The 72089-nt window shown below is 44.2% G+C and overlaps 1 protein-coding gene across 1 annotated transcript; it reads left to right on the plus strand.

The window, feature by feature from the left end:
* The first annotated feature begins 352 nt into the window (after nucleotides 1-352).
* Nucleotides 353-34759, plus strand: kctd16b (potassium channel tetramerization domain containing 16b). The gene is made up of 2 exons (XM_076979925.1): nucleotides 353-2104; nucleotides 34031-34759. Exons 1-2 carry the CDS (start codon nucleotides 1261-1263, stop codon nucleotides 34501-34503), a joined length of 1317 nt encoding a protein of 438 aa, XP_076836040.1. The 5' UTR covers nucleotides 353-1260; the 3' UTR covers nucleotides 34504-34759.
* Nucleotides 34760-72089: the final 37330 nt, after the last annotated feature.

Genomic DNA, 72089 nt, shown 5'->3' on the forward strand with positions numbered 1-72089 from the left:
GGCAACGCGGCTTTTCAAAATTCAGCATCATATCGACCCAAAAATTAACTGAAGTCATAAAATGTTTGGAACTGTTTAAGACACAAGTCGCCATTTAAGCGGATAATTAACGAATTAAATGAAAACCCCACCGTGGTACGGGGGGTGCAGAACTCTAAAGCAGAATTACAGAAACAAAGTCAAATGTCTTTACGTGCTGCAAAGAGGAGCAGCACTCCAGCCTCGTGCGTGGAAAAATTACAGCACCCATTCACCAGCATACTCCTTTAAGATGATGTAATTCTTTATAAGCCATTATGTTTTTTTTTCACCCTGAACCGCCGAGGCAACATCAGCTGAGGCATTTTTCCTTTTTTTCGCGGCACCACCCTGATGGGGAAGGGACTCGACACGCAGCTCGAGCTCCTTCCTTGCTGCTCAACTCTGCGCGCGCGCATCGGACCCAAACTGCGCCTCTTCGAGAAAGGCAAAATCGTAACGGAAAACTGGGAATTATGCACATTTTTGTACATATACGTTCAACGCACCATTTCGCGCAGAGTAACGCGACGTTGAACGTCCCTGATTAATAAGACGGTGCGAATATTCTGTCTTTGAAGTTCCACGGACTATTTTCCACCTTGAAACATCAGAAAATTTGGTTTTCAGTTGCCATTTCATTTTTTCGACCAAAGTCGGATACGCGTCGACGGTTTCAACTTCAGAAGTTGTTAGTGGACTTTTTACCGTGGACCTACAACGCAAATATTGTTTAGTTTTTCTGTCTTCAGGACAGTGTGTTTTTGACTGTGCATTGGAAAGTGAGGGGCAGCTGTTTTCTTCATGCAGGCGTAATTTCTGTTTCGTACTAGGGTGGCAACTGGACAGGCTATGAAATCTCACCTTCCGCTGGTGCTTTTTTTTATCGGAGGCGAGATACGCGATGATGTTGGACGTCAAGGTGTAACTCCCGTGCCCACGTAGTTTCTTTCTCCGTCCTCGGATATATCGGGATCATTTTCGCTTTTCTTGGCCCTCCGTTTTTTTTCATCTCGGAGTGAGAACTGGTATTTTCCTCCAAACTCATCACTTCAGGGTGGTAGGTCGGCTAATGGTTTGTTTTTATTTCCATGGGAACTGTTTTATATTAACCATTACACTAAGGACTGGTTTAATAAAGCACTATTATCGAAATATAGTGCGCTGGAAGAGGGAAGATAAAACTTTTTTCTTACCCCCTGCGTTTCTGTAATAGATAAGTGGCTCGCCTTGTGGGCACCCATGACTGAAACGATGGCTTTGAGTGGGAACTGTAGGACTCAGCCTACAATCAAAGATCAGGGATCTTCTCAGAACAGTTTTCCAGACGTTATTGAGCTAAATGTCGGGGGACAGGTATATTATACTCGCCATGCCACGCTAATTAGCAACCCTGGTTCCCTTCTCGGAAAAATATTCTCACCTAAAAACAATGCATCCAACGATCTTGCCAGAGACCCAAAGGGACGTTATTTTATCGATCGTGATGGCTTTTTGTTCAGATATGTTTTGGACTACCTCAGAGACAAACAAGTTGTCCTCCCGGACCATTTCCCAGAGAAGGGAAGACTTAAGAAAGAGGCAGAATACTTCCTGTTGCCCGATTTAGTCAAAGTATTAACACCCGAAGATTTAAAGCACAGTCCGGAAGAATACATTCACAGCGATTATGAGGATGGGTCACAAGGAAGTGACCAGCGAACGTGCCCTCCATCCTCGCTGGTCCCCGCTGACCGGAAAAGCGGGTTTATCACCGTCGGATACCGGGGCTCCTGCACTATGGGCAGAGAGAGTCAAACCGATGCCAAGTTCAGAAGAGTGCCGAGGATTATGATTTGTGGAAGGATTGCACTAGCGAAAGAAGTTTTTGGTGAGACCTTAAACGAGAGTAGAGACCCGGATAGGACTCCCGATAGGTACACGTCTCGCTTTTACCTGAAGTTCAAACACCTGGAGAGGTCTTTTGACATGCTCTCCGAGTGCGGCTTCCAGATGGTCGCCTGTAACTCGTCGGTGACGGCCGCCTTTGTTAACCAGCACACTGAAGACAAGATATGGTCAAGTTACACAGAATACGTCTTTTACCGTAAGTTATAAAGCTAGTGTCCCTTTCGAGTTTGTTATTCTAGCACTTGGAGTACGCTTTGATGGATAATTAACAATCCTAACGGAAAACTTCCGTGTCCTCAATCCTGAGGTACCCGGAGTCACCGCTAGACGGCGCGCTTGGTTTGTAACGCGTCTTCTGGCCCAGGCGCAGATTGCAACCCACATTATACACCGCCTTCTCCATTTGTGACACGAACATGTCTTATGTGGACAATAGCGAAATAGACAGTAGGCCTATTTAATTGTTTACAGAGTGAGTTTTCCATGTACTTTGAAGCAAGGCATATGGCGACACATATATTGACACGTCTGTGTTATGTACAGAGATAAGTAATCCTATCTGTCGGTATTGTTCAAGCGTTGTTTTAGTATGCACACCGAAAACCCTCGAAACTCCAGCTGAAAGAAGCCCTCCTCCCCCTCTTTATCTCAGTCAGCCATCTCGGTGAAGTGGCAAAGAATGATGGTTTTTGTAATGGCTCTCATAATATTTTATAGTGCAGCAAAACACCGCCCCCACTCCGCGCCTTCAGTAGCTAATGCGTTGTTGGGTGCGCGTGGCCCTGCCATGAGGTAAAATGGAGGAAGCTCATAATGCGACCTGGACCGGAACCATTAAAGAAATTACATCTGTTGTTCTCCAGAGGTTTGTGTTTTATACGATGATTCCCATCCCACAGACGTTTTTAAATGTATTGTCTCAGGCTGGGAAAACCTATACAGAATAATTCACAACTCTGGATGTTGTAGCTTATCCCCTGACCGAATGTGGTGTATATTTTTTCACATATCTATTTATATTTGATTGTGTTCTAAATTAATGTTTGTTGGACACCGCAGCAATAAATACCTCACTGTGCTATTGATCAAAAACCTTCACATACCGGAATGTTCTGCAGATTATACAAATGCACGGCACAGCTCACCTCTGTTTGCCCCAGGGAGTTACCCCATACTCACACAAACATAACAACTGTCCAGAATGTGATTTGCAATCTACTATAGTAATACAAACAAATCCCGTCATCACAGGGACCCTGCTATTTTTGACAATATATAAAACATTTTAATGACATTTTGTTAATATGGTGCATTATAGCTTGAGAGGTCCATCTATAGTCTGGGCCGCTGTCTATAAAGTTTGCTGCAGTGGTGGAGAAGTTGCTGGAGTCAGCACGCTGCCTCGCCAGACTCCTCCATCAGTCCTTCCGCAGGGCACTCCCCCCTTCACCCCCGGCAGGGCGCACCCGACCCGGCCTGGCGCCTGCTTGGGTCCGCTTCCTCACTGGGGCAAATTTATTCAGCAATTTACAGCATGGTTGAAGTGATTGACGATCAATCGTAGGCCACGGCAGGTCGAGGACCGGCCGCCTCGTTGTCTGCAACCGCCTTCGAGCGCGTCATTGGCTGTTTTCAAACTAGAGTGACCTTTTCCCGCCCACCGCGGATACGGTCCCGTCCTTACCTCCGCCTCCCCGGCCATGGTGTCAAGATGGCTTCAGCGTGTGAGGAAGCTGAAGCTCTTGACCCTATAACTCTCACGTTCTCCACGCGTTATAATGAACACTTCCAGCTAGCATGACTGTTCAATGGCATCGCACAAACCTGTGAAACCTGAACTGTGTAGCATGTAAGAAACGCACATTTCAGATATTCTTATGCGTTTTCCCACTGGCCTTAACTCAGTGTGCCCGACTATAGGAACAGCACTAAGAAAACGAAATGTGTCAGGGGTTGGGGCTGGGGTGTGTGGGGGGGGCATTAAATAATATAAGAAAGGCCTGGATGGACAGCACGGTGGGGTCCTGTTTAAACTAATTTGCCCAGCAGGGGATAAGTCATGACAACTCCAACGCTTCTCTTGTTAGGGGGCAGCTGCTGCCCAGTTCAGCTCATCAGGGACCTGCCACTGAATCCAGCGTCTGCATTATTCACATGCACTAGAGGCAGGAGAAAGAGAGAGAGAGAGAGAGAGAGAGAGAGAGAGAGAGAGAGAGAGAGAGAGAGAGAGAGAGAGAGAGAAAGGATTTTTAGTTGAGCTACAGTGCTAACGGCATGCTGCACCACATTTAGGTATGGGGAGGTGTTTGGAGGTGTGGTGGAGGTGTGATGGAGGTATAGGGAGGTGTGGTGCAGGTGTGGGGAGGTATGGGGAGGTGTGGTGGGGGTGTGGAGGTTTGGTGGAGGTGTGGAGAGTGTGGTGGAGGTTTGGTGGAGGTGTGGTGGAGATTTCGTGGAGGTGCACTCGTTGCTCTTGTATCACTGTCTTCATTTCGTCTGGCTGTCCTGTTCACCGAAGGCTCTTTTACACTTGTTTATAGCTAGTTGCTCGTTTATATCTCCCGACACATGGTGTGTGCGGAGAGGGAGACGTCAGGCCCAGGCAGGCCAGTGTGAGCAGAACGTCCGGCGCCTGAAATCGATAACGTACCATTAAACGTACCATTAAAGACAGCGTGTGAATAAGATCACCAGGATCTGCCGTATGCCAGAAAACAGACGAAGGTGGACAATCTGTCACCAAAGTGTAACGGGAGAACACAGTTGTTTCCATCACAGCACAGACACATTTATCTGGACAGTGTCATGCTGTATAAAGTTGGTGTGTGTCTGAATTTGGCATTAGAATGTAGGTGACAAGATATCTTTAAAGAAAATAAATTGACAAGAGTTATTGCCCACAGAAGTGTGCTCCAAAGATCAGGGCTGGATCTCAGGGCACCTGGAGTCTAGAGTTCTGACCCAGAGTTCTCACAACTGTGTTCCTGTTATAGGAATGGCACACTAGAAACCTCACCATGAATTATTTGGGGGGTTTCCAACTTGGACTACATTTCAAGATATAAAATAAATAACAATATATCTTAGAACTTTTTTATATATATTGACTAGAAGTAGGCTAAATAATAATTTTTGAACCTGAACAGCCTTATGGTTTTGTCTACCTTTATTTTCCACTGGAAAGTGAGAAGGACCATTCAGAGTTTTTCACTTCCAAATGTTTCTTTCCTATAGATGTTACATTTAAGTAAAGCAGAAAGAAAACCTTTAGTTTGCCACTAGTTAGTTCCAAATTACGATGGTGGACATGTGACTAATGTAAGGTGAATATAAGGTAATGTAAGGTAATGTAAGGTGATGTAAGGTGAATGTAAGGTAATGTAAGGAGAAGCAATTGCTCAGATTTATATTCCACTGTAATGAGTATAAAACTGATTTCAGATCAGTAGCTGACGCCATTACCTGCAAGCATCAGTCAGTGAACGATAGAATCAATACTTGGACTAAACTGTATCACTGACACCAGCAGCAAGCCTAGAAAAAAATCTCTAATTGTAAGAGTTCAGCTCTCCCCCCTCTCGGGTTTGTTCCTATATAACCATATTGAGTCATACATACCTGATCACAGATTATACCAGCAGGATTCTGAATCTAAGCACTTTAGATTTGTGTGAATGAAAAACCCCTAACTCTAGAAAAAGATTTGCAATGTGCACCTAAGTGTTATTGCTATTGATTTATGAGAGCGATGATGCGTAATACGCTGCTTCTAAAATGAGCTCGCTTCCAAGAAGAGAGAGTATGAGCCACAGATCACACAAACCCAGCTACTGTGTGCTGGGTAAAATCATTCGGGATCACGGAAGATTCTTCTCCTGCACCGCTGCCGTTGTCCCTGGAAACACCCGGTGAATGCTGAAGTCATGCTGAATGTGCTCAGTAGACGTGTGGCTACAGGCGGAGGTGATATTCACCAAAAGAACCAGAACACATCAAAGCAAAGGATAAAAAAAAGCAGAGATTGACATGAGAAGAAGATATTATATCTTTAAAGAGGGTACGCGGCTTTAAATGTTTATACTTTATGCGTATAAAATGGAAGGGCCCGAAAATGAAGTTTAAAGACATATTTTACAAACCCGCCCCGCTTTTCCGACCTCATTCGTTCCGGCTTTGTAAACAGAGCCGACATACGCGCTGTGCTCGCCGTGCACATTTCCTTCCCAGGTCCAATTTCACCCAGACATTTTTGACAACCAGCCATTACTAAGCGATGGTCAAGTTCAAAAGGCCTGTTGAGGTAGCTGAGCAGAGGTCCCACCACCATGCCATAACCAGACCTATAAAACCATGAAATTTGCACACATTAAGAAAACAGACTGTCACTTCTCCCCATTAAGCCACCAGGGCCAGTTAACTGTGTAAGTGCTCAGGCTGATCGGCTTGCCTGGGAGGCAGAGGGGTAATTGTGTGGTCTGCCTGTTCCCACACTCTTAGTAGAGGTCTGCAGAGTTAATATGCATAGAGGCTTGCGGGGGGGGGCTGCGTTCCGTTGCAAACAGGGCCGACGATGATCAAAATCCATCACTCCCAAATCTCATTTTAGCCAATTAAGTAAAAGTTCCGGCTTGACATCGTGGCACCCGGCTCCTCTTTAATCATCCGGCTCTCTGTGTTGATGTGGTGGGAATGTTAGCATTTAGAGCAGCCCGCCTGACTCACAGACATGGGGCGGCATTCAAAATAATGGCATGGCTGTTTTAGATTAGACATGCTGGTTGACTCGATACCAGACCTCTCTACTTCGCATAAATATCAGAGGTGAATGAGTTGAAAGAGATGAAATCCCCCCCACCCCCCCCACCCCCCGTGAACGACTACACGTCCCTTCTCAACCCCCCACCACCTTGTGAAAGACTACATTTCCCATAGTTCACAGCGGTCACAAGCGTTTAAGAAAAACATTTTAGAATTTGTAAGAGATTTCATATCTCTTAATTGATCTGCCCTATACTATTCTCATGGTTTGCTCCCATCAACACTGAGCCTCCTTTCGAACACAAACCTGCTTTCCACCTCCACGGCGCTTCTGTGACTCTTTGAACTTCTCCACAGAGCCAAATTGCCAGCCACGCCCCCTCTGCGTTCGCTTGTGCCGCGCACGTACAAACAAGGCCTAAACGAGGGGTTCCGGTCCATAGAAAGGCTTTGCCTCACGTGTCTAAATGTGCCAAAAATTCAAAGTGACCACACTAACCCCTGCAACCCTTGTCAGCAGGTGAGCTGGTTTCCACCCGAGCCATGTTGCACTGGGTGGATGTGGCTGAGCTTCAGGCTTTATTATTAATGCGCTGCACTGGTGTAACTGGTGGACGACTGGACTCGAGCCGCTCAGAGTCATCACGCTGTTACGGTAGAGTTCACACGCAATCTTGTATCTCCACAGCCCGTACTTTCGCTCCTGTTCTCAGTGTTTCCCCAAGTCTTCGTCTATTACAGACCACCAAAAAAAAACAACCCCAAAAAAACTTGCCGCTGTAATATCACGCGGCGAAGAAAAAGCGTCTCGGAGTCACTTTGAAAACGTATGCTGGATCAGTAAGGAACCCAAGCGCACAGCCATAAAGCAAGTGGTTGTTATGAAAGAGCGCCCTCGCGGATCGTTAGGTGGCCGTTAAAGGGATCAGGCTCTGGCACGTACCTCCGCTCTCTTCATAACTGTTTGACTGTATTATTCTCTTCAGCCACATTCCCCCAAAGCATTTTCCCCTCACAGAACTTCTCCAACTCTTCTGACTACTGCCAAAATGTAATTACATGGTAATTAATTTGCATGAAACAGAGTTTGTCGACCTCTGTATTGCAGCACTCTGGAGGGGAGTGTGAGTGTGAGTCAGACGTCTTCGCGGCGCTAACGTCCCCATGATCAAACGCCTGCGCTGGCTCCACCTCGCTCCTTGTTTTCGCTCTTTGCCAATCTTGTGGGCCACGTCTTAAGATCTTCTTCTAAAGCCGTCCCCGTGAGCTGCAGCCTAGAGGGCATCTGGGGCCCAGTCTGCCTAACAGTCTGAAAGGTTGCAGGCGCTGTAGGAACACAACCCGGTCACCTCCCTCGGTCGATTTACTACATGGCGGGACGATGCTTGAGACCCCCGTGAGAAACAGTCCCTGGGGCGCCCCTTCTCACCTCGCCAGAAATCTCACTTCATGTTGCCGTTGCCGTGAAAAAGCAGGGTATATATCGGTATATATTTTTATCCCCGCTACACTTTCCCTGCTTAATCCGACCCGGTAGACTGTCCTCACCGAGCAAACGCTCGACGCTTTCGACTCCCATGACACCCAGGACTTCCAGTCGACCTTCTGGAGGGCGAGGGGAACCAGTTCACAGCGTCCAGAGGCAGCCGGCCGCAGGCTGACAGAGGGCGACTCGGTTTGTCGCCTTCCCGCTGTTGCCCTCCGACCCCCCCGCGGGTCGGGCTGGAACAGGCCGCGCGGCAGCGTGCGAGGCGGAGCCGTTAACGGCGGTGCGGTGTCAGGTCCCCGGGTAGGAGCTCTCACAAACAGCGGGCTGCTAATTGAAATCCGTGTGCAGGGCTTGCGCTGGGCTGCAGTGTGCTGTAGGGTCGTTGGGCTCTCTGAGAATCTCTCAGGCTGTCACTCTGTCTGTCGGCCGCGCTCTCTCACACACCCACGCAGATGCGCATATTTCCATTGAATTTAGCGGCTCATGTTTTAGTCACCCAACTACTCATTGCTCGATGGCAAACATTCGAAGCATAGCTCTTCGGATGAGACTGATGGACGCTTTGCATCACCAGCTGTTGGGGAAGAAGAAATGAACTTATTTGGAACAGTTCCTCTAACAGTTCCTCTGGCTGGCATTATCTAACAGTGCGGCTCAAAACAGCTGGAGAACTTACTGAACTCCAAAACACACTTTTCAACAGAGAGTGGAGGGAGTGACTCATAACTCAAGAGGGAAAAACACAACAAAACTATAAAAAGACTAAAGGGCATACTCAAAATCTGACTTCTGCCCTTGTATAAATGGTGCCAATACAATTCAGTGATGGTTAGTGGTTCATCATAGATGAATTACGTTGAATTGAATAAAAGAATTTTTGCCTTGGAAAGATATTATGTGCTTTGGAGCGTTGGCACGTTGTCTGTGTTTTACGCTAGAGTGGAGCTGTTCAAACGTCATCAGCTGTTGTGTGAATGAGCAGTTAACTCTGAATAAAAAAATCCTTTATCTGGAGAGAACAGGCAAGACTTAATTTTACTTGAATATTATAAATCTCTCATTTATTCTTTTATTTTTTAATAGATATGCCGGATAAGGTTGTTTATAATCAAGCTGTCGTCCGGCAATATCAGCTTGTTCTTCTCCTCGGCTCAACACTTGTCTTCATAGTCAAAACAATCATGCGAAACCTTCTTGGGCAGTTTAAGGGACTCCTTGGCAATTTGCCTCAACCTGCCCAGTGGGACCTCGGATACACGGAAACCAATTTAAAATATTCAGTGAGCAAGGCACCACAAGGGAGAGATAAATCCCTTCCCCAGAGTTCTCCTCACGCTTATATTTACCCCCTAGTTTCCGGCAAGGGATCATATTTTATTGATCTGTTACTGGGATTTCTAATCCCGAGGAATCCCTGCTGAAATCCTGATGTCTGAGCTTATAATTCCCTCTAAGGGTTTTGTAGGTCTGTAGATGTTAACTTTGGTACTTTCATGGGCTTGGGTTTTCATTAAGTCGTGTCTAAAAAATGAATGAATGAATGAATAAATGTCTAATAAAAATTTGGAAGAACACATCACATGCTCATCTTGCAGTATTCACGTGTGTAATGGTTTACTTCTCAAAACGCTTCTGAGAGAACGCTACCTTGGGAAAGATCGAGGCATAAAAAAAATCAAGACTACATAGTTGATGCATTTGAAGGGAAAACCAGGTGACATGAAAGATGTCATTGTGAGAAATGTCACTACCAGCACAAGCGTCTAAGTCAACCGCCTGACACCACTTAAACAGACAGACTTGAAATGAGCATGGCTTTGAACCGAAGAGGCAAAAAGCATTCTTAACATGACCTTGTGCGACCAGACTGAACAAAATTGATATTTCCTTTTTTCTTTCTTGATTCTTTTGCTCTGTATATGCAAGTTGTTGCTCTCATATTTGTTGCTTAAGTTTGTCACTGGTCATAAGCCATGACCAAAACAGTGTAACAGACATTAAACGAACCCGGTGTTAAGTGGCGGCAATTAAACAAACCGCAATTAAGCGCAGAGCCGTTAAATATGTCTTGAGTTTAATTCACTTTGACATCTTAATTAATTCCCAGGATCGCGACTGTGTTTGCTTGGAATTTGCAACCCCATGCTCAGGAGGGCATTCACAAACCAGGCACGCTGCTTTAAAAGGTTTAAAGGAAGCTCGTGTCCCATTGGATGGTCCATGGTCTTCTGCATGTCCTCCGCTGAGGCGTTGTGTAAGCTTCTCTTTGTACTGTTCGAGTTCTCCGTTTCGTTCGACCTGCCACTTCAGCTTATGTTCCTCAAATAACAAACATTAAACCATCACGTACACTTGATGTGCTGTATGATCAGGAAGAAAATTTCACGTATTATCGTAGGCATCAAGGCTAAGAAAGCTATTTCAGAATCTCCACAGTACAATCACTTAATCTTCATTATTATATCTGCCACAACATAGGCTATCACTCAGAAAGGCATTTAGCTCTGATAGCTTTATATAACTTGTTATGAAATATGAAAATGTGAAACTATATTTTTTTTAATTAATTAAAAAAAAATTTTAAATATAATTTTAAAATGCCTCAGTGTTACTGTAGGGGGGAAATGCCTCAGTGTTACTCTGGGGGGAGAAATGCCTCAGTGTTACTCTAGAGGGGAAATGCCTCAGTGTTACTCTAGGGGGGGAAAATGCCTCAGTGTTACTCTGGGGGAGAAATGCCTCAGTGTTACTCTGGGGGGGGATGCCTCAGTGCTACTCTAGAGGGGAAATGCCTCAGTGATAATCTGGGGGGGGAGGATGCCTCAGTGTTACTCTAGAGGGGAAAGAGTGCAGAGAAATAACGTTAGTCTGTTACTCTGTAGAAAAATCACTAATGCAGCCCTGGTGCTCCCTGCTTTCTGTAATTAGCACATTGATTGCTCTTCAGATTTTATTAGCATGATGAAAAGCTGTTCTTAAAGTTTAAGGGCCGTTATTCTTTCTCATTTAGGCCTTTCTTTCACAGGTTTATGTAATGCTCTCAGTTCCAATGACAAAAGGTGAAGAACCAACATCATCTCTAGCTATGATAAACATCAGGCCTTTTGGAATGACAAAGCTACCAGTACATTAGACTGTTCTCCTAGTAGAGTGGACTTCCTCAATTTAAAAGTTAAGATGATATTCCTCTCCTTAGCCCCATGATACAAGCTCCTAAAACACTCTGTCGAGGATGATACACACTTGACTCATTCTCTATTTAAAGCTTGCATTTACTGCACTGGTCTACTCCCACCGGGGGTCCTAAACCTGTATAATCTTGGCCTATGGACATTGACAGAATCTAATTGCGTGTCTGCAGAACACACTTCATTAAGATTTCTTTCCAAGATTCCATGAGTCTACAGTCTTAAGTGCAGTGCAGGAGACCGTTCGTCTGCACACGGCCCTCGTCTGCACACGGCCCTCGTGTACGCACGGCCCTCGTCTGCACACAGCCCTTGGCGTTGAGTACAGTGAGTGAAAGATGCTGTGGAGGGTTATGAGCGTTGCCTTTTAGTATCTGTTGTTTTTTGTCTGGATTGTCAGCGCTTAGGAGAAGGAGGCAGATGAAAGGCAGATGGAGAGCGGGACCAACACCTCCTCTGAAATCAAAGACAAGCTTCTCTACAGAGTTCCTTCAGGAACTTCACTACAGAGTTCCTTCAGGAACTTATGCTGCAACATCATGTTTGCTTACATGTTTCTTTCTCTCAGATGTCTAGACTCATTGAAAAGCTTTAGTGGGTTTCACCATTCTGAAGATCTTGCTAGAAGAAATAATAAACATTTTGGATTTAATAGGGAACACATCTAATATGTATAACTGTATGAAATTAATTCATGCAAGTGATGCATTGACAAGTCTAACCACAATGTTTAAAAACACGAACATGTCAGAATCTTTGAGAATCTGCTCACCAGTAATTTGGAGTGTGCCAGTTTACACAGCCAACTATGTGCCTCTTAATGCTTTTAGACCTATCAACACTGCAAAACACATTACATTCCTAAACAAAGCTTTATCATATCTACAACCAAAACCCCTACTTGAAAATACCAACAACAAGGCAAACAATGTGCCCTCAGATATAGAATCTTTGGAGAGATTCTAGTGGAAAAGAGATTCTTCATATTTTCTGTTCTCCTGATCCACCCACATGCCATTAGGGAAGTTTGCCTCTCTGCATCAAACATTTTGCTTGGCCTAATCACGTCCAAAAATGTCTGAGACAGCTCGAGTTATTTATTTTTTTCCAGCGAACACCACTACTTCAAAGCTCGGCCAGGTTTCAGAGCCGCAGAGGCAGAAAGAGTCACGTGGCACCGACCCATGGCCCCGCTGCCGGTTGATTGGCCACGTAGGAGAACTCATGGCCTCTGGTGCACCAATCACGAGGCGGAGGCGCTAACTGAATTAGCTTCGCTGTGATCTCCTGCACCAGCAGAAAGGTGAGGTGTCCCTGCAGCTTACCAGTCCGTGGCTCTTTGAAGAACCGCCTCTCTGGACCGGAGGATGTATGAAGCCTCTTCTGACACGGCCGAGGCGAATCACCACGCTCACTCACTCTGTGGACACTTCTTGTTTCATTTTCTTCTTCCTCTTTCTTCGTCTTGGCCGAACGTGACCTTTACATGGGATAAGGTCCGTTATCATGCCCGTGCCAACTGAGTAAACCGACACTCTGTTATAATGAAAACTGGGGGACTGATGGTGTACACAACATCATCTGCACATCACACAAGTGCTACGTTACCGGGGGGACTGCAGAGTCTATTAAACCAATCACAGTGGCATTGCCCCAGGAAACTGAACTGCCATAACATGACTTCTTGGGTTCACACAATTAAAATGCAAAAAATAGACTTCTGCTTCTTGCCTGCCCCTCCATCATTGGCACAAACCTGGACCTTTTAACAATAAGCCTGTTCAGCAAGCTCCCTAAAGCCATCATAAAAAATATAAATTTTTTTTGCTAATAAGAGGGTATCTGATACCTGCTCTGGCAAAAGAAAACGCGGTTACATTTTGAGCAGCGGATACCCCGTACCAGCTTTGAATTAGCTCCAATACAGTGCTCAACTGATCCCAGAATGCATCATGCCTGTTTAATCTGCACACAGTACTGGTTATGTTGATGCTATAGTTACATTCAGGGCGCTTCAAGTTTTGCCGCAGATGTTAGCATTGTTTCTCGCGGTGCTTGGGAGCAAATCCCAAATTTGAGGCCAAATTTGCTCCTAAAAGTTCCCAAAATCTGAGCAGTGAATAATTAAACGATCTCGTCAGCGGCTGACGAATCAATACCTCTAAAACATGATCCAGCCAAGGTCCTGGCATCTCCTCTCCAATGCTATTAGGCCCGGGGATCACACGCATTCAATAGCAATATGATTAGATGTCCCGGAATAGCTTGCCAGTTGGAGGTGTCCCTTCATTAGCGAGGTGTTCAGGGGAGGAGAGTGGACAGGTCTATCAGCCTTGGAGGCAGAGAGGGGTGCCTACAGGGCTTTCTTCTGCACAGTGCTAGTGCATTAGCTGAGCAGCAGAAAAAGACAGCAGGATTCCCATTAATTCTGCTGCCTATAGACTTCCTTTACCATAATCAGTAGGGTGAGATCTTTGGTGCTGCCGAGACGTTTATTTCTCGGTACATGAGCAGTCACACGGCCTTCAGAGTTCAGCTACCCTCAAGTTGAAAACGAACCAGCTCTTGGTGAATTAGTAATTTGCATAGTGTCCTTATTGTGCCAGAAGATTAAGGTATAGTTTGAGTTGTCGTTGACATTAATAGCAGTACTGTAGGCCTATATGCAAATGGACATATAATGATATGCTTCTAAAATGTATGTAATATCAATGATCCACATCACATGGTAGAATTATATTTAGTCTCGAGTTTAAAACAAACAAGTAAACAAAAACAATTCCGCCATTTTTTGTAAGTCATGCCTGCAAACTGCATACATTTTAACCTCAAATCTCATTTTTCACTTTTGTATATACAAAGCGATACAACAAAATCTACTCAGTGTAAATGTCAGTCCTATGAATCTTTTCTACAAAGTGCACCAATCATGCCACTATTCTTGTAAAGGGCTTCTTACTGTAGTTTAAGTGTGGTCTATAACACGTCATCACCCTCAGTGTTGTTTTAGTCAGCGTCTGACAGCTGTCTTTCACCCGCGTTGTGGCTGTGTCATCTGCCCGTGCGTCTTCTCCACTGCGGGGGAGCGGAGCGGTAGCCTCGTGTTGGGCCAAACGCTGCACCTGTGGGGAGGTGATTACAGCGTAGCCGATCGCGTCTGCCGCGTGCACACGGTCCACTGGAGTGGGATGGAGGACTAATCTCTAAGCTGTAAAGGATTAATGAAAAACATGTAAATAAAACAAAATGTTAATAAAAAGGGGAAAAGCACATTTCATGTTATTGCTAGCCGGAGCGTGTGTGTGCGTGTGTGTGTGCGCATGCGTTTGGGATTTGGTAGGCAGGCAGTGCCACCCACAGCAGATTATGCAAGTAGACGTGCAGTCCACAAATCAAATAAGCCAGTGCAACACTCAGTTGGGCCCTCAATCCATCATGGAGAGCCTCTTATTGGCTCAAGTGGGTCTCCAAATGAAGTTACCGAGATAAGGTGGTTGGGTCTGTCGTTTAGATTTACTGAGCCCACAAAACAATAGTGCCTGAAAGCAAACGGGCTCGGGCCAATGTCCGAAAACAATAAAATCGGTGGCGCTCCACATACTCCAGCGGAGCTTCGCCAAATCACATTTCACTGCGAAGGAGTAACTTTGCCTTTGTAGAATGTCACTGTTGATTTTATCGCATGTAAGCATCAGTTTACTCTTTATTTTTTAACTTGCGTAAAACACCAGTTTACTGTTTACCACACAGGCCTCATTTATTTGTGTTGCTCAACTATTATTCCCATAAATTCATCTATTTTAGCTGTAATCATGGTTCATTAAGGCGCTTATTTATCAAGGAACCAACGTCTGGTTTTCATCAATCTTTTTTATTCTGTAATCATGTAGTTAAATTTACATTAAAGCTTTAAAAAGTGAATTTAACGAAGCAGAAATTCTACACTACGTGGCTGTCATGTTCAGCCGCTCAGATTCAGATTCAGGGTCCTGACATCTTGAGAACTCAGGAAGAGCAATGAAGCGGAGTCTGAGGCGAACTCAGCCTTCTGTAAGAGCGCTTCTACACTATTGAGGAGTTCTGGGCTCTTGACTGATCAGTCACTCCCGAGACAAACCGTAACAGAAGGAACCACACCCTATCGTAACCTGGGCATTTCAAATGGTTTATAGTGCCACGGGGACTCTTAGTAAAAGAGGCCCATTAGTGAGGGTTACAGAGACAAGAAGTTCAGGGAGGGTTGAAGAAGACTGTGTTGCTCTGCTGTGTGAAGGATACAGCCCCTGAGCTGTGTGTGGTAATATGATTCTGATAGGTTATCTGATTTTTGTAACTGTTACAAGATTGCTTGCAAGCCTGCAAGATATTGTCGCCTTACCTAAATAAACTGTTTTTGTGTTTGTTTGTTCAGAGTGGTAGAGGACTATGGAAGTGTGAAATCAGCAGAATTCATTTAGAAGGAATTAACCTTTATGTGCCTGGCTTCAACATTCATTCTCCCATTTAAATTATCAAAATAAATGTGCGCTGTGTTGAGAAATGTTTCATCATGAAAATTTGTGCTGTATTTTAGCTTAATGGGAGAGTGGGAACCATGCTGCTCAGTTCTGCCCTGCTGTTGGGCTGTAATTGCATTTGCAGACCAGTCCTGGGAGGTCAAGGCTTTCTACCCTAATTCCCCTGCCCATTAACTGTGCTCTATGCGACCAACATGGAGTCTGCGCCCTCTCTCCCACTTCCACATCCCCGCACTGAGCCCAAAAACCTCACGCCCGGCGCTACGGCGACTCATTAAGGCGGCTCTGCGGGGTGCGGGGTTCAGGGTTCGGGCCTGACGCGCAGCACACAGGCGTGGTGTTTAGTCAGGCGTTAGTGACAGCACCGTTCAGCAGCTCCCGCCTCCACCCTCAGACCCCTCCCCCAGACCCCTCCCCCCAGACCCCTCCCCCAGACCCCTCCCCCCAGCCCTGGGCCAAACATCCGCATCAGCCAGAAAAGTAATTTCAGCCAGACCGATGTTAGCGTTCTGGAGGCAGCCACGCTCATTGCGTTTCCCTAAATGTGGCTCCCATCGATCGCGAGGTGCTCTGCTCTGTGATGGATGTTTTTTGTCTGTTGGAGGCCAGGTGGAAGGGAAACAAGAGGGGGTGAATGTTGTTTGTGGGTTTATCTTCTTCTTTTGTTTGGAGGGGGGGCTGTTGGTTGTCACTCCCAACCCCCGTCCTGCTTCCTTCTCTCAGACGGGTGGCATCACTCATGGTGGTTTCCCCATTACTAGCACATAGGGGCTCTCGTGTGTATCTTTGAGGAAAGTACCTAGGCTCGACCGGCTCTGTGCTGAAAGCATTTCTATCTAACTTAATGACTTCATCAACACCAACTCCAAGGTCTGCAGAAGACGACGTTGTCTCTGCCTTTGTCCCCACTAGCAATTTCTTTCAAGTTCTCATCTGAACGTCCTCCTGATAGACGCTTGATAGCCAAGAGTATTTCTGAATGCTGGTGCTGAGTTGGTGTCCTCTCTCCGCTTGTGTTCCTGAAACCTCCTAAAAGTAGATTCGAGCGTAGGAGTAGAGCCGCCTTGAACACCACAAATATTCACGCTGGTGGGTGAATTCAGGCTATTTATAGTGATTCAGTGGAAATGTGTAGGGGCTGTGGCCTGTATTCTAACACTACACTCATTACTGCCTCATCAGCTTGAAGCTTTGATGTAGCTCCTAGCTTTTTCTGGGCCTGGATCTCCAAAAGCATCACAGTGATAAGCTTGTGTTAGCTATTACAGAGATTTGGAAATGCTTTCTTGTTTATAATGATCCTGTATGTAACCATGGTTTCCACGCTGTTTATAAACTATACGTAAAAGATGGCAGCTTTTAAAACACCCTCCATATCATCATGATGAAAAATAGGAAGATTTGTATTGGCTTTAAAATCTATTTATTACATAATTGAATTACTTTTGCAAGATTGCATGGAAGACTGGCCTTTTTCCTGACTGATTCACTGACTTGCATTGTTGTAATGTGCACGTGTGGTGTCTGTGTGTGCACGTGTGGGGTGTGCATGTGTGGGGTGTGCGTGTGCACGTGTGGGGTGTGCATGTGCACATGGGGTGTGCGTGTGCGTGAAAACTGACTCATTAGTCATTTAATTAGACAGTAGGATTGTATCCATTTCCAATTATTCTTAGCTTGTGCTTTTGATGGCTGATATTCTCATTTGCTACCTATGTGCAATGCTTCTGATTATATTTTTATGATGATAATGATGATAAGGATTAACATAGTTGTTGGATTCTTGTAATTTATTAATAACCTAGCTAGCTAACATGTGAAAAACTTATTTTTGCTGCTCACAACTTGTAAACATAAGCTGCGATCAGCAGGCCAATTGCAATATTTACAGTTATTTAGTTTGCACTGTAACCAGTGATCAGTCATATGGTAACGCTGAAATGTCTGACACTGCAGTCAAAGGCTTTCGAGAAAAACACAATTAGTGTGCTTTCCCAAGAGTGTCGTGTTTTTATACGACAAGCTCCTTTCTTATTTCTCAAATGTGCATCAACAAGAGATCCAAGGGACTTAATATTAACAATGCTTGCTGGCTTTGGCTTTGACTGAAGAAATGCAAAAGTGACAAACAGTTTGGCACTTTGTGCTGCGGTTTTGATCTCCAGGCCTTTAGGAATGGAGATCTTTTTCTGAGCAGCAAGATTCAGAAGGGCTCTCAAATTCTATGCAAATGAGAGTGAGCATGTTCAGTGTAATGCTCGGGCGAGCATTTAAAGATTATCTTTGTTTTATGGGGCTTTTGGGAACCCCAGCCCTGGTATTTGTGAAACAGCTTCCCCAGATATCTTGACACCTTACTGTTCTTTGTCTGAAAGGTAAGAAACATGACGTAAACCCTCCTAGCTGTTCTTCACATTCTCTCCAGCCCCCTGTAACAATATTTCAGTTTTAACCGTACAAATAGATGAGCATTTTCAGGGCGGGGTTAAGGTCTGTTGAAGCCTCATGTGCGGGGCCTCTCGGCGGAGTAGGGTGGGGCGGCACGCGAACAGACTTGCTACGAGGTTCCTTCACGCCGCCGGACGCCCTTCACATTCGGAATGAACGAGTTCTCGCAGAAGCACTCAGCCGTAATTACAGAGGCGGTGGCAGGAAGCGGGTAAACAGAGCCAAACAGCGGGCCCCACAGTGAAGCTAATGCAGCCCGCCGAGACGACCCCCCCCACCCCACCCCCCTGTTCCAAGAAGTCCAAAGCGTTTAGGTGGGGGGTGGGAGTGGTTAGTGGTGTGTGTGTGTGTGTTTGTGTGTGTGTGTGTGTGTGGGGGGAGGGGGGGGGTGTTCTGCAAAAGATCTACGCGAATATGGAACAGAACCCCCATCATCAACACAGCGAGCATTTTGTGCTCGTTTGTGTGCCCCCCCCCCCCCCCCCCCCCCCCCCATGTTTCAAATTTCTCAGCCAAACGTTTCATTTAAAATTCAAAGCTGTTCCGAGGCTGTTTGTGAAGTGGCGAGCCGCGAACGGAGCGGCGCTGGAGCGCTGGAGTAATGGCGCCCGTCGAGGCAATTACGCGCGCGGCCACGGCCTCATTTGGCGCGGGCTGCCTCGCCCCTCCCCCGCCGCCTTGACTTAATTTGTCGCCGCCTGCCCCCCCCCCCCCCACCATGCCCACCCCCCACCGTCTGTCTCTCCCTAATGTCGCGCATGCGGGTGGGGCGAGACCGTCGCTCTCTCGGGCCGCTCGCCGTCTGCCGCCGTCGCTGGTGCGTGCTGCCGAGACGCTAGCAGGTGTGCGGAAGGCGGTGACCCCCCCTCCACCCCTCCCCCGTCATTTCCGAGGTGGGTGGTGAGCCGTCGCGAGTCTAGCGCTGCCCCCGAGCCTCCTACGCGCTAGCATGCGGTGAGGAGCCATGCCAGATTTTACTTGACGGTCTAGTTCACGTGCGGGAAACAAGACTCTTGTGCATGCTTAACTATGCCCTGGAGTTCCAGAGAAGATGAAGCGATATTGTGTTTAGAGTGCGGCGTGAGATTAGGCTTTGCACCGGCAACATCAAGTTAAAAGCCACACCATTAGGAGCTGTTTGGATTCTCCGTTTATTTTTTTAAGTTTCAGCCTCGGATCCGCTTGTGCATTCTGTCAATGCGCCTTTGTTTACTTTCTTTCTCCTTACTTCAGAAGAGCAGCTAGGCCTGCTCAGTTGTTAGCAACGCAGCGAGATTAGCTTCCGCATACAGGAATCACCTTACACTTTCTGCAGTGGATACTGTGTCCGTTAGGCCTTATTCACTTGCAGCTGTGCACTGTGCCGTCTGCCCCAAGCTCAAGCAGTTTGCACACTGTGTTGATTGTACAGTAGTTCTACTGTAGACCCACTGGTAGACCAGTTAGAGCATGGAACTGGTAACACCAAAGTCATAGGTCTGAGTCCCAGAGAGCACATACACTGTCATACTGACAAATATGCAGTCACTCAGAATGGGAAATCCTTTAATTGTAATTCTACACATATTGTCTACAACATATTACAAACACTCAACGCTAAACAACCCTAAACAATCCTGGACTTACAGATGAATTGTCTCATTATACCTTCCTAGAGATTTAGAGTGTGCATGTGTGGGAGTCAAAACTAGCTGTGAGGAGACTGAGACCAGACCTCAGAGGTCTCTTCAGGCTTTTATTGTGATGTGCCTCTGATTATGAATTTGACAGAACCATTTTCACAATGGAACCTTTCATGTAGGCTACAATTCAAAAATTATGCATCGAAGGTTACCTTCTGACACCCTCCGGCTCTTAGCTGACCTCAGAGTAGACAGTGACTATGGTCTGAGGTAGACATCGCCTTGTATGTGTCTGCTTTACTTAGCTGCTAAGACAGGCCTAGCGTTAATTCCTGTGAATATAAATAAATCAAAGGTTTGTGCTTAAGTTTAAAAATTATTAATTGTATTTATTTATTTAGCTATCTTTGCACTTTTGAAAATATTTTGCATGCACAGTGGTAAAACTGGAATGATTTTTACTAAAATTATTAATGTTATGATCAATGTTAAACTAAATATTGATTTGCTGCAGACCTTAGCTTGTGTTTTTTGCTGAAAATAATCTAGTAAATAATCAATGAATGTTAAATAACGATTAAACAATTATTTATTATTTCAAGTGTAACAATTAATACAATTAAGCAGTAAACATGTTAAAATATGCAGACAGTTCTGGAACTATGTCATTATTATTGATAAATTTAATGCTTCTAGAACTTATTAGTTATTGTTTACAATAACTTACAATATTGTTCAGCACATATTGTGAGAAACTTTTGTTAATTTAGCATGTCTTTCCAGGTATGAGCATTGACTTGTGTATCTGGCAGTGTTCTAGTTCAATGGTCCAGTTTGACTCTGTGTGTTTCTGTACTGGCTAGGATACATCCTATGAGAAGATGACAAAGCATTTTGTGAGTTTCTGTCTCGAATGAGGGTGTCTGTTAAATGCTGTAAATGTAAATGCAGTAAGGCCACACATATTCTGCATTTTATCACTTTATTTGAAGGTAGCATTTCTACATTATGGACTAGAGCTAAAATTTGGAACATAATTACAGCCATGAATGCACTGGACTGAAAAGAGCTGGTGTCATCAAAATGGCTTTTCCCATGGGAGTTGTTGTTTTTTTACTGATTGAGTGTAACGGTGCTTTATCTTTTTGTGTGGCAGGACAGAGAAACCCTTTCATTAGAAGTCAGAGTTCCTGTCCTTTAAAGACCTACATCCCATTCCTCAAGTCTGATTGGTTGTTAATGAAAAAACCCACAAATGCATCCAAGCTTGGCACCCTTAAAACAAACGACACAATCAGGTAGATGTTTAATTTGTTTCCCCAATTCTGGAGGGGGAAACGCCATCCGCTTTCAGTTTGAGGGTTTTGCAGCCACTAGTCTTCTGTTCTCTGTTTCTTCTGCCTGGTGCCGAACTCTTAAGAGAATGGGTCCATGTGATGGGGACTGTCAGTCCCTGGAGGACAGAGAGGTGTGATGGGGACTGTCACTCAGGAAGGAGAGATGGGTGCAGGCTCCTTGGTCTGGTGGCCCGAGTGCACATTTGTTGCCTACAAATCCTCAACCCTTGTGTACAGTCCGTTCCAACCGTCATTCTGAAGGCCATCACCACCTGCTCTAGGTCAATGGGGAGAGCTCATCAAACAGGGCAGTTGGTTTCAACTTCATCGTCCAGGGTGGGGGGGGGGGCACAGGGAGTGGGGTTAGGCTTTTGCGATGGTGTCCATTGCAGTCACGGCCATTGTGCTGGTAGCTGTTGGTCCATCATCTACTCAGTCTGGTGTCCAGAAAAGCCATCCTGCCTTTTCTACAGCGCGTTGAACTCTCTTGACGTTCTGACGAAATGTGATGCCGAAATGCGTGAGGTTTGTTTCCTACATGTCTTCCACAAATTAAACCACAACACAGCCCGTGTTCCAGAAAGGTCAAGAAGATTTCAGCAGTCCTCATCCTATAGGATCTTTGTTATTTATCAAAGACAAAGGGCTACGCCAAGTGTCCTCAATTATAAGCAAAAGCCATCAAACATGGTAGGAAATCATCAGCTGGATGAAAAGATGGTACAGAATTTGTTTCTGCTCAGCGCCAGAGAAGATGACGTTCTCTTTGTGGAGCCAACACTGAGACGTAGTAGTAAATCCTTGAAACAACCGACTCAGTGTCCACTGACAGCTGATCACAGGCTTGTGTGGATGCAGTATGAACTGTGTGGGCTGCCTAATTTGCATTCATAATACAATTGTTGGCGCTGCTTAATTCTCGTATGACACGAGGGTTGTTTTCTAAACTTGACAATATCTGTGCAGACTATCTGGAGGAGATATGGATGCTGTGTGAGTTTATAATTAAAAACTCCCCTAAACATAACATACAGAAGGATTTTCATAGTTGGCTTTAGGCAACTTTTCCTTGATTATTATAACTACATTCATGCCATCAAAATAACCATGTGCCCTTTTTTTTTTTAAAGTGGACAAGAAACTGAGTATTTGTGAAGTTGGCTGATCAGATCTGAGATGATGAAAAAGAGGACACCTCAGGTGGGAGTGGGGGGTGGTTTTGGATGGGGTTGGGGGGTGGGGGGTTATGCATCAAAGGCAGACGTCTGGTCACCCTGTGTAAATGAGCAAAAAGGCGAGCATGTACCATGTGTAGCCTAATGCTATGTTAATTAGTTACAACAGGCGATAAACAGTGATCGGGGTGAACCTGATCTGAGATCAGGGCAGATGCAAACTTGTATGTACTGTATATATTTTAAAATCTCTGATCTTGTCTCAGAGATCTGTAAGAGTAACCTCAAATAGTGATACCAAACAGTGTAGCTAATATTCAGTTTTGGCCCTTGATATTCTGTTATTTTTCGATAGAAACAAGGGAAGAGCCGATTTGCCCTGAAGGTGGAACATCCGGATAAATAAGGTACAGCTGGCAGTCTTAGGCAGGCATCGCAAATATCAAACTGCAGCCCAGAGAGAGAGAGAGAGAGAGAGAGAGAGAGGAGAGAGAATGGAGATCACCCTGAAATGGAAAGGCAGGTGGTAGCAGGCTGAGTGTGGAGGTGGAGAGTGGGAGGCTGTAGGCTGCTTACAGTGCTTAGGGTTATGCTCATGGTTGGGCATATCAAAGTGGTAAATAGTTCTTTATGTCGATTTATTCTTGAAAAAGCCACAATTCTGGTCTTTTCTGTTCTGGATATCTGTCATAGCTAACTAAGCAATGGTCATTCATATACAGTATGCAGAGTGCAAAGGCTACAACATTTTAGAGTATGATGGTAATTGTCAGCACTGTAGCATGTTGCTTTGGAAGAACATTACTGCTACATATCCAAAGCCGTAGCATAATATGTCACGGTCTCTAATTTTTTGTGCACATAGTTACGCTGGTTCCATCTGTGATTAGTAGTGGGATCACACAGGCAGGTCGGAAATGACTCTTGACAACACTGGTGATGGACACTTTTCTTTCCTCGGCTACTTCCGAAATGCCCTTCTGACAGATCCGCCACATCCGATCCGAGGTACTGATAGCACGTGTGTGGGATTGCGAGGTGCTCCCGGCCTGTCTGTCAATGTCACATCGACGTTTTATGCCCTCGTCCAGACGCCCGAGGGGCTGGTTTAAGCAAGCCGCATATCTTGGTCTGATGTCGCCTAAATCCAAGATCCGATGCTTCGGTGGAGTCAGACGCTTGTTGAGATCGAGATCGTCCGACCATTTTGACGAGTGAGAAAACACGCCGGCGAGATGTAAACGCTTCGCACTGAGAGGTAATTTAGCAAAGCTTAGTCATTAACAAGGTCACATGTGTAATCCCTATTTAAAAATAAGTGCTGTGCTTTCTTGCTAATGGATTTTGGTTTAGAGAAGCTGGGAGTTTAGTCTATGAAGAATGCTTTAGTAGCCTTGAAGGCAAAGCTATATGTAACATATTTTAATTAGCAGAGCAGGAACCCAGTAGATTTCAACAGCATTATAGGAGATCTCTGTGGGAAAGTGAAAGGTCTGCATTATTACTCACTACGTAGTAAGCACAAGTATGGTTTCGCGATAATACTGATATTGTGTATAATAAAAATTCTCAAAAGTAATTCTAGTCTAAAGATAACAATTATTACATGAGGTTGCTAAATGTGATGTAAAACTAAGCAAATTAATAATTAATAAAAACATATATAATGAAAACTAAAAAAGTATAATAAAAGTCTCGATTGCAAACAATAAATGTCCTGTGTAATTTGATAAATTCATGAGAATTTGCAATATTAAATGTTAGCATTTAGCAAATATTTACAACCACAAATTATTAGGGCTTTAATTTGTGAATGAAAACATACTGCTGATAGTTTATTCATGGGATATGTGATTGATTTAAATTCGCACTGAAGAACATTCATCTAAGATTAGCGAAAGGGATTACTGAGGAGATAACTGACAGAGACTAACTAAAGGGAGGGCGTGAAGGTAACCACCCTGAGGGACAGTGCAGACATCTGGCAGCATATATGTTCATTATACATAGCACACGCAGTGAGGAACGTACAATGGAAACATTAGGGGATATAAATAAGGGTCTGAAGTTCTTTGACAGTACTTTAAAGTCGTGCAGCACGAGCCCATCTGCTGCTTTGGAATAAATGACAAACATGGAACCATATAACTCCAACACTCCTACACTTACACTGGCTACTGGCTTCAGTTCTCCCTACACTATAAATGACTTCTTCTGGTTGTTGAGGTCTAGCGTGGTTTGGTTCTTCCTTTACCCTTTTACCTTCCTTCATCCGTATTGCCCTTTGTGTACTATTTGTTCTTCCACTCCCTCTCACTCTCTGCTCCTTCTAGGGTCTGCACCATTGGTAATAGGGCTTCTAGTAGAAATGGGACAATGTATATTCATGCTCACTCACCTGCCTGGACTTCTTTTTTTCAGATTATTATTATTATTATTATTATTGAGGGTAAAAAGGCTAACGTTCCTAAACAAAGTTCCTAAACTGCCACATGACACTTTTCAGGTGTGAGTCTCACGTCTGTAATGAGCAGTGACATTAAGTATGAAGTGGTTTCAGTTCAAAGGTACAATTTTGCATGAAACTACTTAAATGACCAAAACAGCTTAGCAGGGTTCCAGTTGTAATGCTGCTTCTATAACAGATGTCATGTAGCTCCTCTTGGTTTGGAAATATTCTGAGCTTTCCTAACATGACCAGGCATGATATCTTCTGAACTCAGACCTCCCGTGCACCCCCATAATGTGTTGCCAAATGTGTTGGCATTTTGGAATTATGGATTATGATTTGTATGACATGAACGGGTCTACTAATGACCCACAGGTCAATAGAAGATGTCTGGCCATGATGGATGGTTAGCATGGCTCAGCCAACATCATGGGAGCGTCTCCCATGCTTTGAGACCATGATCCCCACATTCATCTTCTCCTTTCGCTAGCAGAGGGAGGGCAGACATTCCACTCCCCAGAACATTAGCAGTAAAGCAATGTCAGTGGTCATTAAATTATTAACATCTACTGACATCCCTATTGCTATTTCAAGATTCCTCACTAAATGGTTTCTGTCTGGCTCCTCACTTGATGTGAGTTTCCATTCATTTGGTCTTACAAGAAACTCCATTAAAACCCACAATTAAAGCACTACCTCATAAAATCAAAGGCAAATGGGTCTATTTACCAATACCTGGTTGAACTGTAAATCGAATTCTCTTAATTGCATTCCCACCTAATGGAAGATAGAAAAAAAAATGAGAAGCAAAACAACAAACAAAAAGAACTGGCGGATGCTACAAATTAGCCAAAAATCGACAGCTTCACACTGGATACCTCACCTAATGATTGTTGTTGGAATAACCTCCTTATGTTGAAATAACACGCTAGTTAGCGTCAGCACACCATCGATTCTCTGTCCCATCCTTCAGGCAACGTCTGTGATCATTTGCCAATTACTAAAGCTGAAAGATCGGACGCTGCTGGCCATTTCTTGGCCATTACGCACTGTGACGGTGGCTCAGTCGTGCCCCCGAGTGTCGGCGTTTGAGGTGTAGGAGATGGCAGGAACCCAGAAAGGTTTCAGAGCCGTATAAACCGCTCGCCGTCTGCGGTGTTGCTTAAGACAGTGGCATCTGCCCAGAGCCATTAGTTTCTCTGCTCCGGCTGTATGGCACCTTTATGATGTGGCGGCATCTGTCAGCTGTACTGAGGATCCGAATGGGGATTTGATGAGCCTTGCCGACCCTCTCGTGTTTGCAAATGGGAAGACATAAAACTACAGGAGAGCTGGTCACGCGCCAGTAATCCCGACCCATTTGTTCCCCGGCGTGGCATAAATTTGCCCATCCAAAGCACTTTTGCTTTACAGCCCGGAATTTTCCATACACAAACGTTCTGCGAGGGTGCGCCATGTCCCGTTTGGGCAATTTGATCAGGACATTCCTCGCCCCGCACGCCGTCCCATCATGATATAATCCGCCGATTCCTCACGCTCTTCAACACAGACAGATGTGCTCTTGTGTAAGGTTACGTGGGAGTGGACCGGGACACAATTAAGAGGGCACACAAACACATGCTTGCAGGTGGCGGCTTATAGCCGCTCTTCCAACCGGAGCACACCGTGCTTTGTCACAGGAAACAGGGGTGACTGGTGCATTGTCAGATGAAAGGAATCACAAATTTCACTCTGAAAAGCTTTACAGACGAAACTCTGCATACAAATATCCAGCGTCATTTAGGCGGTTGAGAAAAAGGTGTGCTTAATCTCAACAGATACAGCGCAATCTAGAAGACAAAGGAATCTGGATGCATTCCATGAGTTGCGAAGTCACTGTGAATGAAATACGGTATGACTGAGCTCAGCAACCCTGAAGCTCCGATACGAGCAGATGTGTGAACAGCTGTCACTCAGCGAGGGCTCCGCAACTCTGCTCCAAGCTGAGGAGTCAAGGAGAGACAGACTTTGCGGCACGTAATAACCCACCACATCGTAGGCTCGGATTCAGCCAGAAGTGCTGAACAAACATCAGTGTCCATGACGGCGTTTCTAAGAATGGGCTCCTGTGAGAGCATATAGTGCAGTGTTGTAAGAGTTTCCTTTTTATATGGTGTGTTTTTTTGCAGGCATTGACTGACAGGTACATGGAAACCTCCATATCAAAGGGTAAAGGGTCTATTTATGTAATAAATAAATCTATTTTGTTCTTTGACACTACAAAAATTACTCTTCTGTAAATTGGCAAATTATCTTTTTGAAATGAAATTGTAGTGTCACAGATTGGTTAACTGTCTAAAAAGTCATGGTTGAAATTCAGCCCGAGAAACTATTTGAGTGCACCGAAACATAGTTGATAATGCTTGTGGGCATGAGAAAGTATGACCGAAAGAGAGGTGTTCATTTTCTGTGGCCGTAATTGTGTTTCAGAAAATGGAGCCCATTATTTTCGACATTGACAGTCTTGCCTAAAACGGTTCTCCCCCTTAAAGGCTTCAGCGAGGACACAGAATGCAAATGCATGCATGCATTACCCAATCAAAGAACAGAACTCCTTCACTGCAGCGCACCCATATTTCTGTGTGGAAATCCATTTGATCGTCCCATCTACTCTGAGTCATCGCAGACATTCATTACAAAGCACATGGTGTAATTATGAGGAGAATCAGTGTCCTGCTCGCATGTTTCAAGGCCTGCTGTGGTGTGGCGGCCCGGCGTCCGCCGAACCCTTTAGCTCTGCATGCCACTTCTTACGAATCCCTGGGGAGCCGTACCGATGATTTTTCAATGGTTAGACCTTCCCTTTGAAATTCAGGCTGGCCAAACTACGCAGTGCTCTCCACTGCCAGCACAAGTCTGTTGGTTCATCACCAGCCTGAGAATCTTCTAAACCGGCCCCCGATCGTCAAAAATTTCTGCAATAGAGAAAAAAAGCAGATGGAATTAAACAAGCTGGTAACCTCCGAGTGGCCGAGGTGTCTTAGCTACAGTTCTTCAGAGGGACCCACGGCACGGCCCACTAACAATTCTCCTCCAAACGTGAAAGCGGCCCGGTTCGCTCAGATAAACCGGTGCCGCATGCCACCCAGAACTGTCGGGGAGGCAGAATGGTGCTCAGCTGGGTCTCTTCACGGTTGCATGGCATCGTGGAGGTCTTGCTGTTCTGCTGTAATGCACATTTGAGGATTCAAAACTTTTATTCAGATAAGGAACCTTCAGATCTGTGAGGGCCACACCAAAGTGAAAGACAACTCGTAACCAATACACATACATATATGACTGACTTCCAAGACCAAGTGTAGGCCCAAACTTTAGCTTCAATGGGAGCTCAATGCAGACATAACAATTACGTCTGAGAATTTTTTATCCTTGTCTTTTAAGCTTGGAAATAAACATGAACGATAAGTCAGTGTAGTTGTACAGTTGATGAAACATTTAGATGGACGTCCTCCCATAAACTGAGATTCCAAGGGAGCTTGGCATTCATTTCAGAATGAAGGGGCGCCTGTATTTGTCTTTTCCTCACTTCTCCCCATCTCCTGCCATCCGTGCTGAATGAAGTGCCACGTTAACGCCGCATGCTTCAACTTCAATGTTTTCCATTTTTCCACACGACCCCATTAACGGTCATTAACCCTTTACTCAAGCGTCTCGGGACGGCTCCTTCCTGTAGCCTTTCACATCAGAATCTGAGGTCAGCTGAATGTACACATCAGTGGCCGGGAAGGAGGTCGCTGTTTGCCCCCATATCGACCCATAATCTTCTGGTCTCCCCCCGCCCCCCAAGCACCATGCCCCCCCATGCAGGGTACGAGGATGGACGTCATTTCCCCTTTATTCTGTGGTGCCTTCCACCACAAGGCCATCTGGAGACATAGATGAAGAGAGATGGCAAAAGAGAGAGAGATGGAGGGAGAGAGAGAAAGAACACACTCAGATCAGGCCCCTCCTGCTGGGCCCACTTATCGGCGGTGGAGATCTGCTGTCAGGTGACGTGACAAACGCAGCAGTGCTGTCTTCCACCTGTGGATGGTTAGATGAAGAAGTGAGTCTGGTCTCACCGTTGCGTTCTGCCCCGTATAAGCGGCTGGGCTTCGGGTGGGCGACACAAATGGGGAGACAGGGAGCCATTGGCAGCTGGTTGATAATTAGTAGGGAGAAATCTGCATGCTCTCTCTTTTTCTTTCTCCCTCTCACTCACTCTCCCTCTCTCTCTCTCTCTCTCTCTCTCTCTCTCTCTCTCTCTCTCTCTCTCTCTCTCTCTCTCTCTCTTTCTTCCCACACAGCAAAATATTTGAGTGGGGTTCAGCTGTAGATGTAAACAGGGCCCTTACGCACGAATGTCTGCGGGACCTTTGCCCTGCATTCAACACAGTGGACCAGGCTGTTAACCCGTCCTCGACACCTCCAGGCCCGGCAAACCAAGAGATTCAATTCGCAACCAACCCTGCAAAGCAATCTGCTTTTCCAGCAGGGTGGGGACGGCAGCCATGTTGTCCCTCATTCAGTTGGCATCCTTTATTTATTTATCTCCTTTTTTTTCCCCATAATTCGGAATAAAAAGAACGTAAGCAAAATCATAACGCTCCCTTGACCGTCCTCCCCACCCCTGCTGGAATATGTCTCCACTTTCATGGTTGGAAATAGACGGGCCTAATTACAACTGCTGCTCATGGCAGCTGAGACGCGCACAGCAGGCCCGTCTGAGGGCTGCTGTCCCGCGCAGGGGCGGTGTCGGTCACGCTTCAGCCAAGCGCGGAAAGCACCTCATCACTCGGCGGGAAGGAAGGGGGGAGCGCGGCGGGTGGGGCGCACGTGCCTGGCGCTGACCGTCTGCAGAGGCGCACGTGATGACGGAACACTCCAAACACGCCCTTTATGGCCGCCCAGAAGGACCCGCGCTGGCCAAGGCGGCACGAGCCTTACGTAATTGTGTGAAATAAACGCAACGCTCCCACATGCTGGCAGTCCCGACGCCAGGTATAAGCAATCGGCGCTGACTCGGCCGGGGCATTATTCGGGCACGGTGGGGTGCCGGGTCGCTGATCTCCGGACCGTGGGCTACCTGTCTGTGGGGGCTGGGGTAGAAGTGCCACCTGCTCTGGTCCGGGCCTGTCGTTTGTCCAGACACAGATACGTGGCACAGGGAGGAGAGGAGAGGGCACGTCTTTCTCCCACAAGCCTTCTGGAGACCAGTACAGGCCGGGGAGCCAGAGAGTGAGGAGGGGGTGGGGGTGGGGATTATTGGTGTGGAGGAGGTCATAGACAGAAACATGTGTGTGTGTGTGTGTATGTGTGTGTGTGTCACCATATATATCACCATATATCACCACAACAGAATAGAAATATATGGTGATGATATATATTAAGATGCACTGTGATCGTGTCTGTTCTATGTGGAGGTAGATCTTCTGTGTGGAGGCAGATCCTGCATCAGGTGGCGTTCAGCAGCCACACTGGTCGGTTCCTCCAGTGCAGCGTGTGTGCGGAGCTGCTGGGTCCATCGCGTCTGGGAATGTAGCTGATGGTGCATCGCGAGTTTTGAGCGTCGGGCCTCCGTCGCCTGTCACCCTGACGGCGTTGCACGAGTGCGGGACTGAGGCTCCAGACTCTGCCTGTTAGTCCCACGGCGGTGACGGAGCTGGCGAAGAGAGTGAGCGCAGCATCTGCGGCCTGTGGGCGGTGAGAGAGGAGCGCTGGCACCCGCCGCCCTACCGCCTGCCGAGAGGGAGTCTTTCACAGCACCCTCAAACACCTGGCCCAGCTCCCATATCCTCCACCCAGCCAGCTCCTTGGCCCCCTTCAAGCAATGCTGACCACCGGGGTGAAGGGGCCATGGTGAAGGTTTTCAGGTCAATATAACTATGAACATGGGTGCCCTGTCCATCCATGTCACCCTATTTTATATAACAGTGCCTACTTTATACGTGTCATTTTCTGTTAACCGAACTTTTTCCTCCACCTAAGCAAATGACACTACTTACCATATGCCAGAGAATATCACATAATTAGGACTCGTTTTAAAGTGACAGCAGTGTAGAGCTCCATGAATGGAGTGGGTTTTTACACATGACAGATTAGCACTGTGAATCTGTGCTAGGCTAACGCCAGCCGTCAGGATGCTCACGCCGTATCTCCTTGAAGGGAGAGTGGGGTGTGACGGAGAGGACTTGTGGGCCCCCGTCGGGCCGCCACAGCGGCGCTTTTCAAACAAGCGATCGATGGCCTGCTGGCGCAGAGCCGCCGCAGAACCGCCACAGAACGCAATTAGCAATTTAGCGCTTCCTGGAGAGAGCGCTGCCATTAGGGGAGCTATCGTTACCGCCCTCCAGGCAGGCCAAGGGGAGGGAGGGGGGTTGGGTTTGGGGCGTTCTTGGGTAGGGGAGGGGGCGCTTAGGGCTACTAATTGGGAATCCAACACCGACATCTGGAGCGCTAATTATGTTTTCTCCTCATTTGAGCCCAAAGTTCTTGCAGCCGCCACTGGTGATATTTCTCCAAAGGGCTCCTGGAATTTGCGAAATTATAGCTGATAATAGAATAATGTCAATTTCCTGCCAGTGATGACCTGGCTCTGCTGAAACGAGACATTGATGTACAGCTCTCTATGCAGGCTCCTCATTGTGTGTTAAAATGAAGACTCAGGCAATATTGCTAAAGAGACTACACGCTCTTTAACATTACTCTAGACTTGGGCCACATCATTCCCTGTCAGATTGGCTATTACAGTGACAAATTAGTTGTAAAATGTGTACTGTATTTCAGTTTTTTTTTTTAGCATGTGCATAATTATGTCACTTCTGAATGCCTTCAGTACAAACAGTATGTAAGGCTATTTTCCCTCAGAAAAGTTGTTGTGGGTTTGGTTAGTTTATTCACCAAGTAGATTCTTTCAAGATGGCATTTGTCAACACTGCTCTGGTGCATCCTGCTAACTCTATTTAGGCAGGAAAATTGGCTACCAGCAGATTTAGCTGTTCCGCCAAGTCAGGGCCTATTTTTCAAAACACCAATTATGAGTCCCTGCCTCATCGATCAAAGGTTTCTGTTTATACCGAGCAGCACAAATGAATTCAGGACCTTAGAAAGTTATATAAGAGGGTGGAAAATTACCTGGGTCCTGCCTATCATACAGGGCCACTGTATAACTTGGAGAGGGAGGTTGTGTTGTGACATCGAATACAAGAAGTGCACTGTTTTCATAATGAGGCTTGTGTGTTAGTCTGAGACGTTACTGACTCATAGGTACTGCTGTTATAGCTATTCACATACGCTACCCTGTATGGGTGCAGATGACCATTTTTAAAACACAGCATTGCTTGCCGTTGCAATTCTGCCAGACATGGTTGTGTTTTTTTTTTCTTTGACTACTAATTGCCATCATTTTATTAGGGAGATTCTTTAGGGAGTTTCTTTAGGGGGTTTCTTTAGGGGGAATCTATAGGGAGATTCCTATAAGTTGCCTCCTACAGCTAATATATGCACTCTGTAACGACGGGTACAGCGTGAAGGACGAGACACGGATCCTTGGTTTTAGCAACCGACGTCACTGCTTTATTTAAACGTGTTGCGCAAGACAGCGCACGAAGAATCACGTAACACTCACAACGTGTAAACTCAGACAAAGACGAGCACAAGACGTTGCGCGAATGCACATTAAATAGGTGGCGAACACCTACCCTCGTGATCTCGAGACAAGGCACAGGTGCGACTACGAACATGCTCACAAACAACCCACACCCACGGAAGTACATACATGGACATAACGACATGCAGACAACGAAACGGCACGCCCACAGGGAAGGGTCCGGAGCTGTGACCGTGACACACTCAAACTGCTTCGTGTTTTTTAATCAGATCTAATGAACCTTTAATGACCACATTCATTTATATATTTGCCATAGTCAATATCTGATTAATTAGTAAATGAGTGAAAACGATTTAGTCGTGAACATCCAAACATTTAGGCGAATTAAAAACAAAGTTGGCAGACCTATTGCTTGAAAACTTATTACTAAAAGTTTCAAAGGAAGATGACTTCAGTGCCTTAAAAGATGGTATGCATGCTACACTAAAAAATCACTCCTGAATTCATACATAGCCGACACATATGGGCCAAGAATAAAAGAGGGATCTCAGTTTATGTTCTCCATTGATGAAGGCAAAGAAAGGTTGTCATGTTTGGTGTTTTCCAGGGGTGTCCTATACACATGGACACAGTTGGACAATAACCACCCAATTACCTTTTATAATACATTCAATTAAGTCTTTGTGCCCCCGATTATGTGCACAAACATCCATATATACAACTAATGGGTACAATCATGAGCAAGCTCACATGCTGTGAATCATTTTTGACATCCGGACAGGCATTTGCATAATTAAATGCAAATGGACTGAAGTTGCATAATTAAAAATCTGACATGGATCAGTGTTGTGAAATAGTGTGGATTCATGCAGCAGGTTGGGGAGGGGGCGGTGACAAAAAGACACCGTCTTAGCGACGGCCCCTCGGCAAACATAGCCGGTGTAATTGACTTCATTAGAAACACTGCGTGGTGAATTGTGCTGGAAATGAAGGTGTTTCTCCTCAGATGGTGTTCCTTTAAACGGCCACACATACAGTACACACATCTGACGATTTCCCCGCCAGACACAAGCTGACGGCTGCCTTGGTCTGAACGAAGGCTCGGATATCTGAGTGCAGCATTTCGTCATCTCGTTACGAGAAATATCACGCTTCCTTCCTATGCAGTGCTCTCCCAGTTGGTGGAGTTCCATCGCATTACATTTGTCAAGCCCGGGAGAGAGGTAGATATCCATCAGTGGACTGGTGATAAAAAAAAAACATGCAACTCACTACCATTGCGATCTGTATTCAGTTTCTGTGTTCTAGGTCAAAGTAAAGCCTTTCCATGCAGGTCTGTTAAGCAAATATCAGCAAGTGTGCCTCTGTTTGCACACACACACACACACATATATATATATGTTTATAGCCATAGAAGTCCAACTAGACACACACAGCATTATTCTGGTGGTGCAGGCTCAACGTGGCGCCCTCCACAGTGCTGTCATTCACACTCACTCTCATCTGTTCCAGGTGGCCCGTCACGCTGGTCATCACCGCCGTGCGACTGCTGCTGCAAGGGCCACAAGGGCGAGGGCGAGAGCGGCACCTCCCTCAACGAGCTGTCCACCTCCAGCTCGGAGAGCCAATCGGAGGCCAGCTCGCCCCAGGGCACCGTGATCCGCGGTCCCGTCAGCCGGCAGACCCACGTGCAGACACTGGACCGGCCGCCCAAGAAGGGCCCCGGCGGGCAGTCGCAGCACTCGCACAGCCAGCAGCAGTCGTCCGAGCAGAGGCGCAAGAGCGACCTCCTGCGCACGCTCACGGCCAGCTCGCGAGACAGCGCCAGCAGCGGCGGGAAAAAGCGGCCGGCCAAGGAGAAGCTGACCGTGGAGGAGGAGCTGGAGAAGTGCATCCAGGACTTCCGCAAGATCAAGATCCCGGAACGGTTTCCCGAGCGCAAGTACATGTGGCAGGCCGACCTCCTGCGCAAGTACCGCCTCTGAGGGGCGGAGCAACCCGTGAGAACTTCTTGGGGAAGTCGCAGCGTGGCTCAACCAACCTCCGGACTCGCCGCCGCTCCCGAGACCCTCGGCCGTGGTCGGAGTGCGGGTGGTCCAGGATATCTCGTCCGGCCAACCGGCGGAGGGCCCGCCGTTTCTCTGCAGCACTTTGTTTCCTTTGGTTTTGTGACGTACTTTTTCGACTTAGCACAGATGAGCACAAATGCATATCTGCTCTGTTTTTTTGGGGGGTGTTTTTTTTTTTGTAATGCTTTTTTTTTACCTCAGCATGTCGGCGACGCAACGGTTGCGTTCGGGGTGGCCCAGAGGTCGGACAATACGTCATAAATAATTCACACCGTCCCTGCTGTGCCCTCGCTAAAAATAGCCGGTGCCTTGGCCGATGTGAGAGCCAGGTCTGATTTCATCACTGACAACCACAGACTGCAGGTTTCCCCATTCAGCTTTCTCCCTTCTCCGTTACCAGGGCCATGATACCCTCTCATTCCTCAACCTTATTATATCCCCATACGGATTTAATCAATGTGTAAAAAAAAAGGGCTGCTCAAAATGGGTGGAAACTCAACACGTCCCCCCTGTCCCCTCCCCTAACCTGATGTATTGAAACTGCAGCCTGAGCATCATTGATCCAAACACAATATTTTAAAAATGGAACAAGCGGCAGCGTACACCGAAGAGTGGAAAACAATATTAGGAGGAACACGCTTTGTTCACACACACAATTACATACAGAGAGAGAAAGAATTCCTTCTCAGAGTAGAACTGCACACCAAGAGACATGTCCAATACTGCCATGATTGACTACAGTAATGACACACGGACTGCATCTGTAACTGACTGGGTGCTCAATAAAAATTGATGGTTAGATTTTTAGATGAAGGACCAACTATAAGCAACGGATCATATCTCAGTTGACTTTTATAGGTGTAATCAATAAACACAAATATAATATTTGAACACTCACATATGTCTAAATTTGAGAAGGACCTTATTCCATTATTAGCACAATTTAAACTTTTTTGTAAAATCTAGTCTATAAAAACCAATGTAAAATAAAAGACTCTTTAGAAGTGATCCAAATATCAGCGTAGACCTTTCAGTTAATATTACGACCGCTTGAGATTTCTTATAACGAAAGACAAATCTTTACTGTACAAAACAGAACGAAGTGACACGCTCTAATAATTCTCGACGTAACATAATTAATTTATTTTGACACGCCAGTTGCTGCCGCACTCCGATCGTGACTGCTGATGGTTAGAGAGGGGGAAAATGTCATCCGTCTGTTAATCAGTGCTGGAAGTCATTATACGCTCCTTTCATTGAGCCACGAAAGGTCAAAACTACACTCATGAAGTTTGACTGGTCTGAATATCAATAAGCCTGCGTTCCCCTTAACAGTTACCGTGGCGATTTAGACCTGAATAGGTTCTAGCCAGTCAGGCCATAGGTGGCTTGAGGTTTCGTGTCTGCTTGTGCACTCCACAGACAACCATACAGATGAGAGCGTTTGTAATGTTTTTTCAGTCTTTACAGAGGTCAGAGATGATATTGTGTATCAATACAAGTAGAATTCTATATCTGCCTAAAATATAAAAGCTACTATTATTTGGGAAAAGTACATAAAGAACCACCACCACTTTGCCAGTAATGTGAATGTCATTTTAATGAAATTATTTTTCTTTAAATCATGATGGAAAATAGATATAACAAAGCTCTATTAACAAAGAATTAGAATGTTAGACAATAGACAATACCAAAGGAACACTATGGGGCAAAGAGTGTAATCTGTTATACAGTGTAAATGCTATTCTTTTGAAGTTAGATTGACACAGTTTATATGCCTGGCATCAACATTGGTCTACAGTGACATGTCCCAGATGTTCAATTAATTATCCTTGAAGATGAGGTTGGATACTTAAGATGGAGACCAGAGTTTATTACATAACCAATACTTTAAAATTCAAATGTGCTTATTGAGATTATCTAATAGCATAGTAATTATTATATTGCACAACCTCCTTAGTAAACATCAGCTGTGATCACATTTTTATAACATCCTATTCCATCAGTGCACCAGTGTTTTATAACTGGCGTAGCTGCAATGGGTATGAACTGTACTCATCAGTTGTAGGGACAAGGTATTCCAACTATGCCAAAACCATTGCAAGCTGTGAATATTGTAAAATAATAGCTCTATAAATCACATGTAAATATCAATGAGAAATCAAAATATGTATTATGTCCTGTTCACACATATTGCCTAGCAGTGAGACATGCCACAGCCCCTAATCGATGAGACACTGATTACGATGATCACTTATTCGACGAATAATTAAACGTATGTGAAGCTGGAAGTGAAACAGGACAAAGTAGTGAGCAGAATGAAGCCAAACTGGACAGATGGTTGTTATGGAAGTTTTATGAGACATTATAGAGGTCTTATGAGACATTATAGCGCTCTTATGTGACATTCTTTTGCATGTGAGAGTAGCATATCTGAAAGCACCAGGAGGTAATGGCACTATGACTTAAACCCCTGAAGAAACAGCTGGAGTTCATTCACCTGTGTGCTGAGCCACTCTTTACTGAATTGGTGTCTAGAAAGGTGACAATGAGCACAAATAATACAATAAACAATGTAGTTGTAGACACCATTATAGGCTTTCCAACTGTCTTAAAATGACTATCCCTGTTGAATTTTGTTAGCTTAAACCAAAACTATCCAGTCCTAAAGGACCACATCTCTGCAAGGTATAGCATTCTAACTCACCACGGCTAACTCAGCACATCAACTAATAAGCATGGCCATCATGAGTACAATGCAGTGTTTAAAAGAAGTTAAATACTAAGCCCCTCAAAATCATGTTGAAATATCTTTGAAGAACCTCTGTCAAGTGTGTTTTGTAACATATCTTGATCTATTAACAGATTTTTTGCATATTGGCTGAATGAAATCTTAAATATACCCTTAAAAAATACAGTCATATGGCTCAGTGTTCTCTCTTAAACCTAATGTTCAGGGATGACTAGTGGGTAATAATAATCATGACTGAGAAAATGTTTCCTCATCCTCCATGTTGTACGTCAACCAAAAGCAACAGCGATAAACAAAAGGCTAAAAAAAACCTCATACAAGGGATATGACTCAACATACACTGGGGTTGTCGTCTGCGCAGTGAGATATAACAGTTGGATGTATTCTCAGACATGGAAAACAATAGTAAAGAGTTAAAGTACCTCTTTATTCACACCTGGTTAATATTATGACATCAGCTATTACGCTTTCATCTCACATTGGTTAATAAATGGTCACTGCGCTCTTTATTTTAACATTCATGTTGCAATCAGAAAAAAGACCTCAGAGAATGTTTTGCACATTGTTAGATTTGAACTATTGTGTGATGGGAACATGCATTCTACAAACTCTGTAAATATTCTCCAAATGTACACAAAGAAGTCAATCATGAGTTTTACTGTGATGTGTGGTGCACACACATAAAGAATGGTATGGTTGTGTGCCGATTTTGCAAATGTTAAATGGTGAGAAAATCCTGAAAAAAAGATAACTCTAACCCTAACAATCGTAATATTTGTATAAATTTGTTGCATTTGTAATACTGGTACAGACCAGACTTTTTGAGATGATCTAATACACACAGAATGGTTTTTGGATGTTTAACGCTCAGTCGTGCTGTCGTAAAGAGCATAAAATGATGTCACTAAGGTAAATCGGTCACGTTCATCCTGCCTGTCATTATTCTTCACCTCGGGTTACACGGCCTCGGATCAAATGTGTTACTATGTACGTACACTTTACTGTCTTGAGTTGAGATGATGCTTTTCTTCTGAAAATCCCATCGTGAACGAGTAGAAAAGCCAGTGTGGTTTGGTGTTTACAAGGCCCAAAGACCAGGGATGTGTATCGCATTCACTAGTGTAGAAAAACACACAATTTAACAGTGCTAAATGAAAAGATATGAATGATAGCAAGAAAAAAAAATACAACAGTTCTTGAATGGTGGTGTTTTCATTTCGAAGTCCAGAATGTTGTGCGCATGTTGAGTATGAAATACTGCTGATATTTTGATTTCGTGACAATGTTATAATGAATACCAAAACTAAAAAAAAAATCTAAAAAAAGGAAAGAAAATATGATTGAAAAAATAAGCACAATGTTGCATCTGCTACTGTTTTGCCACAGATGTATATTGCTATGTATGAAAGACAGAGTCACATTATCTGAGATGTCTTTAGATACAAGCATAGGAGACTTAAAATTGTACTAGTGCATAAAAAATAAAGTTCTATATAAACACATATTGCTGACTTTGGTGGGAAGAGCTTGGGAAACTGGGACTGAGATATCATTCTGAAAAAGGCAGAGAGTGAAGCAAACCATTTATCATGTTGGTGAATGTTGAAGGATAAGGCAGTTCCCCTCTTTAACCAGGACAGTCTCATTCTTTACCAACCTTAACCTCCCAAAAGAAGGAATCACTGAAACATTCACACTGTGTTTCATTCATTTTGTTTCACTTGCATTCCAAATGTTGTGCATCACACGCATGTTCTCTGCTTCTTTGAAACCAGACAACTACATCTGTTCCAGGAGTATTCAACAGACCTAAGAGCTCATCTCATATGAAAGCTAAACGGAGAAATCCTTTTTCACCCTTTTCCACTCTCCACCAGATATTCCTGCTTCCAGGCAGGATCTGGGTAACTGGGAATGAGCTGGAGGCGTTCCCAGTAATCTCTCCGTGATCGCTTCCTCGTTCCCCATCGCTGTCGGGAATACATCGATAAGAAGGCCGACATGGCGTCTGTTTTTTTTGGTGCAATGGATGAAGATGAGTCGCCTCGGGAAGGAGCCGGATGATCAGTGGGGCTTTCTGCCCATGCTGATGGGCAAAGTGTCTTTGCTGTCTGTCAAAAAGATCTGCGCTCTCTTTGCTATGAAATGCAATCAAAATACAGTGTGTTTTGACAAGCGTATACCAGAGTGGGTTGAGCACGCCTGGTGGTCATAAGTCAGGCTCATGCCAACATAACAGAAGAATATCAAATAGTTTGCCCAGAAAAATTTAAGTACACTAAAGCAACATTCATTCATCTGATCTGTTGGCATACAGATGGCAAATAGACACATAATTTCCTGGGTCCTACATTCCCAAAGACCCTGTGCCATCGATGACAAATGGCACAGCTGACATCAGAACCTGAATTCCAGCTCACACATTCATTGAATGCTTTGTGACGATGTCTCACAAGGCCATCAAGCAGCGCACGAGAAATTCAAAAACCTCCCGACGTAAATTCCTCTGGAAACAATCTTCTGCAATCGGAGGCAATCAAGCTGCGATTTCCATCTCATCTTCGGACAGCAACATTGTCATCGTCGTAGCGCTGCACCTCAGTCGCGAGGTCTGTGATGGTGTTTCCTGCCAACGGTCCCCCTTGCATTCAACCTCTCCAGCAGCCCAGATACGGGCGAACAGCCCTGAGATGGTCGAGTGCATTTGTGAGGCCGCAACTCACTCGAAGGGAAGGACGAGCTCTAGTTAAACGAGTTGGAGCTCGGTGACATGAGGACCCTTCCCGTTTACGTGAGACGAGACCACACCTCAGCCCCGCCCCCACCCTGCCCCACCCCCGCCCGCACCCCGCCTCTGTGGCACTCTATGGGTCTCATCAACTCCAACCTAATTACAGAAAACGAGCCGGGATGACACAGGAATTTGTTTCACAGGTTCATTCAAAAAGTGCTTATTTATTCAATGCCTTATCCAAAGTTGCTGTAAAAATTATGAAATAAGATTAGAAACAAAATATATAAAATAATAAACAACAAAAAATATGGATCAATAATCAAAAAAGCTAAAGCAGCAAACATGAACTGTTATACTTTGTAACACAGAACACACGTTTTGGGATAGTTCTGAATTCCCTAGGATTGCTATAAAACATGTTAATATTATATCACAGTATTCATACATGCATATTACTCTCGATTCCTATTTTTCACATTTATGAGTGCAGCACAGCCAGAGGGAGAATCAGAGAGAGCCATTTAACACAAATAAATCAGCTGCCTGTCCTGTACGAGTCAATTACTTTACCTGTCTTGTCCATCCCTGCCCCCACCACACACACACACACACACACACGTGCACACACACACACACACACACACACACACACACATACACACACACACACTACTGTTAATCTTCCATCCCCTAACCTACCTGATTCATGTTCCCAAGGGTTATAAATCTCTGACACCACAAAGATTCAAAAGCATTTTTTATGAGACCATTTCTCACGTTTCACTATGAATTGATTGTTTTTTTTTATTTTAGTATGATTCAAAATTATTTTAAATCCTAATGCAGCTGATTGCAACTTCTCTGCACATCCGTCACATCCAGCCAGCTCACTTCCTCCACATGAACACAATCATGCCTGTGAGAAGGCAGTCGATTGGGCTTTAGTAGATTTGTAGTCCTGAGAGCACCTTGGGAATATCACCGTGGCCTAAGACTGACTGCATATTCTATTGAAAATCATCAGAATTGATTCTGAAGTCAATTCGGTGCAGTTTCATGGGCCCTTTAGCTTGATACATCATGGATGTGTTTCTTCACTCTTGACATTTCCTTCCCATCTGCCCTTGTGAAGGCGCATTAGTCGTGTTAGCATAAGGAGACCGGGCTTGGGAGTGGCCGACGAGATGCCCGGTCCTGCCAAGAAAGCAGTGACCTGATGTGACGAGGAAGCTGTACAGAAGACCAATGGAGGCAGAAGACCGATGGTAGCTGCTGTGTCAGGGGCACCTGTCCCATGTTAACCTGAAGTACTATACGAAATGTTGACTTTAGATGAAGAATCGTCAACATAAACAAATACAGCAAGGAGGCTGCATGCCATGTATGGCCTGATCAAAGGTTTACCCTTTGTTATAATACAGGACGTTTGTTACGGATTTCTAAAGGCGTTCCAGCAAGAAAGCCTGAACTTCACTCAGTCCCCACGTATAATGAGACTGTAATCAGAAGCACGCCAGAGTGATATCACAATGAAGAATGATCCATGCCCAAAGCATCTTATTAGTCTTAAGCAGAGCACTGTGAAATTTTAAAAGGATTACAATGACAAAGCAAACACAACACTGTGCAACGCTATTACTGCGCCATGTTCAAGTATTTACAATGTTAATTAACGTCCCCCGGGGAAACGCGGACGTCTCTGCGTTCTGCAAAATTACCTCATAAATCTAAACGATGTGCAGTCGCTCACTTAGAGAGATTCGACACCACTGCTGCTATTGGAATTACAGGATTAGCCCCATTAGAGGTTCACGGTTTGAATGTTTTAATAGAGGCTGACAATGTTGACAGAGCCTCTGTGATGGCATGAGTCCAAAGGGGGTGGTGCCCATGGTGTGCTGTTAGGACAGTGTACGTGAAAGTCATTCATTCTCCTTCCGTACAAAGTTGCGCTAGCCAATGGGGAAGGCGGAACGATCTAAAAACATCAGCACAAACGCGCGCACCTGCGTTTCCCGCACAGTCATGCAGTGAACGTAATTACTGACCAAGCACAGTCGGCTAGATCTGCATAGTCAATGGAAGCCTTGAACCGAGTCCCGGCGTGGACACGAGATGCATGCCCTTGCATTTGCTGAGAAACATTTATAACATCGGATTTAAAACCCTGACCCATGCTGACAAAGCTAAAAATGGACCGGCCCCACCTGAGAGCGTTGGACTCACCGGCACCAAGATGCTGGACGTCAGCTACTTGTCTGTATAGCGGTTCCTCGCTGTCTTCAAACGTGGACTGAAGACGTACCGCTTCAGAAAGCTTTGGAATGACACTTCAGAGGCACTTCAACTGATTCTTTGATTACTAATCCTGCACGTTGTCCTAGTAACCTTTATTTGTTGTTGAAATCCTTGAATATAAATGAAAGTCTCTAAGTGGATGGCATCCGAAGTGCAGCCCGGTTACGCTAGGAGCTTCTACGAAGACAGTGATGCACCTCTGGTTGCTCCAGACAACAGCGTCTGCTATATGCAAATGTAAAAGCGAACAATAATGCAAACGGGCCAATTAAACAATCACAAAAAAAACATCCACTTCATTTGCCTTCTCGAGTGAAGCGTGGCGAGATTAGAAGGGAGCGCGAGTGACATGTAAATGCTGGCCGGCGGCCATGGGTCACCGCGGCGAGAAGGAACGGTGCAGAAGAATAAAGAGTGTCGGGGTGGGGGGTGGGGGGTGGGGGGTGGAGGCATTGCTTCCTCCTCAGAATATCGTTAATGCTTCAGAGGTTTGCAACGCTGCCGGCAGACCACGGAGCAGAGCAGAGCGGGGGCAGGGCGATCCAGGAGGCGTAAGAGGCCAAGAAGCAAAGAGATGGAAATGGGGGGGGAGAGCAAGTGAACTGTCTGTTAGGCCACAACCCAAGACCGGTGCAGCGAGGAGGCCAGAGGACAATTCTGGACATGTAAACATGCGTTTCGCCATGGGCGCCGGAAAGATTGTGGAGGTCGAGGCTAGAACCATTAAACGGTTTAGCCAGCGTTCTGCTAACATTGGGGGTCAGCGCTTCAAGGGCAAGTTATCACTATTCATTCCTTTAAAACAGCGTTAAGTTGAGTGGTGAGGGCAGACAGCCTGGACCATTTTCAAGGTGTCACTTAAGACATAGGATGGCCAAAACTTGGCAAGTCATCACAGATCAGCATCATTGGTGTGGCGCATTGGTTCTTTGGCCCCACCCCAAGAGATGAAGGGGAGGGCCTTTTTTATGTTTACAACTAAATTTACCATCACCTCCTGTGGACCCCTCACAGCACAAGCCCCTCCCCCACAGTGCATGTCCTGCATGGCCCACCTTTATGCCACTGATCAGTATGGTATTTTTCAACTAGCAGTTTCTTACCAGTCCCATTCTAAAGTTACCGATCTTTCCAATACCATTTCAAACGTTAATGTCTTACAGTGCCCTGAGAGGTTCAACATGTGCAAAAGCTGTTCTGAAGAACATCAGGCCATTATACACATATGACCAGCAGCTCCAGTGTACAAAGCCCTGTTCCTTTTAGTGACACAATGCCTTGGTAATGCACAGTCACTTTAAATCCACGAGTGAAGATGTCCAACAGGCATTTTAATGGCATTTAACACTTTTCCAAATGAGAAATGAAGCGGTCCTGCCACTCTAATGCCTGAGTAACCCACGGAAAGCTCTGCTCCATCAACAAGCATGCCTTCTCCACAGCGAGGGGAATGGTATAATTGCTTTTGAGTCCCTGTATTAGTTTCCATGTGACAAGATGTTGCACATAAATCAGAGGCCAGTAAAGAGGAAAGACCTTGAGGGAAGACGCATTGATTGAACACAGTTTAATGAGGGTGGCCATTTATCTGAGATCGCAGGAGGCCGCCTTCTGATCGCAGGAGTCAGCTTTACGGACCGGAGAGTGAGACGGATCTGTGTCAATAGTCTAAGCGATCCACCTGCTTAAAGGTGAGCCGGAGGTGAGCTGTACCGTTGGGGTTTGGGTACAAATCACAGCGGTGGCATGTGCAGGCCGTGGGCAGGAGACCTTAAGAACTCAATTTGTCAGATATTTATTGGGAGAAAGGTGGAGGGTGCTGTTCGTAGAAGGCAGGCAAAAACAGTGAAGCTAGCATAAAACAGCATAACAGACATCGCAGCTCACCATGGTGATGCTGCAGATGACGGACAGCATGAGCTAGCTGGCTAGCATGTTTCTACTACTGTTAATGGGAGTTAATGCTATGCGAAGACGTAAATAATTAAATACCTTATACACGGCATAAGATTCCATTTATTTTTCTTTAGTCGTTTGAGGTTATTGGCAGAGATTCAGCATTCCAGCAGTTTTTTACAGCAGTGCTACATTGTCAAGCAATTTTGGGATGGTCACCACAGAAGTGCAGTACATTTATCAGATATGTCCTCAAGGGGAGGCACAAGTGGCCAAGCTAAGACCCCAGTGTCCGCTGGATTATGTGCTAATGCGCTCGTTCGATAAATTTTACACCAATCAGAGGCTGAGCTTAGTGTGCGTTTAGTGTCCTCTGGTAAATGTGGCATGTGAATACCTCGCCAGACTCTTGAAGGAGGCCTGTCCCTTGAGCCAGGGATGAACCGGCTAGCGTGAGAGAGAAAGAAAGAGGGGGGGCCTATGTCTTCCAGTGTCCAGGGCTGAGGTTTTGAGAAATGGCCCAGGAAGGTGAGGGCAGGGTGTAGAGGTGGGAAGGGGGAGGGGCTTGACTGCCTGAAAAATGCCCTGAGAATGTGGGAGGGGCTTGGCAGGCCATCGCAGTCAAGGCCAGTGCACCACAGTGGCTTATTTCTCACAGAAGAAAGCAGCTCTTACAGACATTGTAGGTGCCTAATGCACCCTAACATGTACAGAACGGACTATTGAATCCATGCACTATAAATAGCCTTATTTAATCTATTCAAGAATGTTCCGAATATTCTGGAGTGTGGGTGGGTAATTGAATTACGATTAAATACCTACTGCATATGCCACAAGATAGCATGAAATTCAAGCCATGAGCAATAAGCTATTACAGTAGTGTTAGAATCATAGTTTCTAATTGAGTAGAGAATCAAACAACGCTGTGGTCTAGTCATTCTTAATGTTACCATTTCACCTTTCAAATCTTACCACACTATCCTTAAACCTCCATATAACAACATGAAGCGATACTTCGTTTGAGGGGTGGAGCTGTGGCTCTAGATGAGCTCTGTTATCGTGTGTATGCCCTGGCCCTGTCCAGTTTTGGTTCCTTCCGTTCTCCTTGTGTTGCCGGGATGGTTGTGGGGCCCCGTGACCCAGCACTGGATTCAACAATTCAGATGAATGAATGTGTGAATACCTTACATTTAGAAAAATATGAAATAATGGATGGTTTCTGACCAGTATTGCACTGAAACCTATGTGGCATGCGCACACACACACACACACACACACACACACACACACACACACACACACACACACACACACACACACACACACACACATATATATAATTTGTTTTTGCTTTGAGAGTACTTTGTGGTCTGTGCCGGATGGAGTCATATCTCATTCATTATGCAGGAGGCAGGCAGTTTGTTTCTTCACACCCATTACAATGAAGTGGAGTGGATCTATGAGCAGGGCGCCTCCATCTCCACGAGCTGGCCTTTATGGATCTCCACCCGATCCTCCATCAGTGATGTCGGCAGGCTCAAGGATGCAACCCTGCTAAATGCCAAACGCACACTGATACCACATCACACACAGCAGCTACCCATTCATTACTCAGACTCACAGGGCTAGTTGCTTGGGCAACATTCTCCCATTAAGTTCTAAAGTATATAAAGCTGTTGTGTGTGTGTGTGTGTGTGTGTATGTCATATAAGCCCAGGGAGCATAGATTACAGACACTGAGAAAATAGAAAAACAAGCAGTAGGACTTTTGCATGTGAGAAATCTTACTACAGATGTACGTTTGCACTGACTTTCAAATATTGCCGCTGACCTGATGCTGAACTCAACATACATTCAATGGAAAATACCAATTTTTAAGCTTCTGCAATTTTTTTCATGGTTTTACGCAGCTTTCAACACCTACTCACCTATCGCTTTACCGTCTGGAAGGTTACTGAGCGAATACTGAATACTGAACAACTGAATATTCTCCAGCTAAGACTGTGTAGATTATAATCTGTGTATAATGTAGGGAAGGGGTGGCAACCATTATTGGTCATACACTGTCAAGTAACACCCAGTGACGATCAAATGTGTCCGCTGTGCCACTCCCTCAGTACCGCACCATCCTGAATACCTGAAAACGTGTGTCACTGCATCATCAATGTAGTCCTCCATCTTGTAATTTGGGTTACATAAGGTTTAATCTGATGATTTCAGACCATCACTCTGTCTCAGTAGATGCACTAGATGGAGTGCCTGGGTTTAGGTGATTCAGTACCTTTCACAGCACGCCGTCTCCTATTTCAACAGGACTGTTTCTCACCCATAGGGCAGGAGTGGGCCTGAAAATAGCAGTACGTTTTCAGCACAATGCAGCTAATGAAAAGCATTGTGGGCATTGTCAGCCTTATATGGGGCTTAAAGGGAACCAAGTTCCTCTCTCAGCTACGTTCAGGGATGTTTTCACTCCACTGGAGGAAACCCAGCAGTAGGGCATGTGGTTCTGAAATGGTTCTGAAAGCTGACGCTTACTTTCCATATCTGTGATAAAACTAAATGATGGCTTTTTTCCCCTTTAAGATTAATCAGAAATATGCTCATATACTCAATTTTGGTGGTGTTTGGTGGTGAAATGTTTTAATTTTCGTTCGGTTTAAAATAACTTTCCAATAGAGAGGTTCACAAGATTGCTCATTTATGAAAATGGGTTCCTAACTCTATAAAGTAATTTCATAGGGGTCAAACCAAATGGTTCCCAGAGAACCTCTAATAGGAGCCGTAATAAAACAGAAAAAGGGGTTCTGCTTCAAATCTCCTCCTGCACTTATTAGGGTCGGCTTATTAGGACGAGCCAAACTTGTCCGAGACGTTCGACTCCTCTGAGATCGCAAACCAAGCCGTGTCGAAATACGAACCGTCCGGAAAGAGCGTACGCCAGCTCTGGCTTCAGACGTCTCTCTTAAAAAGTGCTGCCCTTGAGCTGCCCAGTATCACAGCATGCTAAGGCACTGCATATCAGAGCTTTGCTGGAGATAAACCGGGTACGTGGAGGTTATCTATTTCTGCTCAACCCCTACGAGGGTGTCAGTGTAACAAAAGTATAACACCACGCCATCTGGCCCACCTTGTCCCTGTCCCGGAGGACTTTACAGGCACAGCCAAGGAGCCTTGAGACTTCCACCTACCACCTCCCTCCACCCCAACCCCCCCTCCACCCCAACCCCCACCCAGACCAGGAAGAGAAGGTGAGCAAACGAGGCCCATCACCTTCAAATAAGGCTGCGAACGAGCCGGTTCATTCTGGCCGAGGCACGCCACAGCGTGACCCGCTCTGAAATCTGGAAAGGAATAAATGAATAAGCCTGAATGTATTCCGCCGTCCTTTAAGTAAATCAGTGGCGGCAACCATAAAATGAAATCATCCTGACACCACCGCAGCCTCGTTCTACAGCAGTCAAGGAATTATCCACTTGGTAATGGTCCCTGTCCTGTAGGTGAGGGCACTATAATACTAGATTAGAAGCATTTGGAAGTTCAGATAAAGGCACTGAGGGCAGGTGTTGGAGTTCTGCATAATACAGAGTCCGACTAAAACTCCTACACTACTTCTTTTGCTCAGCTGTCAGTTTTCTTGGTTTCCAGACTCTTCCACAGTAGTCCAAAATCAAAGCTTCCTCCGTTCACCACAGCACACTGAGAAGATGCCATTGAGGAAAATCTGCAGTTCATAAATGACATAAAATTTCCTGCCTGTAAGGAAGTCCTATTTGTTCTTCCCAGGAGGTTCTAAAATCAATGATAACATCAACAAAATTAGATTTTAACCGAGTATGAATCTGCAATATTAACTGATGTTTAAAGTTTAGGGGGGGAAAAAGCAAAAATCCTTGGGCGAATGACTCTTTATTACAGAGAACAGATCCCTGTGTGAAAGAAGTCCTGTTCCAACTGATGTCCCAATAATAGGCAAGCGCACCTCTTCCACAGAAGCCAAAAGAGCAGGTGCATTATGTTGCTAAAATGTGGTAGTTGGCAGAGCTTATTTTATCCTGAAATTCTGCCTAGACCTACTGTGAACTACACCAATTTAGGTCAAAGGCACTCGCCAAACCAACGCAAGTTCTCTGTTGCTGGGCAGCATTTGTGAAGTCGACTGAACTGAAGGCTACATAATCTGATACTATCGCCGGGCCTGTGCTGTTCGATTTCACATTATCTTGAAATTATTTCTTGTTTTGGCTAATTTAATTCAAGATAAATTGCAGCTGTGGTGTTAACGTGATCTGTGGTGATTTTGAATAACTACAATCTGTATGTATCAAATTACTTAAAATTATATTAATGAAACCTTCCCAAATAAACCTATACACTACTAAAAGGGCACACATAACTCAACCAATTACCTAAACACAGAGCCCTTTACAGACGGGGTAAAGTGAAACAAGGAGGCCGATAAGATGTGCAGAACTGAGGGGTGAGGACCTATAGGAACAGCCTTCTTCTCTAAAGCGTGCACACCCACGGGGCTTATGGGAAATATGATTTTACAAAACTGATTTGTAATGACCTGGACCTTTGGGGGAAAAAACAAACCAAAATAAAAAACACTTGACAAGATCAATGGAGTCTGTTGTGACAAGAGTCAATAATTCATGTTTGCAAAGTAAATTCAGATACATTTTATATATAAATGAGAAATCTGATATATAGTATCTTGCATTAAATATCTTTATTTTAAGTGACAGGAGCTCAAAGGTGTATTTGATTCATGATCCAGGAGATGTGTGCTTACATGCTGAACTGATACTACAATCAGACATCTCCCACACTTTATCCAAATTCAACAGAAATAAACCCAGGCTTTGGCTTGGGTATGCAGAATTTAATCTATGATTTTTTTTGTTTGCTATGTACACCTAAAGCACAGTCTTTTTTTACAGACAGGCAAAGAAAAGGAATACTAACAAAGGACCTTGCACATAAACAAATGGGATCAGGGATTCCAGTTTGTGGGTTTTCTCTGAATCTAATCAGGCTGAGAATGACTTCCCACCAGGGGACGTGACTGTGCCCCATCGTTAAGTCCCCCTTCACCCTGGGGCATAAATCTTAGCAACACCATTAGCTAATTTTAGAAACAAATGTCTGGCTGTAGCAGTCGAAGGAGGACCAACTTCCAAAACGCAGGAGAGGAGGGGACAGGAGAGGAGGGGACAGGGGAGGAGAGGGGAGGAGTTGGGATGAGAGGGGAGGGGAGGAGATGGGAGGAGAGGAGGGGACAGGGGAGGAGAGGGGAGGAGATGGGAGGAGATGGGAGGAGAGGGGAGGAGAGGGGAGGAGAGGAGAGGGGAGGAGAGGGGAGGGGAGGAGAGGAGAGGGGAGGAGATGGGATGAGAGGGGAGGGGAGGAGAGGGGAGGAGAGGGGAGGAGATGGGATGAGAGGGGAGGGGAGGAGATGGGAGGAGAGGGGAGGAGATGGGAGGAGAGGGGAGGAGATGGGAGGAGAGGGGAAGAGATGGGAGGAGATGGGAGGAGAGGAGAGGAGATGGGAGGAGAGGGGAGGAGATGGGAGGAGAGGGGAGGAGAGGGGAGGAGATGGGAGGAGATGGGAGGAGAGGAGATGGAAGGAGAGGGGAAGAGATGGGAGGAGAGGGGAGGGGGGTGTGGCAGGTGAGCTGGTCCTCATGGCCTCATGGCTCCAACTGGCTTTAACCCCCCCCCCCCCCCCCCCCCCCCCCCAATAAATAGCTTATTTTTCCTGCTAATCATTTTGTGAGCTCTATGCTTTATCTGTGTCCTAGAAATGCACTGCGTGTCTGGAGCAGTGCGATACAGAGACCGATTTACTCGCCTGGATCTCCGGTCAGAGAGACAAACTAATTAGCAGCGTCAGGTGGAGAAGTGCTTGGTCAATGTAAACGCCATGCGCCATTCACAGGCACTGCATATTGAGTAGCTCTGTGTTACATGTTATGTCAACTTCAGTTACCACTTAACAGCAGGAACACAAGGAGTCAATTGTGGTGAATGAACAGAATATGTCTAAAAAGGACGTTGTAGTCCTGGCAATACAGTTCTTGCAATACAGAATAGGACGTGAGGGTTGGACAACCAGTCAGTTAATGAATGTGGTCTCAGGCTTTATTTTTGCTATATCTTGTTGTCCCATGAATTGCCTGCATGGCTGATAAAAGATAATGAATGCATGAGTGAATGAATGAATGAATGAATAAACCAAAAACACCTGCAAGGTTCTTTCTAGAAGCAACGAAGGCTAAAATGGTTTCACATATGCAGTAACATAAGGGGACCAGTTTGATACCATGTGCTGCACATCCCCAGAGGCCACTGTGTTGTCTGACAGTTCCTAAACAAAGCAATTAACCGACCACTTGCTAACCGACTAGTGTCTGAAAAAGGCCTCCCATGAAACGCATCCAGCCTGATCAGGGAGGGAGGTCGATGCCAACCCCAATCTGACAGTCACCTCAAGAGCATCATGGTGTCCATCGGGTAGCATGAAAGAGCCAAATGATTAGGGTCAAACGGCGGTGTCACCGAACACACAGACTGCATCTCTCCAAGGAGTTCCGGTCGCTCCGTAGGACAAACGGATACTCGATTAAACCTCCATTTTTGGTGCAGTTGGACACTATTAAATCTGTAAACTTTCAACTCAATCCAGTTTTATTTGTGTATCACCTTTTAAGGCAGAGACTGTTGAAAGCAACTCGAACAGCGAAGAGGCCCACACCTCCAATTAATGAAGAGCATCAGAGTGTAAAACCAGCCAAGACTCCAAAGCAGAAGACCATGTGAGCAGGAGTAGAGAAATCATAGTGCACAGATAAAATGTAAAAAACCTACATAAACAAGATTAAAAGAAATAGAGATATCCAGATGACACAGCATACTTGGTAAACATCTAAAGTGTTACATAACACATTGAATGTTTTTTTTAATGATATTCTTGTCACTGAAGTATGGCTACAGAGAAAATTACATAAACCACTTTTAGTTACATAAAACACTGATGCCACAGTGAGAAGCAGTAATAAGTTGCTTAATACATTTGATTACATGTAATATCTGGCAAAAGGCAACACGCAAACACCCGGGCCAAAAAACATAATTCAACTAAACAAGGCTTTTCAACAAGAGGTCAGTGTGGTGCATTTTCGCCATGCACAATAAAGAGCGTTCCTTAAACGATACGGGGGTAGAGGTGCGGCGGACGCAAGGCAGGAGCGCAGGAGTAGATCAGTGCCCTTCTGCGGCACAGTCCCACGGAGTTTGTCAGATTAACATCCACTCCTTGGGTCAGTAATGTGAGGAGTAAGTGGAAAACAACGAGGTCATTAAAAGTAGTTCCTCTGCCATTATAAGCTTTTAGCCACCATCACTCCTGTAATTTAATATGCCGGTGAGAGGCGGATGGCTCCTGAGATGTGGGCTCATGCATATTTATGCTTTTATGACTGTCTTGCAGGTTCATTCCGAGTGATTTCCAAACAACGGATCAGGAACGCTTCGGCAGGGGCTTCGGATCCGTCGGCTACATCACCCTCGGATATCTGGATTTGGAATTTGTAATGACTTCTCAGCCACTTTGTGAGGTTTAAAAAAATATGGTTTTTCAAATGTATATGTGAATATGGTTTTAATTTGAACTTGCACAGTATCGTGTAATATGATCTGCTTAGTGAAAATGGAACTGAAATTGAAAAAGCTTTCACATACAGGTGCCCTTTTTTGGAATGCACATTGATTTATAACCTGAGTGGTGAGCAGTGGGCCTTGAGCATCTAAACTTCAGTTCCAGGAAACCATATTAAACCCTATTTCCCCAGGCACAATAATAAATCAGACCTGTGTAATACATACAGCAACTGTGCAATTCCAGTTATGTAAATTGTACCATTTCGAACAGTGTTCTTTTAAAAGATTAAGAGTTCTTTTTTTCTCAAGATATGCACAGACAACAGAATTTCACAAGTAACATAATTGGAAATTTCCTGGACTTGAGTTAACAGGTAATTGTATTAAAAGCTTTTAAATATGTGTATTCCACATATAACTGGTGTACCACTCAATATAATGGAATTTTCAAAACAACAGCCAGTTCCGAAACAATGAATTTCAATGACTAACCAAAGCCACTTTGAAGCTGTTATAGCATTTTTGATCAGTGTGATTATCACACATATTTGTGCACTTTCTGAAATATCATTATAACTGTGTTGAGACAAATGGTAATGAGACAAAATTTTGCAACATAAAACAGTGGCTCTTTTTTTATTTTAATTTTTTTAAATAAATGAGCATATGTACAGTAAGGTACTGTAAACCTGTAAACTTACTTTTTAAACAATGTTCCCATTCCATTTTCCTGTCAGGATCAGAATTTGTGGGTGTCGATTAGAACTCTAGATTATAGTGAATACTCAATACCAATCACTTTTCACAACAATTCGGTGTCTGGTGTTTTGGTGATAAAAACCAGGTTGCCATTAGTTCAATGAAGGGTTTTGCCTATTCAAGGTCTTGCTTTGATGACATTTACAATTAAACTGAAACCCATTACACTCGATATTTTATTAATCTTGGAGTCTTATCTGTATTTATCGTCTTTTATTTGTTATGATCTAATTGTCAAAATGTACCCATCTAAGTCATAAAAAATGCTAATTAGACTGATATTTACAACACTGACAGTAAATCCCAAGGGGCAGAGATAAGTGAGTTTAAAACATGAGAGGACAATTATGTACCATGTGTTCATAATTCAGAGCAATTTGGTTCTTAGACCACAGCTTAGCCAAAATACATCCACTGCCCATCATTAGTACTATTCTACTTAGTATTAACATTAGTATATGAGGGCTTTATAGTAATGTTCTATCCCATAATTGGTATTAAAAGGTATTAAGGAAAAAAATGCTTGAGTAACAACACAAAACTTGATAAACTTGAAATTCTAGAAAATAAGCTTGATTGTGCCTAGAAGTGGCTGTACAATCCACCTGTACTTCATCCCTTCTATGGTGCAACCTTCTTGTACTGACCCATGAACTAAGCATAAAGCAATCAGCTTCTGTCGACGGTTTTGGTCAGAGACAGAGTTTACACTGTAGTTACAGTGGTCCATGCCAAGTAATTAGTGTAGACCTATTTCTGAGACCAGCTCCCATGGAGAGAGCGAGAGAACCAGAGCGTGGGCTCAGGGCAGGAAGCACCCCTTCTGAGCCCACAGCCATGCTTTCGTTTCCCCCGTGCGCCCTCGATATTCCCGCACTCCTGAGCAGGGAACAGCCGGTGGCGGGTGGGTCATTTGTGGCGGAAGACAATGAGTAAGCTGCATACATACTAGAGGTCTTTATAACCGATCACTTCATACACAGAGACTAAGAGCCACTTTACACCTCATATGAATCATTTAATGGTTGAAGGTCATTTTGGGTAGCTTGGGCCCCCAGGAATTTTTGGCCTATGGAACTGCTTAAGTTATGGACTTGATCGTACTTTCATGCTGTCTAATTTCACTGATACCGACTTGTGCAGGATGAAGTTGTAAAATCCTGTTTGAACAGACTTTCGTCAGTGTTACAGAAAATTCATAGGTTCAAATTTTAAGATATATTATTAAGTGCAGTGAGGCAATGAAAGCAATCTAGATATTCCTTCCTCCAGCTTTTGCACGATGCCTTATTTTGCCTACAGACATATGTGTTTATAAAGAAATTCTAACCTCCAACTGGAAACTTACATTATTTTCAGTCTGAGCATTCATACATTCACCCATTCAGCCACTTGAAATCCTGCCTTGCACCTTATCATAATAACAATAAATTCTAGCACATTATTCTAGACGCTTATTCTTTTCCTTCACGGTGATGATTCATGGTTAATCATGGCTAGAATCATGGTCTGGTTCATCCAAAGCGTCTTCCTCATCTTACGTATGTCCTGTGTTATCATGCATCATTGTTTATTACCGCAAAGGTTTTCACCAAACAGATTAAAAGAACCTCAGAAACAATTCAACATTAGTGACTGCTCCTTATACCACCTAACACTGAGAATACTTTCATCACCCCACTTCCACCCCAGTCTCTTATCTCAAATCAGTATGGGGTTGAGGGGTGATATTGCATTCCGTTACCCAGCTGGTACCCCCCCCCACCCCCACTCCCACCGGGTACCTCGTTGTGCAATCAGGAAGCTCAGGCTGGAGGAAACGGCAATTAGCAACCTACCGGGCAATTAGCAGTCTGCCTTTCACACCGGCGAGGCAGACGCGTTCGGAAAGAGGAGGCAGAGTCTGCAGCTCCTGCTCATGACACCGGAGCAGCAGAGTGAGACGGATGCCGGCCCGCAGGTACCGGCCCGCCCATAGTCACGCGTTCAACGAGAGCCGTCTGCCTCAAACAAGGAGGGAGGGAAAGAGGGGAGGATCAGACACGAAGCAGTGAGGAGCTAAAGTGCACTTGGGTGAAGGCAGTGGGCTGTACAGGGCCAGAGATGGCACCCAGAATCCCCAGTCCTGCTCTAACTCAATGGTCAATTGAATTGAATGTTCTCAGTGGAGCAAGAGTCATGCGGCTCTAATGGCCATGACCAGTAGCTGGAAAAGACACGGTAATGCAACACACACATCGGGTAATGCGACACACACATCGGGGTCCACAAGAATCGGAGGTGCTGTTGTATAGACAGATTCATTACACAGAGAAATGTCTTTGAGTAAATTACCCCTCAAGAAGAGAAAGAAATAGAAAATCTTATACAGAGGCAGTGCAATAGCATCAAAGTGTCAGACAAAATGCCTGATAATATCAGCTTAGTTTTTGCTAGGGTCAAAGCAAGTGAATTGTTAAAGAGCTGTTCTCTGAATAAAAATGTGAACTGTTTTTAAAATAAGTATTCCTGTATGGAGAGTTAATAAAACAAGATATAATAACCCCCCCCATTATAGCAAAAATATTTTGTACACACAGGAAAACTTTCAAAAGTAGTGTAGATTGGAATATATATATATATATATATATATATGCATATATAAATATATGCAGACCTGCACTGCAAAAATTGACTGTCTATCTAAGTCTAATAATCTTACATTGAGCAAAAAAGTATTTTTGATCTTGTTTTGAGAGTGATATACTAAGCAGGAGCTGAATGTGTAAGAATATAAAACTTGTTTTTAGAATATATTTCTTTTATTTCTGACTTAGTTACAAAATCGTTAAACTAGTTACTTTACATGCATTTTAGGCTAAATTATATCAGTGAGACACTGTTTGAGATCACATTGTATATTTCATAACCATTTTTAGATGTGAAAGCTTATTTTAAGGCCTCTCGGTAATAAGTCACTTAGGCTTTTGTTGGCCCATCATTAACACATTTATTTACAATATTTACAAAGCTGCAGTGTAACATCACATGCTCCATACAGCACTGACTCACTTACACTATGTTAAAATGCTATTCAGTGACTACAGCTCATCGCCCAGCTGGGAGATCTGGGACTTCATCCCCGTGTCACTGGATCTCCAACTTCATGATGGACAGATCACAGTGCGGGTAGGCAACGACGTCTCACCATCCGTCACCATCAGCACAAGTGCCCCGCTGAACTCACTGTACACTTAGAACTACACGGCCACACGGCTAAAACCAAAGTCAAGGTTGCTGAAGACGCCGTTATGGCACCATAACTGCCATCAGCTCTGATGACGATAAGAAGGCTTCCTCACAGGAAATATAACAACCTGGTTTGGGAACAGCACTACAGAGAAGGGTGAGTTCAGTTCAGCACATTCAGGCTGAACTATTTTATCGACAGACAATCCACTACAAGACGTGCTGGACCAAGGCCAGGAAGACTGTGAAGTCCGCAGCCGTCCCAACAATGGACTATTCTCTCTTTTGATGTGCGGGAAGGGCTTCACTACCTGAAAGCAAACAGAGAGGATGAGTTTCTTCCCTCCGGCCATTTGGGCTCTGGACCAAGGTAACAGCTGGACACACACACACAGGAGGACGTATTCACTGATCACTTATCACTGATAATTATTTATCCCCTCCTGCTCAACTGCACAGCAGTATGCTGTTGCCTTTTACACCCAACTATGCTCATCCCTACACTGCAATATTGTCATTTTCTATGTCATCTCCATTACACTACACAGCTGCCAATTTACCACAAATTACTGCAAATATCTGTTTTTTTTTTGTGTGCATAGTGTACATAGTGTAATTGCATTCCATTTCTTACTTTTTCCTTATATTATTATTTATCTTATATATTTTTTAGGTGTATTATGCTTATATTGCTTTTTTGTTTCAGGTGAGCAGGTACTTCTCTAAGCATTTCACCATGTCTAACTACGCATGTGATAGACTTCGATCTGACTGAAATTGAATTAAACTTTTAGTCAGGAACATCTTTGTTTTTCACTTTCAGTGTAAACTCCCAATGGTTGGTTTGATATAATGGCAAACCGTTTAGCTGTCACTTGGTTATGAGAGCAATCAGTCATAGAAAATTCTAGAAAATGATTCAACATTCCGTGCATGTGGGTTGCAGGGAAATATGAAGGGGAGGGATGAAAATCCTCTATCTGGTTTTCTTCTGTAATTATGTGACATAACAGCCATTTAGATACTACATTTAGAATATGAAAAATATTGTCAGTTATTCGTTGTTAGGGTGCAACAACTATTTACATACCAATTATTGGCCCTCATGTGAACATGAGGAGGTAAAATGAACCAGCAGCTGCACTTACCCCTGAGGGTTTGTCTCAGTTTACCCCACACACACTACTTAGTCTAGCATCCCAGAGCTACACTTCTGTCAACTGTTTTTCCACACTGGCAGTTCATCAACGTATCTGATACAGCTTTTTAAACTGAGGTAAATAACTCTTGATGTGAGATTGATTATGTCAGATATGCCAAAAAAATCTAAACCAAAACTTTGACAGATAAATAAGTGCAGTTTTATGTTAAAGAATATCCCTGCCACCCTCCACATAGTCCTTCTAAACACAGACAGACAAAAGTACAGAATATAAATTAAATTTATATTCAAATTGTGCATATTTGCCCAGATACAGGTTGTGGATCAACTTACCCACTGATTCACCTCACCCCCATTCTCCCCTTCCACTCATGGAAACTAGATTTCCTGCCTAATCCTCTAAAAATGAATCCTATTGTGAATGACCCACTGCTGAAGTTATGACCTACGTCCCAAATAAACTCCCAAATATATGTTCCAGCATATGGCCCAAATAAACTTCTTTCAACGTGTGGCATGAAATCCCATCAGTCCTCTCAGAGGAGAACATTTGTAACCTGGCGACACCAGGTTCATGGGACTGAGCAGCTGAAGGAAATGAGAACAATTTATCTCCATTTCGGTGAATTCTCCACTCACTAAACAATTCACTGATCTATACCTCCGGGCAGCTCCCTCCTTCTCTATACACCTCCTCAAGTCTTTTAAAAAATTGATTTATTCATGTTTCCTTTGCTCACTTGTTTCACTGAAAGACATATTGGTTACAAGTCCTTCTTAATCTCTTGAGAGTCCAACCCCCCCCCCCCCCCCCCCCCCCCCCCCCAAAAAAAAAAAAAGAACCACTCTCTTCTTCATCATGCTGCAGAGCTAGGTTTGCATTAAGGGCTGGATGTGACAGTCAGTAGCTGTAGCTGACCTAAATCAAATGAGCTCCCTCTGGACCCCCGAAACAGCTTCTTACAGGTTTCAGTTAAAAGCCTTCTGCTTCACTAGCCAGAAATAAAGGAATCTTCAGCCATTCGCTCTCCTTCTCGTCAATCAAAGATTTGACCAATTACAATATGCACTTGGGTTCCCTATATGCATGCATCATAATTAGACCAACAATGATCTCACTGTACAGTATGGTCTGAACATTTGAATAATCTTTTTGGACCATTACAGCTTCCACAACATATTGGGAGATGCATCTAGTACTCTGGGGTCTCTGTAAATAATTTTTTCTACCCATAAAGGTGGTTGGTGGGCTGGGGGGGTTACACATCTACACAGATGCTATGACTGTAGACAGCAATTAGAATATGAAATATTTTACTGTCAAATGTGACCCATCTATGTACCTCATGAGTTTATGGTTATGCTAACAGCCATATACACACCACCCAATGCTAATGTTAAACGAGCCCTGGGCGAGCTACATATCACAATAAGCATTCTGCAGAATGCGTATCCCGCTCATAATAACAGGGTACCATGCTGACTTAAAAACAGTACAGTACTCCCAAAAAATTTGAACAGCATATTAAGTGTGCAACTCGGAGCACAAACACATATGGACAGAGTCTACAGTAACATCAGGAAAGGCTGTAGGACAAATGTCTTACCACATCTGGGCCTGTCATGCCATTTATCCATGTGGAGGATCCCTGAATATATACCCTGCAAGAAGAGAAATCCAGCAACACCAACTGTTAAAACATGGCCACAGGGTGCACTACATCAGCTGCAGGACTGATGGATGACCAAAGAAGTCCAAGTCAGAGCAACATGACTTCACCTTCAAGACTGTTGAGGAGATGCAGGGCTCCCTTCGACCTGCAGGGAGGAACCTAGGAGGCAAATTGGGAGGACAAGAAGATGATTGAAAACCACTTCAGGACCAACAACACGAGGCAAGTATGGCAAAGAGTTCAGCATCTCGCCCATTACAAATCCGACAGCACTATAATGGTTGAGGGTCACCTTGTGCTTGTGGTAGACGTGAATCACACATGTTGACGTTGGTGAGATCAGAGGCAGTAGCCACATAATCTGACTGCAGCTGCTCCCGCCTCACAGAGCAGGAACACGAGGTGAGGTGTGTCCCGAGGGCGTTGACCACCAGGAAGGCTGCGGGACCTGGACGGTTCTCAAAGAGCGTGCGTTCCAGCTGGCAGGGATCCTCACCAAGACCTTTAATGCTTCACTCCCACCATGTCTGAAGTCGGCCACGATCGTACCGCTGGCCAAAAAGACCAACATCAGTAGCCTCAATGACCAGCGTCCAATCGCGCTGACACCGGTTGTCATGAAATGCTTTGAGAAACCGGTGAGGTGTCACATCATGTCCTGCATCCCACCAACACCTGAACCAGGTCAGTTTACAGACCTAATGGATCAACAGAGATGCCATAGTAACAGCACTCCACACCTCCAACCCTCACCTGGAGCTGCAGGGACTGCTCTTTGTGAACTTTAGCTCTGTCTTTAATACCAAACATTCTAGGAGATTAATGGAAACTGGACTTCCATCTAACATCTGCTACTAGATTAGAGACGTCCTCTCAAACCATGTTCAGAGAGTTAGAGATGGCCCACATCTCTCCACAGCCCTCAGTCTTAACGTCGGACCTCCACAGGGCTGTGTGTTGAGCCCACTGCTCTGCACCCTGTACATGTACTACTGTGTACTACAGTAGCCACCTAGAGCATGTCATAATCAGGTTTGCAGGTGACACCACCCTGTTTGGGATGATATCTGACGGCATCAAATCAGGGAGGAGGTACAAAGCCCAGTGGGTTGATGTGCAGAGCTTTGCTCTTAACACCTCCAAGACCAAAGAACCGATTGAACGTTTCAGGAGGAGGAGGACGTTCCATCTGCAACCAATCCATATTAATGGAGAGTGTGTAGAAAGGGTATGCAGCTTTAATTTCCTGGGAGTACATATGGATGCAGACCTCCAGTGGAGCTCCAACACCTCTGCAGTTGTGAAGAAAGCCCACCAGCATCTCCGCGTCTTGAGGATCCTCAGGAAGTTTAACCCAAATAAGGAACTGCTGACTGTATTGTATCGTTGCACTGTGGAGAGTGTGCTGACGTATTGCATCTCTGACTTAAAGCATTCAATCATTCATTCATTCATTCATTCATTCATTCACTCCACATAGTCAAGGATGCATGTGAGTTAATCAGCAATCCTGTTTAAGGGACTTGTCTTGCACTCTAATTTTAGAACGTTCAGTCCCCAGTTTCCCACAAGTCCCACAAGGCCCACAAATATTGACATCACCTTAAGTACCAGAGACAGAATGTGAGGTTGTTTATGTCAACACATGTTGTGACAGTACCTATGTTTGGACACTTTAAACCCATCACTGCTTGTACAGTTGAGACAACCATATAATTCAAGTTATAGGTCTGTTTCAAGTATAGTTATGGTTCAGGCACATATGTGTAATAAATAATTTCTTGAGCAAACTCTGGTGCTTCTGGGTCTGACAGTAAACCCAAGCTAAAAGTCTGAAGATAAATCATTAAGGCCTTGGTTTTTAAAAATTAATCTTTACAGAGCTCAGTTTACCTTGCAAGCTAATAAAAGGAACAGCAGTAAAATTCTTGTTTATGAGACTTAATTGACAGTTTTAAGAGTGCCAACAAGAGGTCATGCATCTGAAACAGAAATGTGAGCCCGAAGCAATCCTGCTCAATCCTTCTGCTCAATCTTCTGCTCAAATCTTTTGCTCAGGTTTCATAGCAACTTTCATCCATATTTCTCATAAGTGCTTCTTCTATTGCTATGTCCTTTCATATATCTTATGGTGAACAAAACGCCTAATGACCACAGATAAATAATGACCACAGGATAAATGTGAGTCTGGCATTTGTTATTTTCAGTCAAGGGGACTGGCTGACATTACTCATTCTAAGATAAAGGTGGTGCTGACTTTAATAATTCTAAGGTAAGGGTATTGGCTGGTATTTGTTATTCTGAGATGGGGCGGAGCTGACTTTCTTCACTCTAAGATAATGGGGTGGCTAGTATTAGTTTTTCTAGGATGAGGGCGGAGCTGACTTTCAATATTCTAAGGTAAGGGTGTGGCTGGAATTCGTTATTCTAAGATGGGGGTGGTGCTGACATTCATTCTTCCACTATAAGGACTGTACCAGCATTCTTCAGATGAACTCTGCATGATCTGAATATCTCAAATGTACTATTTTTCATATTGATGTTATAAACATACAGACTTCCTCTTATTAGCCTTTAGCAGGGTTTTCAGAATTTGACCATAATTGCATTGTCCACAGCACCTGTAGATTAAGAAAAAAGATATTATACATACGTTTGGTAGCTTACAGTTTTCTACTGTATGAACAATTTTAGCTTATTTCAACATTTTTACTAGGACTTTCCCATGGGTACCCATTAAATTAACTGTTACCCTTTTTCTTTAAATGTCCATGCCTGGCTATGATTATAATTAAACTGATGCATCCACCGAGCACTATAATGCCCAGCTGAGATATTAGAACATCTGGCGCTCTTCATGATTGAAACCAGCCAAAACAAAGCTTCCTGTCATAGGTGTATTCATAAACCATGTGTTGGTGAGCTTCACACTCTGCATGTTTATGCTTCAAGATGCTTGTTTAAATTCCCACTGTCTACTCTGAAGCTTTAACCTTCACAACAACTGCCTGGAAGTGTCTCTTTCATTATAATGCAGTACGCACTAGTCTAGGAGAAAGCACCACCAGGAGGACTTTGAGCTATTGCATGTTTTCGTGCATGGTGAATGGGACACGCTGCAAGAGAAATACAACATCATGGTAGGAGAAATGACACTTCTGATGTGCCTACAGGTCTTTGCGTCTGTCTCTTATTTTACCCCTCGTGCTACTGTTTTCTTTGATCTTGTCTAAGAACTGTACTGTGGATTCAGCACATCAGCAAGTCACGTGAGCGCTCATGTGATCTAAGGCACCTGCACTCTTCTTGTAATTTATGTCAGTGTTGTGTACTGCAGAGAAGGTTTGAGAGATCTCAGATGCTTAATCTATTGTACCTCACAGCACAGGAATGAATTTATGCCTTAATCAATTATGGCCATAATATCCATACATAATTGATAAAAATTGATCATGCCCTTCAGAAACAAATATAGCAGCCATAAATGAAACTATCCAGTTTTCCTTTTGGGTAATAAGGGTTAATTTATTTGCATGTCATTGATCATTTTCAGAGTACCAAACTGACTATCCAGCTAGACTTTCACTACTCGTCTTTTGGATATTTGACAACCCACTTTTTTTGACGATTTAAAGTCTGAAAAAAATTGCTTGGGAACTTGAAAAACAAAGATAAATTCAGGGCAAACATGTAAGAACAGTTTTTTTTTTCTTCAGTGACAAAACACATTTAAAACCAACATATATCTGAGTGATACCAGATATTATGGTGGGAGATAATGTGTGGCAGGGCTTTTACACAGGGATTTGATTGGCTTGTAAAAACATGACATGATTTTATTGGTTAATATTTTTTATATTCTCCCACCCAGTTGGCCATGATGACATGGATCAGAGTATCTTTGGAGGTAGGCAGACATTATTATAAGATTGTGGAAAAACAAGAATCCGATCTGGTATATGATGGACACTGTTGAACCATGTAGAAGGTAAAAAGTTCTATATTGACAGTAAGGTGACCACACCACACTATTTACATTTAACATGTGAAATACAGTTAAGGCAAAGTTAACATTTTCACATCACTATAATAAAAAGGCAATTTACATTTATAAAATAGTTTATAATTATATATATTATATAGTTTATAATTCCTCACTTGTTCTGTGCTCATTTTATTAAAATAATATTTTCTAATTGCTTGATATACAGAATGATATTGTAGTTGTGTTAATTTATACATTCAGTTATTCAGCTGGTCAACACGTAAGGCACATAATGCTTATTCTGTTCAAAATCTCACACAAGGTTTCTAAGATTTATAAGGAACATATCGAGATGTTTAGATTGGGAGTCTGAGACCAGGGCTCTCCACGGTGGGCTCAAATTAGGATCTATAGATTAAAAACTGATTTAACTGCGGTTGGTGGAGAAATCTAACATATTTGCAGTTCCTTATATAACACTCCTCAAACTCAATAATGTGTCCTTAGGGCTTTTCAGGTCTGTGCAGTGAGACCATTCAGGAGTCAGTGTGAGCTCGATTCTGGGTGTGCATTAATGAGTAGACTAACGAACATGGTTAAAGACAGACGCTCCCTTAGGTCATCTAATCAATCAGTGCACAGCTGGCGAGGTTACCTGGAGGCACCGAACCCGATGTGAAGAGTGTTCGTGAATCTCTTATCAACCCACTGTTTCACTCACGCCGTGCACTCCTGCAATACATCACATTCACACAGTATAGCTCTCGCATTTCGATTCGGTGGTGTGGTCAGTGTCCATCCAGTGCACATCAATAAAGATACAATATATCGACTGATGCAAGCATTTCAATGCATTATATTTGATGTGAAGTGGGTCGACACCTCGCCCGTGTCTTGGTGGCGTTTTGGGCTCTGCAGAACAGACTCTCAATTCCTGTAGAATGTGCAGTCTGATATACAGAATGCATACGCATGCATATGTCCTTATATGATAAGATCTTTTGAATACTTTGCTTTGTTAGTGAAGAGGGAGCTAATAACTTGTATAACTGTGGATCTGTTTCAGCAAATCAGATTTGGACCTATCTGACACATCCAGATTCTCTATAATAACCCTTACGCTGCACAGACCAACTCTGCTAGCTAGTTTGCATGATGAGCCTGGATTTTCCTCTGGGCCTGTGTGTGTGTGTGCATGCCTGTGTGTGTTCTAAAGTAAACCAAAAGGCTGAGATATGAAGATTGGCAAGATTGGCATTAAAAGTGGCACACAGTTGATTTTTTTTTTCCCACAGACCAATCCAACCCTGGCAGCCGGTCTGATTGCCTTCACCCGCAGCGGAGCAACAATCAGCGAATCCTTCCACAAGACAAAGAGGGCATGCGGCACAAAGCCACATCTTTCCTCTCCATTTTGGTTCAGAAATTGAAGACACTTGTATTCAGTACATTTTTCATATCCCGTTTCAAATTGAAAATTACTGTCAGTTCTAACTTTCTTTAAGTTCCACAAGTTTTTGTGTTCGAGGTTCTTTTCTGATGCGGGTCTTTTGGAAACGAGCGCCGTGTCTGAAATGGCATATTATGACCTGTTTATGAGAGTATATACTCACTAATCTGACATATGAAATATGTGTGATTTAATTACAATATAAAATTCCACACTGCTGAAACACTTAAAGAATAACGTGCAGTCACATGACAGCTAACTCACTGAGTAGCCATTCCATTCTGTTGATTTACAACACAGGAACGCAGGCACATCTTGATGAGGTACTGATCACCTGAACACACTCTTATGTTCAGGGCTGTGTGAATGACTGCAGATGCATGAAAGCTGTGATTAAAAATCAAGGTTATTCCACCAAATGTTTTGTGCAATCTTATTCCACCAAATGGATTCTGAACTCAAGTTAAAACATCAGTATTATGCTCTTTAAAAATTTAATTTGAACTCTAATCTGTTTTCTTTGCATTATTCAAGGTATTTTGTATTTTGATTCAGATCTTAAATTAAATGCACTAAATGACTCAAAATTTTATGGAATCAAACAAAAATGTGTAAACACCAATCAATAAATAAAAACAAACCATACAAACAAAAAATGAATCATTTCGCTCTTTCTATTTTTTTCCAGGATTGAGAATGTACTAAAAATCAAAAAACTGAAATTTCTTATTCACAGATGCTTTCACATTCTTCGCTGCGGCACTCCAAACTGTGGCGAGGTTTATTCTGTTTGCTTTAATTATACTTGAGTGTCTAGATCTCAGCCCACCTGTTGCTATTTAGATTGATTGGACATAGTTTGTAAAGCAGAACACCTGTGTCCACAATTTAGTCTGCAACATTAGAGCATAAATTTAAGTCATAAAGTCCAAGTAACTGTGAATCTCCACAATCAAATTGTGGCAGGGGATAGATCTGGTCCAAGATATAACAGTATCTTGGAGAGTTCCCAACACCAAGGTGGCCTCGGCCGTTTTTGAAATGGAAGAAGCTGGGCCCAACCCTGAACCTCAGTAGAGTTGTCCGTCTGGCCAAATTGGGCATGAACCTATTGGATGGACGACCATCTCTGCAGTACTCCATAAATAACGTCTTTACGGCTGAGCCTGCACACAGATGTCACTGTTAATAACGTTTGCTCGGTGGCATGTGAAGGACTAGCAACATGTGGAAAAAGATGCTCCGGTCCGATTAAATGAAAACGTAGGTCTTCGGCCAGAACAGGAAGCACTAAGTCTGGTGAAGAACAGGCAGTACACATCACCTGCTTAGTACCATCCCCACAAAGAAATATGGCAGCATTTCGCTAGGGTGTTTCTCAGCAGCAGGGGCAGGGAGACTGATAGTAACTGAGTGGTGGATGAATGAAGCCAAAATCAGCAAGATCCTTAAAGAGCCTCCGTATTAGGGCTGCACGATTAATCGTATTTTTATCGTTATCGCGATGTGAAGTTTCACGATAAACACATCGAAAGAGCCACGATAACTCCTTGAATAACAGCAAACTCAAATTGCGTTATCCTCGTCCAGCAATAGAGGGAGCTATTCGCGCTGCAGACTATGATCACGTGACGTAAGTAGGCAAGAGGCAGAGTGAGGCAGAGTTGCCAGGTTCGCGGTTTTCACGCCAAATTGGGCTTATTTGAAAATCCAGCCGCGGGTAAAAATTCTGGGGCCGCGGGGTGCGGTTTTTTGGGCTACTTTTGAGTTGGGCTACTGCGGAAGTTACAAGTCAACACTAAGAATCGATCGCGATATAATACTCAATTTGTCTCACTGGCAGATTTTGTGCGGAAAACTTTTGTAGGACCTGGCAACCCTGGAGTGGGGTGAACACGCTCATCAGACACGCGATTTGGTTTAAGCCTGGTTTACACTTGATGCGGCGCGAGGGTCCGGGAGGCGAAAATAACGTAATCGCGGTGGCTTCGCCCGTGTGCAATTGCCTCGCGCGCTGTCGATTCACGAGGTCGTGCACCTCTCGAATTTTGTAAGTTCGCGCGCGCCGCGTCTCGGCGCAATGAGAACAGTCATGTTTGCAGGGTTCATACACCTATACAGGGTGGAATTCAAGCACTTGTACGTCACTTTCAAGGTCCATTTCAATAATTCCCAGCACGTTATTGAATTAAATATTTATACATATACTCTAAATGATTCGAAATAATTCGCTTTTTTATCACATTATTTAATGTTATTATTTATTTAAAGTTCGCGCGCGCCGCGTCTCGGCGCAATGAGAACAGTCATGTTTGCAGGGTTCGCACCTATACAAGGTGGAATTCAAGCACTTGTGCGTCACTTTCAAGGTCCATTTCAATAATTCCCAGCACGTTATTGAATTAAATATTTATACATATACTCTAAATGATTCGAAATAATTCGCTTTTTTATCACATTATTTAATGGATATTTATTTTCAAAACGCCCAATCTTAGTCTTCACGTTCTCTCATGTTTCGTCCTGGAATTACAAGAGGCTCGTATTTGTTAACGTAATACAAGAGAATTGTTCAGTCAGACAGATATTTGTTGTGAAACGAAGTAGTTACAATTTCAAGCCTTTTCAAATACTTTAGCCTAAATTCCAGCACTTTTCAAACCTGAAACACAAAGCAACATTAAAATTGGTCAGGTAAAAGTTCATTCCCCTGTATTTGAGGGGTGTTTTTTTATACTACTAGGCCTACATATCGTTTCAGACAACACTGCAAAGAATGTGACACGGCAAGATTAAACGCTTCCGCCGTTCGCGGAGGTTAACGAGGTGTGCGTAGTCGCTCACTCGTGAAAGTATAAACCTAGATTGAATCTATTGTTGAATAAACCTGCAAAATATTTGGAATTATTCTGGATTCATTACACAGTAAAAAACAAAACAAATTAACGTGCTGCTGTTCAGAGAGACACTACATTTCTGTATTTTAATCTTAATTTATCGTGGTTCACATCGATATCGGGATATCCAACAACGTTATCGCACATCGCAATTCTAGTCCATATCGTGCACCCCTACTCCGTATACATCCTCCTCCAGGGCCCGGGCTTGGGTGACGGTTCATCTTTCAACATAACAACGACCTGGACGCCAAGCCAAAGCATCGCTGGAGTGCCAAGTGTCTGAATGTCCTTGAGTGGTTCAGCCAAAACGCAGTCTTAAACCCCACTGAACATCTGTGGAGAGCCCTGAAGGTGGCAGTTCTCACATCCTTGCCATCCAGTCTGACAGAGCTTATGAGAATCTGCCATGACGAATGGGATAAACGGCCTAAACCCAAAGCTTGTAGAGATGTGTCCAAGAAGATTTGCAGCTGTAATTGTTGCCAAAGTGGCTTTGAGAAAGAACTGAATAAAGCGTCTGAATGCTTTTGTGAATAAGAGATTTCAGATTTTGATTTTTACTTTTTGAAACTCTTTAAAAGCATTTTATTTTTAGGTGTGATAATGTGTACACATGGTGTCCCTCACTGGGCATGCTCACACTGATTTGGGATCTGTGTGTGACTATAATCAAAACATTCAGAACCAAAAAGAGGCATCAAAGCTGGCACTGGGAAAGGGGAAATTATAGAAAAGAATCACCCGATAACGGGAAATAGGAACAAAGAAGGAACCAGAGAACCTGAAGTCCTCACCTGGCAGCACTCTTGTGCTGGCCATGCTGGGTCATTAGCTAGGGGGACGGAGACTGGAACAGAGGCTTGGCCCGGCTTTGGGCGGCTTCAGTTCTGGCTTGGTCTCCATCCACATGCCTATCGTTGAGAGAGGGAGATTAGTGAGGTGTCTCGTGAGTTGTCTCCCCTTCGCTGAGGCAGGCTCGCTCTTTCAGTGGCGCCTTTGGGGAGCTCGCTCGTTGTCCTTCTCAGTGGTGCCCAGCCATCTGTAATCAGGAGCTTCTGCCCTTTCTCAACATGTGCTAGTGTCGCTGTCCACAACAGTGGTGCTGAAACCCCCCCATCCAGCCATGGATTCAGCACTCTGGCTAGTGCCGGCTGATATACAGTATATATCTACAGCTTCTCTGCATTGCTAAGATGTCTGTCTGAAGATCTGCCAATACCTGAAATCTTACATCACTGACTATTATTCTGAGCGCTCTCTGCTCCAGTGTGTCAATGTAATTTTCAACTACCTGGCAATCATTTATATTTGAAAAAATATACAATCATCGTGTTTTCAACAAAACCAAGTGAACAAATTCTCATGGCTTTTCCAATGTGTAGATACAGAACTGCTTGAAAACAACCGTGAGTTACTCTGCTTTGGCTCTCATATTGAGTACAAGCCAGTCACCCATTGGCACATATTCAATAAGCATTTTGTCCTGCAGTAAATTACTGAATAATTATGTTTGCTCTTTTCCAGTTTTATTAACCAAGTCTGCATCTGTAACATATAAAACATATTTATTTAGATACTGCATGTGTATCAGTCAGCATGTGTATCTGTGTGCACAAGCTGTGCTTTTTACTAAATTAACCGCCAAAGACAAGATTCTGTCTGGCGCTGAAACTGTAACGTGCCGCCCCCCCCCCCCCCCCCCCCCCCCCCCCATTTTTTCATATCACCTTTTCATTTCCACTTCATCTCGTTTATTTGGTCTGGTTTTTTGTTTATCCTGAAAGTGAAGGACCCCAAGGAGCCATTCACAAGCTGAAGCACTTCATCAGGACCTCAGAACCGCAGTACCCGTGAAGAACTCTTTAAAAGCCTCGTTCAGGAGCCTGGAGGCCAACGCAAGAAAGAACTGCGGTGTGAGCACTCTGCTCCATTTTGGCTCCAGTATAGATATTCCTATTACATAAGCTTCTCTACTCAATAAATGATTCATAATAAGTGAGTGTGTCTGAATAATTCAGTTTCCTAAACTTTGCAACCATGGTTACATGTGACAGTTATAATTATGTCACTGTTGTTTGGCCACTATTAGGAAAGAACAACAAGACAGATTCTTCACAGAAACATTGTGGACAAGGAAATTTAAACATAAGCTCTCATGTTCCTCGATACCGGACTTTCGTGTTGATTAGGATGTGCTGGTGTTTATTTTCTGTGATTATTCATGAATCCATCATCTTGCAGAAGGCTTTTTTATGTTGCTGAAGCCATGGGGGTGGGGGTTGAAGGGGGTGAAAGTTTTCCATGGTCAGAAAGACTGCTGACGGGTTCATTTACATACTCGGGATATGCAAAAAGTGTACAATGCTAATTCACAGAGCACGCGCTCAGTATCCACTTATTAAGCAAAACCTGCCCTTCACATTCATTCTCTGGCCACACTCCCCTCTCCTATACTGCACTTTATGTATAATTACAAATCAGTGCCACGCTACCCATTCACTGGTAAATTTGTTATCATAGACTATTCCCAACACAGCAATGACATGGCAGTGTAATAGTATCGTGCCGGTATAAGGGCGTCGTTTGGGTATAAGAGGTGGGACGGAGGTGCAAGTGTCAAATGCAAGACTCAAAATGAAACATAAACAACAAACAGAAGACCACATGGTAACAACACATCCGGAATGAAGCAACGTTGATTCATGCCCCGACTCACTCAGGTCAGGAGGAACCGGAGCTTAAATATACACACTAACGACGAGCATCACAAGAAGCAGGTGAGACGTAATGAGAAAACAAGCAGGGCGTAGCAACATGTTAGGGGAGAACACGAGAACACGAGAGCATGTGGTGACACATCACAACAAATGGGAAGCAGACACAAAGCCACATGTTGGGCTATATCACAGGGGCTATATATAACATTACAGCTGGTAAAAGAATGAAATAGCTTTAAAATGTGATAACACTGCAGCCGCTTGAGTGTGTGAAAAACAATATGATCAAGGTATTTTAAACACTACAAGAGGGAGTTCTCACCTAATTAATTTACACTCCACAGAGATCCATTTATGATCAATGAAAGGGTGCCTGAATGTGCTAAGGTTATTATGTAGTAAAATTTAAGACTGAAATTCTATTTATGTAACAGTCTACACACCAGATACAAATTCTTCATTTGGTGTACGTTCTTTTACAGACAGTTAATCGGGAATGGCACAAAAACTAGCGAAATGAGAAAGACATGGAAACAATGGGCCAGCAGAACTGAAAAGGGGCAAATGGCAGAAATAATCCATAAAGAATACCGAACAAAGACCTTGGGGCAAATTACGTCACACCAAGGTGTTATCACTGAATGGTACATGGTTAAGTGCCGTAGGCAAATAGTGCACTGCACTGTAATGAGTCTGCAGGTGTGCAGGCGTTGCTGGTTTTCAGCATTGTGAAGCGAAGCACTGATTGGTTGGAGTGGAGGAGAGAGCACTGATTGGTTAGAGTGGAGGAGAGAGCACTGATTGGTTGGAGTGGAGGAGAGTGTAACAGCAATCTGCCGCATGAGACGTGGCTCCAGCCGCAGGGTGACGTTGTGCTCTGATGGTCATGCGTCATGAACGTCTATTCAGAGTGAATGATCCAGAAAGCCAAGAGACCCTGCACCGTCCCCCTGGGGCCACGCCCCTGGGGCCACACCCCTGACCTCCCCTTAAGACTTCAACCCTTAACTGTACAGCTTTGACTGTAGAGCAGTGTACATACAATCTACAATCTACATTCAGAGGTGACCAAATTGAGCCCTTTGACAAAGTAACACAACCACCCCATCGCTGTTGGCAAAGAGATTGAATGCCTAATACATCTTAGCTTTGGAGTTGACCAGGGACAGATAATCAATGCAAACATAAAGGAGAGAAACGTCAGTCAGGTGGTGAAAACGTCTTTAAGATGTTTAAGAGATTAGCACTAGGTGGAAGCACGTTTGACTGACATGGGATAATCTAATATTTCACTGTTTCTCCAGGAACTGCTGGGACACAACAATCTGGTCAATGTGAGATTCGAAGCTTGCATTCCCCAGTTTAGAAATGCCACTTATAGTTAGCAGTGTAGCTAGAGACACCACTTAACGACTCTCCTCCCCCACACAGTCTGAGAAGAAACCACCATTTAGCCATCCTTAGTATTCAGTAGGGTTTGCAGAGTGGAAAGTGGGGAAGTGGTTGAAACAGGGAGAGTGATTGCTCTCAGCCAACTGCTTCTCCAAATGTGCATTCAGCTGCATCAGGCATCACCATCCAGTGGCTCTTTGGCCTTCCACTCACAAAGCTCAGCATTAACATTTCTCCAGTACAGCAAGCCAGACATCTGAACACACATGATGGTGTTGCTTCACTTCTGTTCCCCTCCAAAACTATCCCCATGCCTAAATAAGGCCTGTCTACTCAGTGCATTCACATTAGTCAAGATTTTGTTCTTTTATTTTGTCATTATTTGTAGTGCTGTTAAAAAAAAAAACTTATTTTAAAGCTATAATGTGATTATCAGGCTTGTGGGTCAAAAGATTACATGTTTGATATTTATAAGAGGGACCAGGATTCAGATAATAAACAGTTCAGAAGCACCTTTTAGTCTTTCAGGGATCTCAAATGAATATGTCAATGAAGAACTTGTAATAAATCCGAAGCTACATCTGGTGGCACACATTGGAACAGAAGCTCTAGGGGCCTGGTTGAGATGCCCATGGTGTTTGGATGGAGTACCAATGAAGAAAGGAATGGAGAACATCGCAGAGAACACTTGTAATCAGGAATAGACATCAGAGGATACGAGGTGAGCATCAATTAGCAGAAGATCAGAAGAAAAAGAGTTAACTGAACATGGTATGGAGGAAGTACTCTTACATTACGAAAAATTTGACTGGCAAGAAAATAAGTAACATTTTAATTCTGGACACACAAAAACACCCACTGCAATTACTGTGCTAGCTAATTTGTTATGTCATG

This window comes from Brachyhypopomus gauderio, chromosome 18 (genome assembly GCF_052324685.1).
Source record: "Brachyhypopomus gauderio isolate BG-103 chromosome 18, BGAUD_0.2, whole genome shotgun sequence".
NCBI classification, from domain to species: Eukaryota; Metazoa; Chordata; class Actinopteri; order Gymnotiformes; family Hypopomidae; genus Brachyhypopomus; species Brachyhypopomus gauderio.

Excerpts from the sequence above, each read along its gene's own strand:
- kctd16b (XM_076979925.1), top strand. The coding sequence starts at position 1,261 with ATGACTGAAACGATGGCTTTGAGTGGGAACTGTAGGACTCAGCCTACA. Across the intron at positions 2,105-34,030 it reads CACAGAATACGTCTTTTACC|GTGGCCCGTCACGCTGGTCA; the intron begins GTAAGTTATAAA and ends CATCTGTTCCAG.